The 72,089-nt window shown below is 35.4% G+C and overlaps 3 protein-coding genes, 2 long non-coding RNA genes and 3 pseudogenes across 5 annotated transcripts; 1 reads left to right on the forward strand and 7 right to left on the reverse strand.

Annotated features, from left to right (window-relative positions):
- LOC120143643 overlaps window positions 1-1,891 on the reverse strand; it is a 5,957-nt pseudogene extending 4,066 nt beyond the window's left edge.
- Window positions 1,892-3,016: 1,125 nt separating this feature from the next.
- Window positions 3,017-5,580, reverse strand: LOC120143672. Its single transcript, XR_005517965.1, has 6 exons — window positions 5,439-5,580; window positions 5,094-5,201; window positions 4,800-4,937; window positions 3,904-4,157; window positions 3,684-3,808; window positions 3,017-3,431 (listed from the first exon to the last, which is right to left on the reverse strand). It is a non-coding gene; the product is annotated as an uncharacterized LOC120143672 (long non-coding RNA).
- A 181-nt stretch (window positions 5,581-5,761) lies between these two features.
- LOC120143671 lies at window positions 5,762-6,872 on the reverse strand. The gene is made up of 5 exons (XR_005517964.1): window positions 6,742-6,872; window positions 6,440-6,601; window positions 6,174-6,373; window positions 5,954-6,091; window positions 5,762-5,868 (listed from the first exon to the last, which is right to left on the reverse strand). It is a non-coding gene; the product is annotated as an uncharacterized LOC120143671 (long non-coding RNA).
- Window positions 6,873-15,741: 8,869 nt separating this feature from the next.
- LOC120143670 lies at window positions 15,742-45,602 on the reverse strand (annotated as a pseudogene).
- Window positions 27,024-29,958, reverse strand: LOC120143669 (NPL4-like protein 1). The gene is given in 3 exon segments (XM_039157932.1): window positions 27,024-27,398; window positions 28,823-29,524; window positions 29,526-29,958. Coding segments are annotated over 3 exon segments (1,239 nt in total). The 5' UTR covers window positions 29,808-29,958; the 3' UTR covers window positions 27,024-27,143.
- A 7,661-nt stretch (window positions 45,603-53,263) lies between the features above and the next one.
- On the forward strand, window positions 53,264-60,537 carry LOC120143694 (U1 small nuclear ribonucleoprotein C-like). Its single transcript, XM_039157948.1, has 5 exons — window positions 53,264-53,432; window positions 58,571-58,611; window positions 58,786-58,827; window positions 58,916-59,174; window positions 59,452-60,537. Exons 1-5 carry the CDS (start codon window positions 53,423-53,425, stop codon window positions 59,712-59,714), a joined length of 615 nt encoding a protein of 204 aa, XP_039013879.1. The 5' UTR covers window positions 53,264-53,422; the 3' UTR covers window positions 59,715-60,537.
- Window positions 60,538-60,916: 379 nt separating this feature from the next.
- On the reverse strand, window positions 60,917-62,889 carry LOC120143693 (bifunctional 3-dehydroquinate dehydratase/shikimate dehydrogenase, chloroplastic-like). The gene is made up of 8 exons (XM_039157947.1): window positions 62,665-62,889; window positions 62,256-62,596; window positions 62,097-62,160; window positions 61,882-61,990; window positions 61,652-61,807; window positions 61,411-61,559; window positions 61,181-61,340; window positions 60,917-61,091 (listed from the first exon to the last, which is right to left on the reverse strand). The coding sequence occupies exons 1-8, from the start codon at window positions 62,857-62,859 to the stop codon at window positions 61,045-61,047; spliced, it is 1,221 nt and encodes a 406-aa protein (XP_039013878.1). The 5' UTR covers window positions 62,860-62,889; the 3' UTR covers window positions 60,917-61,044.
- A 2,311-nt stretch (window positions 62,890-65,200) lies between these two features.
- Window positions 65,201-69,387, reverse strand: LOC120143645 (annotated as a pseudogene).
- Window positions 69,388-72,089: the final 2,702 nt, after the last annotated feature.

Raw genomic sequence — 72,089 nt, forward strand, 5'->3', positions numbered from 1 at the left:
TTCCGTGAATTAGTCACAAGCCCATTCCTGTCCAACCACTCACCAGCAGCAGTATCCAGCACTACAAAGTAGAGTGAATATAAATTAAATAGAAATACAACTCAAAATATGGTCAGATACTTCAAGATGACAAGAAAAAGCGTACCTGCAATAGCTGCCTCACCTTCTGTTTCTGTTTATTCGTACCTAATTTTCCAAGTACAATGCACTCTAGTCTCTTCCACAAAAATGAAATACGCAGCAAGGTAGATGGGATAAAGCTGGAAAATGAAATGTTCATACCATCATTTCCGCTTACAGTGACAAGATATCTCTGGGAAACCCAGAACATGACCATAGCGTGGTCCGGGACCCTGCCCTTGCACAAACGAAACCAGTTTTCTGAGAAAATCCCATGTACACACTACTGTTCGGATAAATTTTACTATCTTTACCTCCTCTAAGACCACCATGAATGTATATTCGAACACCAATAGATGCAGCTGCATGGCGACAACGACGCATAAGTTCCAAGGAAGTATCATGTTCAGATTGTTCCTTAGTGTTCCGTGAATTAGTCACAAGCCCATTCCTGTCCAACCACTCACCAGCAGCAGTATCCAGCACTACAAAGTAGAGTGAATATAAATTAAATAGAAATACAACTCAAAATATGGTCAGATACTTCAAGATGACAAGAAAAAGCGTACCTGCAATAGCTGCCTCACCTTCTGTTTCTGTTTATTCGTACCTAATTTTCCAAGTACAATGCACTCTAGTCTCTTCCACAAAAATGAAATACGCAGCAAGGTAGATGGGATAAAGCTGGAAAATGAAATGTTCATACCATCATTTCCACTTACAGTGACAAGATATCTCTGGAAAACCCAGAACATGACCATAGCGTGGTCCGGGACCCTGCCCTTGCACAACCACTCTAAACAAAGAAAACCATCAAAGGGAAATAAAAAAAGAAAAAAGAAACATATTATCATGAAACAACAACAAATTACAGTGAGAAATAGACAAAACTCGCAGAACTTGAACTCACCTATGCCACTTAAACTTATTATGAGTCAGATCAAGCACATAAAGATCATCAGTAAAATGCCCAGCTGGACCTATCCCACCCTACACAACATAAACAAATAAAGGAATATACAGAAGCAGTATTCTTTAGAGCTCACTCTGCATTGTACACACCTGAAACACGACCATGGTGCCAACAACAGCTGCCGCATGTGCAGCCCTAGGCGAAGGCGGATCGCCAGCTGGTCTTATTCTGCATAATTCAATTAAAACCATTGAAAATATCATCTAAAATATCAAACTCGAGTTAAAAAGCTAAAAAAAGAGAAGGAAAAGAATCAAGGAAATCACTTTGTCCACTTTCTGGTAAGAACATCGTAAGAATGCACTGAATTGGTAACACCAGCCAATCCTAAACACCCATTTTTTTAAATAAAACAAAGAAAGAAATAATGTATTGAACAAAAAAACTTATAAAAGGTTCCCAGAGAGAGATGCTAACTGATTCCGGGAGAAGCAGAGGAAGCGCCGCCCTCAATGGCGGTAGCACCACCGAAGAGAATAGGCCTAGGACCCTGGATCTTAGTGGCAGCGACGGCGGTAAGGGTGTGACCACATCTGGGACCAGGCGCATCCTCATCGGTGTCCCAACAAGTCTCCAACGTCAGATAAGCTGGAGCCGGGGATAGCCACGGTTTGGACCCCATCCCTCGCAACAAATATCACACCTTCAATCCTGACATCCTTCGCAATTGCATTGACGGAAGAATCCATAATCCAGATATGGGAGCTCAATGGTGGGCCCTCATTTCTTGCTGGGGACCCTCCTTTTTGTCCTATTTTTTTCGAGGAATTCAATCTAATAAATGGTTGTTTGCGTGGGAAAGAACCGTGGTACGATGTTTTTCTTTCTTTTCTTCTGTTTTTTTTAGAAATTAAATTTGAACGTAAGTGACTACCTTCTTACAAGAATGCTGGAGAGTTCTGAAAATTTAAGACCTATGCGGCTTGTTGATATATATAATATAATTTAATCAATATATATAGAGTATACTACTCTCGTGTTTTGTTTTGGAAAAATAATTTAAGTTATTTTAATAAATCATTATTTCATATATTGATCGTATAAAAATATTGTCATCTTGCCATGTGCTTTTAATTATATATGAAAAAAATTCTAAAACTATTATATTAAAAATATTGTTTTAAAAAATAAAAATGCGTGTTGACATAACAACCCGTTTATAAAATGATTTTTTATACTGCCAATATAGGTGGTAATAATCATTTTTTGTATGTATAATGCATTGATTATATTTGACTTAATTATTATTTTGGTTCTCAATTTATAATTAAATTATCAGTTTGATATTTATATATTATCGCTTTATCTATCATTTTACTTGTTAAAAAATTAACCTGATCATTAAATGTCATGTATGATAAAATCTTAAAAAAACAAAAATTATTTAAAAATAAAAAACCCTAAAGATGTTAAGAAATTTAAAATCTAATAAAAAATAAAATTAGTGTTTTGAATTTAGATTTTTTTTCATTTATTTTCTAAAAGTTAAAAAACATGAATTAGACTCAATCTGCCTGTAAAAAACATCACCTCCTCATTGTATTCAGAATTAGACTATGGCACGTGTCTGCCATCGTAAAAACACGTGAATTAATTGATCAGGGACGAGTACTTGTAAACTTGACATGGACTTGGCTTTGATCGGAGTAATGTGTCAACTTTCTTTAATATTCCAATGATGTTTTTCTTTCAAGTTATTTCATAATCAGCCGTTAAACGAATGCACATCTTTTTACTTCGGGAGGATGACCAATTTGGGGAGACCAGGTGTTGCATCATGTGGAAGCATAAAAAAACCCAACTACTATAATCACATGACATCATACATAAAAGTAGGAGAAACCATCAATCTAGTTCTACTACACGAATACAAAAGTTATTATGTCACCATACATAATTGTCATACAGGGATGATCACATTACTTGGGAGATTGGTCTTTTGGCTGAAGATAAGAATTAACATGTTTTAAACAACACACACAATCTAAATTCTTCTCTTTCTCCCGAGTCATGCATGGAAACTATAAATTGCATTTCATACCTCACATATCTGAAGCAGTTAAATTATCCGTAGCTCCTACAGAAGATCCCATCTGAGTCATGTTCTACTGTCTTGAGACTCGTAATGACCTCAACTTGGCAGCAGACTTAAGTGAATGTATCAAAGGAGCATTATCCTCTTCCTCGTCTTCCTCAACCTGCGCATCTTCTTGGTTGGATGTATTAATTGAATCCTCTTCTTCACTTGAATTATGATCATCAAAAAGTCTCCTACCCTCGATATTTCGCCGCTTCCTAGGACGACCCCTCCGTCTTGCAGTAGTATGTTCCTTCTCATCTGCAAAACAACAGCATAATTAGCTTTTACCTTAAAATCCAAAGAAAAAGACCCAATGCTCAACAATGCTGATATTTTATTAGAAGAAAACATCAATGCTTGGAACCACATGTTAAGTGGTTGTTATCCTACGTTTGTGAAGTATTGTTTTCTTGTGGCCTTGTATTAAAGTTAGATGGCTCCACCTATGAGCAAATTTATACTTCGCATAAAAAAAGGCAACAGAATGATTGAAATGAGACTCATTAGCACCTTGAATACCGTCATTCTTTGCACACTTCTCCTGTAAACTATCATAAAATATATTATAGGGGCGCCACCCACTTGGATCCTCTTCTGTATTTACATTCTCTGTCCTCCTCTCGATATCTTTCGGGCTATAAAACAATTAGGTATTAGGTAATGCACAATGGTTGGTCCCTGTTTAAAGAATGAAATAGAATGGTTTACATTAGATCAGAGAAATTCTTACATGTCTCGGATGTCAGGAGGAGGAAGTCTTGATGCAAAATGCAGTACAGAAGCTTCCAGAAAAGACGGCTGTTCAGGGCATCTTGAAAGGCATACTCAGTGCCTTCCTTAACATCTTTAAAATCACAGGTCTGTGCTTGTTCCAAGCAGCACCGATGAATATTCCAGCAAGCCAAGAAGCCAAGTTCTTATACTCCTGGAAAGTCTTACTTTTCAAGGATTCATCATCACTTTCGGATAGTGTCGATTGTAAGCCTGGTGAGAAGAAAACGTGAACCATTAAAAGGGATGCACAAACAGGCAGAAAGATAACAACGTTTCCATCACATTTCAGTTTTAGAATTGCCAAAGAATATGCTCCTACCCTTCTATAATCAACATGCCACTCCTACAAATTCCGAAGAATAAATCTCTGATTTAAGAGGACAACACTAAAAACTCCAAATAATAGCTTAACTGGTTTAGTTCCACTTTAATTATTTTCAATAAGCATGACAAACGTATTCTTAATCTTAAAATAGAGCAAATTAGGAAATTTCAATCACATATTATTTTGCACTCTGTCTATGTAAATATAGTATCAAACAACCTATCTAAAAAGCCCTTCCAGTTTTCACCCAACAAGTAGCAGGCCTTTGATTTTTGCCTCATGTCTATGCTTTACTTGTCTGTTTTGATGCTGAACCATAGGGCCATTAGGCATATAAGGTAATGCATAACATGTGATAGAAAATAAACAAAAAAACCCAGCGGAAAATTAGCATGCAAGTAAATATTTTTCAAAAGACATGTTGAAATTAACCAAGTCAGCAAAAAAGAAAGAAATTGTAGGTTAGCAGATGAGATGCGGTATCATTGACTAAATTTCACCAAAATATCTGAAGCAAAGAATTCTACCCTCTTCAAAGCTTCTAGAAAGATTACAGAGACGTTATAATCTTTTTTCTTCAGAACTGTGATCAGATTCTTCACAATCTCTGCAATGCCAGCACCATGCATCACAAAATGAGAAATTATCTCAGGAGCAAGATAATCCTGCAGTAAAGAATCGTCACTTCTCTAAATTAAGAAAAGATATGTATTGCTAGCAAAATTTTAAGCAGACTTTCAGAAATCATAAGAATAATTTGAAACAACAAAATTTGCGCTGAATGCAAGAAAAATACATCAAATTCTGCAGCACACTGTTACCTTTGGGACTGTATCACTATCAATCAACTTTGCAGCAGCAAGCATGACTTTGTCTCTAATTTCACTCCTCAATATACTCTTTATTAACATCTTCATCTTCTGTCTCATCTGAATATATACATGCAAGGTTTAACTAAAATTAGCAAATAAACAGCAGTATGAAGTTTTAATGAATTCTCATCAAAGTATGCAACCAACATCTAAAGAGTGCAGCAAATGATAGGCAGAAAGAAGATAAGAGTTACTTGCTCCAATTGGTTTCACCTGGATGGTAACAGCCCCATTAGCAGCAAGTTAAGTATTTCAAAGATTGAGCTCAGAAGAGGAAATGAAAGAAATTGCCACCAGAAATTTTGAGCAGCTTCTCACAAAGGGTCCAAAACTTCTGAAGAATAGGAGCATCAGCACAATATCCTAATCTTTCAAGCTTTGTTGACCAAAAAACTGTCTTCCTAAACAGAAACCAGATATCTGCTAGTATAATACAAACCTGGGTCATTGCATAAACTTCATTAGATAAGACAGTCTTAGGGATTAATCAAATTCATATATCAAGCAAAAGGATTACCCAGCAGGCTTGCTGATTTCCTGAATTGCTCCCTTCCCTGATTTCAGGAGGAGTATTAAGAAAATACTCAAGTTCCCCCAACAAGGTACCACGTCTAGACAGGAGAGAGAATAAGGCTCCTTCAGAGACAACAGTTTCACTGTTTACTATAGAGTGAAAAGACCAGGCTACATCGATTGACATATTCAGCAGCAGAAAACTAACAACCTAAACGAGAGAGCAGTCATTAGGAACAAATGCTAGGGATACAAAAAATGCAAAACAATTTTTAAAATTTGCTCATCTAACTTACTTCATTGTCCAAGTTTCTGAAGCTGTGCAAGATTGTAATACAATCTCCATAAAATTCCTCAATTGATACAGGCCTTAACAATTGAAGCTCGTACAACCTTTTTAAATTCACGAGAAGAGAATACTCATCCTCCCCATCCTGTAAATTTAAAACTTGTCAACCTTATATATTTGGTGATTAATGTCACAATCAAGAACAAAAGGATCAGAAGGAAACATACAATCACTTCTTTAGTTGCAGATTTAAGCTTATCAAGAAGCTCATCCTCAAGCTCCTTTAGTTTGTTACGAGAAAAATCTTGCAGCTCTCCTTGACTCTCAGTGGAACATAATACAATAGCCTTCACACAAGATCTCAATGCATCCTTCTACCGTGCTTGAAAAATGCATCTTTGATGAGAAGAAGAGTATTTCTGAAATTCTGAAAGGGAAAACACATCACTTGGTGCTTAATTATTACACAATAACAAGCAACTTTATTACCTACCTGCTCCTGTCTCTTCAGAGAATAAAACTCCAGGTTCATATATAAAATAATCTCGACCAATGATGAAATTTTAGCCTTGTCAGCCATGAATTTACGAAGAAGTAATGGGTAGTTCTACATCATGGCAACAGTTAAATCCCGCCTATTGTTTTCAAACATTTCCTGACATTTAAGAAAAGGACAAATTGAGCTTTAGTCTTCTTTCTGAGCAGAGAAATCACCAACTAGTAATGCAAAATAAAACATAAAATTGTAAACAAATCCTTATATGAGATGAGGAATCAGAATAAGAAATTAGTTACTTTCTGGACTTTATTGAAATATTGCTTCCGATTATCAGAAGCAGGCACAATCCTCTCTCCAACAGCCTTTCTGACAGAAGCAAAAAGAAGACTAGTCAGGTTTGTTGCATCTGCATCGGTTAGCTCTATTAATGGGTTCTCATCCAATAGCATGGAAATGATACACTTCCAATCCTGCAAGGAAAAAACAAATCAAGGGGCCATTAGCATTTTAAAAGATCAAAATAGAATACCTCAAACATTCACATGCACCACAAGGACAAAAAATACCCTTGGAACATATAAATTTGTACAGATGAGACTTTCTGGAACTTAGATTTCTTTGTTTATTAAATCATAAGTGCTACTTCCTTTTTCTTCCTCGTGAACATTGAATGCAACAAATACTCTACCCGACAGACCTTATTGCTTCTCAACCCCAACCTCATGATGGCATTACTTGTAACACCCCAATTTAGGGGCTAAATTATTGAAATTATAAAATATTGGATTTAATTGGTATTTCGAAAGAAACAGTGGATTAAATTGTAAAATTTCAAAGTTGACAGATGATTTTATAAAGTGTAGGAAATTCAGTGGCTAAACCTATGATTTAACCATTTTTTATATGGTATGAATTATAAACCCATTTGCCTTGCTCAGTTCCAGATTATTTCAAGTTTTTTTCTTCCCCTCAACCCTCTTTTCAATTCCGATCTACTCACAGTCCGACCTCCGATCGACGAATCGAAACCACCATCGTGTTCGTTGTTGACCGAGGAATAAAACCCTTCAAACCTTTCGTCGTGAATCGTCTCAGTTCGTCGTTAATTTCAGTAGGAAGTATCGTCGGTAATAACTCGATTTCAGTTGGTTTTTCGTCGATTCACGACGATCCGGTCATTCGTTTATGACACCCCCCACCATCGTGTTCCTTGCATCGTTCCGAGTCCACCGGTGTTCTCCGTTTCTCCGTCGTCGCCGGCTCGTGGAGGTATGAGACCGTCAAAGTTTCTGACGTTTCGGAATCGAGCTCTCCGTCGTTCAAAATTGTGAACCGAGCTTTGTAAGTGCCTCAAAATCGCTTAAAATAATTTTTAGGAATTTTTCCGGGAATATCCGACACCGTATCACTGTTCACGCGCCACACGTGCCACCCTCGAGAGTGGGCATCGTCTGGGTGATAGTTTTGTAATTAATTTATGTTTAGGTACTATTTGTGTAAAATTCGGGTGTTAGTTTAGTAAATTTTTGCAGAATGTGGCTAATTTGGAAATTAATTTCTATTAGGGTGATATTTGTATAAAATGGTCGAATGTTGATTGTTCATGTGTTGATCGTTGACCGGCGTTGACCATAGTTGACCAAAACCTTGATCGGCGTTGACCGAGCATTAAACGATCTTTGACTTCGACCGAGCATACCCATCCTGATGTTTTTCGACGTTCCAAATCCGATTCCGTAGTCTGTTTTTGAAATTCGGACCCGAAGGCCTCGAAATTGCCAGTCAAACCCGTTGACTTTGATTTTGACCAAAAATTCTAAATTTTCGAAAAGTCATATTTTATGTTTTCGATGTCCTGAATCCGAATCCGAAGTTTGTTTCGCCAAATTCGAACTCAGTAAGCTGTTTTTCACTGATTTATCATCAGATTCGATCCGTTTTTCATAATTAAGCTCCGTTTTTTATGTAATTTATGTTGATATGGATCCGAGGAAATATTGGAAGAGGATTTCAAGATCGAGGGCGTTTGAATGGAATTTAATGGTCGATTAATATTGCACAAAAATCGAGTTAATACTTTACTACCTCTTTATGCTTTATGAAATATGTTGATATTGGTAAATGCATGAATAAGATAATGTTGGTCACTTTTGTGAAGTTGAATAATTTATACACTCGATATGAATATGGTAGAAATTCTGTAATTGAATACGGATCGAATGACTAATATAAGAGATTTAGGAATTGTTAGAATTAAATTACAAGTTTGTGATTAGTGATAAAGAAATCAGCCATGGATTTGTAACTTATATTTTATATCATCAAAGGTTAAATGTTAAAGGTACTTGGATGAGAAATTATGAGAATATTCCGATAGGGTAAAATTACAAAAATACCCTTATATTGTAGGATGACAAGAATTGTCCCTAGAAGTTGGTTAATAACTCTGAAAAGACATATTGATCCGATATAAATATTATGTGCATAAGAAATGTTAGTTTACTTGGAAATTATGGATAACCGGTTTTTAATCCTATGAGGGTTTGTGAAGGATACTAGAAGTCTGATAAGAGAATCATTTCAAGATCAGAGAGTGTTCAAGAAAGCAATTAATCATAGGATATCTAAATTATATTATTTTCGTTAAGAGTTAATATCGAAATTATCTGGTTAAGAAATTACGGAAATACCCTTGAGAGGTAAAATAGTCCGAGTTGACCCTGAATGAGAAAATACTTTGAAGATTTATACTTAACTTGATTAAGTACGAAATTGTTTGTTAAGATTCTGACTTAGTGCAGAAAAATTCATGATATTCCGTTTGTAAAATCTGAGAAGGCACTTAACCCGAAAATATTCGAGTAATGAGTAAATACCTGAAGAATAATTTATCGGGGGTATTTTGCTGTCAGAATTGTTCGAAAGAACTGAAATAAATTATAAGATTGAATTTAATAGTAAGATCGGATGAAAGAAAATGATTAAAATACACTGAATCTATAGAATGACCAAAATACCCCTATAATGGAAATGACCCAAGATTATCACCAAGCTCAGGAATGATTGGATATCCTCGAGCTCTTAAATGAATGGAATAAAACTGAACACCAAAATTACCAAAATAACCTTATAACCTAAACTAAGTAAATGTCTTGGATTAATTAAGGAATCCAAATAAGCATAGGTGTTGGACTACCATTAAAAGTAATAGAACACAATTTAAGTGAGTAGATCAACCCTAAAGCTATGGCAATACCTGGATGGCATAGATATTACTTGAATGCGTGCTCGTCTTCTCAAGTTTGGCTCGATGATAAATTTTGGAAGTAACCAGCTCAGCTCAACTCTAGATCGCATTCAGTACTAAGAATTGGACGTTTGTTCGACAAATCAACCACGAAGACCAAATTGAATGGAACGGAAGTACAACATGTATCTAAAATTCAGGAACGTTTGAATTACTCTGGAAAATCCTGAAGTAACTGGAAAGGACATGATTGCTAAATGAACTAGGTAACCTCAATGACTGAGGATTTAGTAAGTGATTTGGATAAGTCTGAAAACTCTGATGAGTTTATATAGTGTACAATTACAATGGGTAACAAAATAATCAAATACGCCAACATTACATGATATTGTGGAAGCGTGGAAATGAAATAAAGATATTGGAAGATCTATTCAACGATGATTTCAAAAAAATGATATTTGGACAAGAATTTGTGGTATTAAAGAGTAAATACCCTGGAAGAATAATGAATTGACCAATCGACAAGCATTAGTTCTGGGAACTGTTCATCTAAGAGTTGTCCGATAATCCGATCAATCGATATAGAATGTAAATGTCCTGAACCTTCATTTCTTCCTTATCAGCTCAAGTCACATTCTGAATAACTAATGATTCTGTCAGTTATTGAACTCTTCCAATAGTGATTCTGAATTCCGATATTCTATCGGTATACTAAAGATCCGTGTTCCTCTACTTATTATGATTATCCAATATCTTTGAATTCTATCTGTAAATTTTTGTGTGTTCCCTACTCACATGAATATTTTACCTGATTTTCGATTTGATTTCTGATCTGATACTTGACATGGATTCTGATCTGATATCTGACATGGATTCTGATCTGATACTTGACTTGGATTCTGATCTGATACTTGACCTGGATTTTGGCATGATACTTAACATGAATTATGATTTGATTTTTGATATATCCGTTTACGGACGGAACATGTTTATTTAGGGGTAATGTTGGAGGAAGAATACCTGGAGGCTCCTCGGCTGTGTGCTCAAGGCCTTACTGGACTTGACGGTGGGTGTATGGTTATGGGGAACCTACACATTTTGGACTTAACGGATGGGGGTAAATATATATATATATATATATATATATATTGAAAAGATCTGAAAAGTTACATGATTTTTGGGAATACACTAGATAACATATTCTGATCTCCTGAACCTAGATATTTGAAATATTTCCATCTGAACTGAATATTATTTGTTATTACCTGAAATATCAATGGGACCTCAGCTCAACCTAAAAAAATCTATAGATATCTGAACCAATATGAAAATATATGTTTATCTGTATCTGCACATTCTTCAGCATCATCTGGTAGTTCTGTATTACTGAGCTTTCTGAAGCTCACTCTATTACTCACCATTGCAGGTTAAAAGGATTGAACCAGTGCATCTATCAACATCAGTAAAGGAGTTCTTCCAGCGTTATTTGCAGAGTATGGTACATGTAATTGTATTTTGTTTTATATACGAGTCTGAAAATCTGTTTTATTTTTAAATAGTGACAAATGATTTCATGAGTTTATATGTTTTAATAAAGGTTTTAAAATTTCCGCTATTTTTACAATAGGTCACTCCGATGGCCCTAATGTGACACTCCAGATCGAATCGGGTTACCCGCATCAGTCTGAGGGGGTTACATTTAGTGGTATCAGAGATATGGTTTGAGTCAAAATTTTACAAGATAGACCAGCTGGTCGAATGTTAAAATATGTCTGATCAGTACATGCCCCTAGACTGCATTCGTACCTCTCTGAGCCGGAACTCCAGGGATGAGTCCCTATCTGTAACGAGTAAACCAAAGTTTATATCCGTTAAGGCTATACTTGTACAAAAAAGAATACCAATAACATCTGTCTAAACGCTGTAAAATATCTCACGAGCTATGTGTGAATTATTCATCTGAGAAATTATGACTCGACTCCGGAAATGAAATTGGGGTATGCTACTGCTCTATGAGTCTATTCTCATGATAAAGACTGAATTGATTAATCAAGGAAATTTTTGTTCGGATTCTTTTATTGAAATGAGAAAAAATTCTGATAAGAAAGTATACTCAACGGGTTAAGGATTAGTGGAGGATCTGTATTTCTATAAGAGCTACATGAAATATATGAAAAAAACCGATGGAAGTTACATTTCTGCAATTATGTGACATGAATGAATTTCGAGGACGAAATTATAAAGTATTGGATTTAATTGGTATTTCGAAAGAAACAGTGGATTAAATTGTAAAATTTCAAAGTTGGCAGACGATTTTATAAAGTGCAGGAAATTCAGTGACTAAACCTATGATTTAATCATTTTTTATATGGGATGAATTATAAACTCCATTTGCCGTGCTCAGTTCCATATTATTTCCAGTTTTCTTTTTCCCCTCAACCTTCCTTTCAATTCCGATCTACTCGCAGTCCAACCTCCGATCGACGAATCGAAACCACCATCGTGTTCGTTGTTGACCGAAGAACAAAACCCCTCAAACCTTTCATCGTGAATCATCTCCGTCCGTCGTTAATTTCAGTAGGAAGTATCGTCGGTAATAACTCGATTTCAGTTGGTTTTTCTTTGATTCGCGACGATCCAGTCATCCGTTTACGACACCCCCGCACCATCGTGTTCCTTGCATCGTTCCGAGTCCACAGGTGTTCTCTGTTTCTCCGTCGTCGTCGGAGCGTAGAGGGGTGAGATCGTCATAGTTTCCGACGTTTCGGAATCGAGCTCTCCGTCGTTCAAAATTGTGAACCGAGCTTTGTAAGTGCCTCAAAATCGCTTAAAATCATTTTTAGGAATTTTTCCGGGAATATCCGACACCGTATCACTGTTCACGCGCCACACGTGCCACCCTCGAGAGTGGGCATCGTCTGGGTGATAGTTTTGTAATTAATTTATGTTTAGGTACTATTTGTGTAAAATTCGGGTGTTAGTTTAGTAAATTTTTGTAGAATGTGGCTAATTTGGTAATTAATTTCTGTTATGGTGATATTTGTGTAAAATGGTCGAATGTTGAATGTTCATGTGTTGACCGTTGACCGGCGTTGACCATAGTTGACCAAAACTTTGATCGGCGTTGACCGGGCATTAAACGACATTTGACTTTGACCGTGTATACCCATCCTGAGGTTTTTCGACGTTCCAAATCTGATTCCGCAGTTTGTTTTTCGAAATTCAGACCTGAAGGCCTCAAAATTGCCAATCAAACCCGTTGACTTTGATTTTGACCGAAAATTCCAAATTTTTGAAAAGTCATATTTTATGTTTTCGATGTCCTGAATCCGAATCCGAAGTCCGTTTCGCCAAATTCGAACCCAGTAAGCTATTTTTCACTGATTTATCATCAGATTCGGTTCGTTTTTCATAATTAAGCTCTGTTTTTTATGTAATTTATGTTGATATGAATCCAAGAAAATATTGGAAGAGGATTTCAAGATCGAGGGCGTTCGAATGGAATTTAATGGTCGATTAGTATTACACGAAAATCGAGGTAATACTTTACTACCTCTTTATGCTTTATGGAATATGTTGATATTGGTAAATGCATGAATAAGATAATGTTGGTCACTTTTGTGAAGTTGAATAATTTATACACTCGATATGAATGTGGTAGAAATTCTGTAATATAATACGGATCGAATGACTAATATAAGAGATTTAGGAATTGTTATAATTAAATTATAAGTTTGTGATTAGTGATAAAGAAATCAGCCATGGATTTGTAACTTACATTTTATATCATCAAAGGTTAAATGTTAAAGGTACTTGGATGAGAAATTATGAGAATATTTCGATAGGGTAAAATTACAAAAATACCCTTATATTGTAGGATGACAAGAATTGTCCCTAGAAGTTGGTTAATAACTCTGAAAAGACATATTGATCCGATATAAATATTATGTGCATAAGAAATGTTAGTTTTACTTGGAAATTATGGATAACCGATTTTTAATCCTATAAGGGTTTGTGAAGGATACTAGAAGTCTGATAAGAGAATCATTTCAAGATCAAAGAGTGTTCAAGAAAGCAATTAATCATAGGATATCTAAATTATATTATTTTCGTTAAGAGTTAATATCGAAATTATCTGGTTAAGAAATTACGGAAATGCCCTTGAGAGGTAAAATAGTCCGAGTTGACCCTGAATGAGAAAGTACTTTGAAGATTTGTACTTAACTTGATTAAGTACGAAATTGTTTGTTAAGATTCTGACTTAGTGCAGAAAAATTCATGATATTCCGTTTGTAAAATCTGAGAAGGCACTTAACCCGAAAATATTCGAGTAATGAGTAAATACCTGAAGAATAATTTATCGGGGGTATTCTGCTGTTAGAATTGCTCGAAAGAACTGAAATAAATTATAAGATTGAATTTAATAGTAAGATCGGACGGAAGGAAGTGATTAGAATACACTGAATCTGTAGAATAACCAAAATACCCATGTAATGGAAATGACCCAAGATTATCACCAAGCTCAGGAATGATTGGATATCCTCGAGCTCTGAAATGAATGGAATAAAACTGAACACCAAAATTACCAAAATAACCTTATGACCTAAACTAAGTAAATTTCTTGGATTAATTAAGGAATCCAAATAAGCATAGGTGTTGGACTACCATTAAAAGTAATATAACACAATTTAAGTGAGTAGATCAACCCTAAAGCTATGTCAATACATGGATGGCATAGATATTACTTGAATGCGTGTTCGTCTTCTCAAGTTTGGCTCGATGATAAATTTTGGAAGTAATCAGCTCAGCTCAACTCTAGATCGCATTCAGTACTAAGAATTGGACGTTTGTTCGACAAATCAACCACGAAGACCAAATTGAATGGAACGGAAGTACAACATGTATATAAAATTCAGGAACGTTTGAATTACTCTGGAAAATCCCGAAGTAACTGGAATGAACATGATTGCTAAATGAACTAGGTAACCTCAATGACTGAGGATTTATAAGTGATTTGGATAAGTCTGAAAACTCTGATGAGTTTATATAGTGTACAATTACAATGGGTTATGAACAAAATAATCAAATACGTCAACATTATATGATATTGTGGAAGCGTGGAAATGAAATAAAGGCATTGGAAGATCTATTCAACGATGATTTCAAAAAAAATGATATTTGGACAAGAATTTGTGGTATTAAAGAGTAAATACCCTGTAAGAACAATGAATTGACCAATCGACAAGCATTAGTTCTGGGAACTATTCATCTAAGAGTTGTCCGATAATCCGATCAATCGATATAGAATGTAAATGTCATGAACCTTCATTTCTTCCTTATCAGCTCAAGTCACATTCTGAATAACTAATGATTATGTCAGTTATTGAACTCTTCCAATAGTGATTTTGAATTCTGATATTCTATCGGTATACTGAAGATCCGTGTTCCTCTACTTATTAAGATTATCCAATATCTTTGAATTCTATTTGTAAATTTTGGTGTGCTCCCTACTCACATGAATATTTTACCTGATTTTTGATTTGATTTCTGATCTGATACTTGACATGGATTCTGATCTGATACTTGACTTGGATTATGATCTGATACTTGACCTGGATTTTGATATGATACTTGACGTGAATTATGATTTGATTTTTGATATTTCCGTTTACGGACGGAACATGTTTTTTTTGGGGTTAATGTTGGAGGAAGAATACCTGGAGGCTCCTCGGCTGTGTGCTCAAGGCCTTACTTACCGGTTCCTCGACTGTGTGTTCAGGGCCTTACTGGACTTGATGGTGGGTGTATGGTTCTGGGGAACCTACACATTTTAGACTTGACGGATGGGGGTATATATATATATATGTTTTGAAAAGATCTGAAAAGTTACATGATTTTTGAGAAAACACTAGATAACATATTCTGATCTCCTGAACCTAGATATCTGAAATATTTCCATCTGAATTGAATATTATCTGTTACTACCTGAAATATTAATGGGACCTCAGCTCAACCTAAAAAATCTATAGATATCTGAACCAATAAGGAAATATATATTTATCTGTATCTGCACGTTCTTCAACATCATCTGGTAGTTCTGTATTACTGAGCTTTCCGAAGCTCACTCTATTACTCACCATTACAGTTTAAAAGGATTGAACCAGTGCATCTATCAACATCAGTAAAGGAGTTCTTCCGGCGTTATTTGCAGAGTATGGTACATGTGATTAGGGGGCATGTAATTGTATTTTGTTTTATATACGAGTCTAAAAATCTGTTTTATTTTTAAATAGTGACAAATGATTTTATGAGTTTACATGTTTTAATAAAGGTTTTAAATTTTCCGCTATTTTTACAGTGGGTCGCACCGATGGCCCTAATATGACACTCCAGATCGAATCGGGTTACCCGCATCGGTCTGAGGGGTTACATTACTTCCCAATATGTGCCTATTGCCCCCACCCTCCAGCCCGTCATCAATCAGATTGAGTAGGTTTGAATGAACCTCTGAATATTCATTTTTCTCAAAGCATCCATATTTGATATCCGTGTCGGACACATTCTGGATATGAATACGGGGACATGACCCTCCAAGGACACTCCAAACACGGGAAATATGCATATACACACATGCGTGCACACATATATATATATATATAAGAGGGGCTACCTAGGCAATTGTTTTACAAGCCCTATGGCGCATACAGCCACAGAAATATCAACGTCATCAGTGTCAAAACCAGGGAAAAATAAATCATAATAAGCCACTTCATAAATGCAGCACTAAAAATAATACTCACAATGGTACTGTACTAACCATGACAAGGCAATTATATAGTCCATGCACTTGTCACACAAATCTCTATCAAACAATGGTCCATTCTGGCACTCAATAACCAAATTGTCCCAAAATGAAACAAGATTCTCCTTAAAATTCTTGAATTCCTTCTTTTTTGAACCCTGGTAATCTTCAACTTCCCCCTGAAGTTTCATAGTTAAGCCAACATATTACATTGATAGTTCACATGCTTGAACTTAAAATGAGTTATACCTGGGGACGAGTGGTGATTTCGGAAGCTAAAGGCACACACAAATTTCACCAAAATCAGGTTAGTTGATATACTACACAAATGGAATAGACATGGCGAAGAAAGAGACTGAAAAGGAGATTAGAGATATACCTGGGGACGAGTGGTGATTTCGGAAGCTAAAGGCACGTCTTCATCCATGGCCTATGATTTTGAGTAACTAATAAGAGAAATTGACCGGGAATTTTGAGTGCAGAAAGAGAGAAAATGATAGGCGCCAATCGGAAATAATAAATAATTTCCGGATTATGTAATATGGGTTTAGAGAAGAAGAGTGAAAGAGAAAAGCGAGAAGAAATTTCGAGAGGGAAATTCAGTGTATTTTTTCGGGTAAACTATCTACTTAATCATCTACCTATTAATTTATTTTTGAATTAGTCGTTCAACCATTAAAATTATATTTATTATTACATTTTAATTTTATTTTGATCATCTTTCAAAATTATATCCAATCAACCTTTAAATTCATGAGCTATATTAATTTGACCCTCTAACTAAGATTGATTATTATTGTGTTGACGCAACTATTAACGATACATATTATTACATTAACATCGTAAATTATCATGTTAACATCATACTTGACATGTCAACACAATGAATTATTATATTAACATTATTAACAGTAATGTGAATACGGCTACATGGTAACAATCAGTATTAATAAAAATCAAAATTGATATAATTTGTCTGTTCAAAATCACTATTGAATATATTTGTTCTTGAATAGATTTAATCGATTGTTTAATACAAATTAGAGTACAAAATTACTACTTAAATCTTAATATTTCGTCTTTCTAATGGTAATTGGTGATAAAAAAAAGTTTTTATAATTTAAAATTCGGCTCTAACCAAGTAATCTCAAAGAATGTCTTGTATAGTACAAAATCAATAATAACTTAATAGGTAAAAATAGTAATTATCATAATAATTTGATTCAACTATTTTGATAATTGTGATTTAGAGTTTCTTTTTTCAATTTTATGATATTTTATATGAGAAAATAACCTCAGTGATCGAAAATACCTTATAATATACGATTTTAACCAACTTTTTTTGGATTTGCCAAAATGACCAACAAAACGCGAACTCTAATTTTTCAACTCAGTTTCCAAATTCGCAACGCGATTTTGCGATAGTCCAAGTTCGCGTTGCGATTTTCCAAATTCGTTGCGATAGTCAAAGTTCACGTTGCGATAGTCGAAGTTCGCGTTGCGATTTTCCAAAATCGCAACGACTGGTGGTATTGCATTTGTTTCTTAAGAATTTTCTCTAAAATGATAGTATCCGCGCGGACGTGTCGAAGACACGTATTACCACAACCACGACCACGACCCGAGATGGGACGGCGGCGGCGGCGGTGCGCGAGAGTCCCCCTTGTTATCTTCCACTCAACAAGGAAGTGAGAAATCCAAGCCTTAAATACCCATTCCCAATAGTGTTTCCAATACGATGTGGGATTGAACATTGCCAACAATTGGGAATCTTTTACACTATCGCAACACATTCTTAATTGTTTCAAACTAAGATCTTACAAATGGCTTGTGAATCTTTTACACTATCGCAACACATTCTTTATTGTTTCAAACTAAGATCTTACAAATGGCTTGGGAATCTTTTACACTATCGCAACACATTCTTTATTGTTTCAAACTCCACGTGAATTTGGAATAGTTAAAATGTAAACTTATTTTGGATTTTTCACTATCGCAACACTTTTTCACTATCGCAACAACACGTTTTTCAAACTCTCGCAACACATTTTAACTATCGCAACACATTTTTCAAAATCGCGTTGCGAATCTGGATATTCGCGTTGCGAATTTGGAAATTGAGTTGAAAAATTAGAGTTCGCGTTGCGATTTGTTGGTCATTTTGGCAAATCCAAAAAAGTTGGTTAAAATCGTATATTATAAGGTATTTTCGGTCACTGAGGTTATTTTCTCATTTTATATTTATATACTTAAAACTTAAAAAGGTCTTTGTGATTTAATTAGGATTTACAAGTTAAATCAATTAATTATATATTAATGTTGTGAAATAAATTAATTATTAAATGATAAAAGAAATATACAAATGTAGTGTATGTTTTGGAAAAAAAATTATATAAATATATAAATAAATAAATAAAATTGTGTTATCTTAAACCCATTACCTTTCTATACATAATTTTTTTAAATCATTAATTTTATGCAAAATAGGAAATATACTAAATTACAATAAAAATTACAATTATAATCGTAAATTAAACGCATAATTAGGATAATTTCTTATAATCATTGAAACAAAACTTGCAACTTAAGATTAAATAATGACCATATAAAGAAAGATTAAAAGCTAACCAATAAAACTCGAACAAAGATAGATACAAACATATTTGATTGCATCGGTAAATGAACCACAAAAGGGGATATAGCCACTGAAAGACCACTGACAAACCGTAAATCAGACTCGTGCGAAGTGAAAAGCTATCAATGAACACATTGTTAAACCATATTCGGTTAAGCAGTTAATTGGTTGTAGTTAGTTATAACCAGCTATGCAGCAGCTCATTGGAGGCTTTAAATAGCTGTTCAATTTGTGTAAATGATCGATGAATAACATTCATAGGAGAAGCACTCTTTTCTTACATTTCACTCTAAGTTTTTGTTGTAGTTAACATGGTATCATTCACTTTTAGATCCTGAAAAGGCTTTTGTTGTGCGCTATTCTTTCTTCTTTCTTGCTTTCTGGTTCTTGTTTGCTTTCGAAGAAAAATCATGGTGCAAGGCTTGTCGATGATAGCTGAGGATGAGCAACTGACAGAAGCTAGCGCACACACCTTTACTAATAAAAGAATCAATGTACGCTTAACTGACTCGAACTATCTTCTATGGAAGCAGCAAGTGATTCTGTAACACCCCTAACCCGTACCTGTACCCGACCCGGATACGAATCCGAGATGTCACATTGACTTTTTAAAAGAATATTCTTACAAAATAACAGAACATTTGGACTTATATTAAAAAGTACGATAATATATTGTTGAATTATGTTTCATTATAACAAATTTAAGGAAAGAAATGTTTTTATGAATAATACTATATTGTATGAATAGTACTGATACTATGCAAATAGTACCGTGAATAGTAATGAACAGTACCGATGTTAAACATTTTCCAGAATGCTATAGGGGTATCGATACCCTGCTACAGTGTACCAATACCCTACTACAGTAATTTCGGCTACATATATATAAAACTCCTAAAAATTTAAACTTTCATCATTATACAGTTACCATTTACATAAATACGTTTAAAACATTACAAAACTCGATCAGAGCATTCATACTTAATTTACCGACTTTGTTTACATGCCAACCTATTTATCATATAACAAGACATACTGTGTAATTTACTTCTGATCTGATCTTTGAGCGGAGATATGTTGTTCCTTTTAACTTAGCTTTGATCATCCTGCTTCAAAGTACCTACGTGTAAATCACTTACACGTTAAGTCATAGACTTAGTAAGGCATAAACATATAATAAAGAATTTCTATAATTATAAACATCTAATCAAGTATCTAATAACAATTATACATATTACATTATAAATCCACACCATCATATAGGAATCAGTATAAACAAGAATAACATTTTAACATGCAAACATGTACACACTCTTTACATCTTTTATAAGCCCATGCACACTATTGAGAACTCAAGGTATACGAGTACTATGAGGTTGTGCATACTTATGCTGTCACCACAGCTCGTATAAAATCCACTAAGTGGCATATTGAATCTGTGTCCCGAAGGACCTATCCATATGTTCCCAAGAACATAGGTAATTGTCCATATGTCCCAAAAGGCCTAGGTAATTATGTTTATATGTCCCAAAAGATATAGGTAACCCTCGACTCTTGGCATGCCAACTATACCTATAGCTCTCATATCATATAACATGGACATTCTCTTATAATCACATGTTACTTCTCTTCTATCATATACCACATGTATTCACATGGTATGTAATCTCATAACTTATTATCTCATAGCTCATGATACATTTTCATATAGTCACATAGCTTATCTCATTTCACATCGGTCATGTCTTATAACATAGATCACATATGCATATAAGCATGTATATCATATCATATAGCTTATGTTTTATGCTCTTATGTTTACACAAATCATATAACATATAACACATATAAAAAAATATACATGTACTCATATAAATATAATCCTCATCTCAATAACATGTTTGTACTCATGGGTTCTTGCAATCGAATATTAGAAATATACTCATCACAAGTCTTATTTCCCTAAAACACCATATACATAATAGCATGCACTCACCTTAATCTCACTTGATTCGAATTGATTCTAATTATTCGCTTGTTCTGGAACTTGTTTAGCTCAATATCTTTAATGGAGACTTACGAGGAGAAGAAGAAGGAGAAGAATGCAAGGAGATAAGTTTTCAGATACTCCTTCACCCCCATGTTTATCTCATAAATAAGAGATAAATATCTTTTACATGAAAATACCACCTTACCCTTCATACTTTCATTCCTCATAATTAATCTAATACAAGAATATATCACTTTAAATCTCTAAACTTTTCAATAAATTTTACTTTAATCACTAACTTTTGAACTTTTATAATTTGGTCACTAACCCGTAGTTTGGGATGTTACAGATTCTCACAATCAGATGGCTTGGACTTGAAGGTTTTCTTGATGAATCTATGGTGGTTCCAGTAAAACTGACACTTAACGATGCTGGTGAGCAAGTTGTTAATCCAGCTTATCTTCGGTATGTTAAGCAAGACAGTTCTTTGGCTTCTTTTTACTGTTAGTACCAACATTCTGCCTTAATTGGTTGGAACTGAATCCATAGCTGCAGTCTGGAATACTATCACCAGGTTGTATTATAAGTTGTCTACCAAAAAAATAGTGGCCTTGCATTGTCACCTTAGATCGATAAATAAATGCTCTCAATTTATGAGAGATTACATCATGGCCATTAAATAATATATGATCTTTTAGCCACATGTGGTAACCCTATTTCATACATTGATCACATCGCCACCATTAAATTTAATGGTCTACCAATCGAATATGAGCCAACGGTGGCTATGATTACTGCGAGCAGAAAACTATTTGCCCTCGATATTGTGGTATCAGTTCTTATTGGTACTGAGTCTCGCCTTAATTACTCATCAAGGTTTCCAACATGAGTTAATTTCACACGCTACAACAATAACCAGACCTCAGATACTCAACAATACAAGAATCATGGGACTTACAAGCCTAACAGTACTGTAACTAACAAGTATAAGGGAATACCTAAACAGTAGTGTCAACTGTGTGGAAAGCTAGGTCATCTAGTTGACAGGTGATGGCATAGATTTGATCAAAACTTCAAAGGTGTAACTGCTCAACAAAGCTCCTCGTCTAATGACATGCATGCAAACACGTGTTCATGCTTCCCTCGTACAACTAACTGTTATTACAGTCCCTTTGTAAGTGCCAGTGCAGGAGATGAAGATTCATCTGTCATTGAGCCAAATGACAATGTGTAGGTCAATTCATTAATGGCTAATGGTCCTTTGAACTATGCAAAGTGGTTTCCATATTCAGGAACCACACACCATGTGACTGGTACTACATCTACATTCTCGAGCAAACAAGCTTACACTGGCAGTGGTAAGGTTCATCTAGGAGATAGTTCCACTATTCCAATTAATCATATTGGTAGAAATGCTTTAAAGACTGTCTCTATGGATCTTTTGCTTGATCAAATACTACATGTTCCAAATATTAATAAGAATCTCTTGTCAGTTTCGAAATTTACTCAAGACAATTCAGTTTTTTTTAGTTTCATAAAAATGCTTGTTATATTAAGGATGAAAGCACAGAAGTCGTGCTGGTAGAAGGGAAGCTTGATGGAGGATTGTACAAATTTGATGGTCAAACTATCCAAGAAACAGCAATAGTTAACAACATTGTTGTTAAAAATGCCAATGAATACTGGTTGTGGCATAAAAGGTTGGGTCATCCAACAGCTGAGGTGGTGATGACAGTCCTCAATAAAAGGCTAAGTGTATATAAAAGTGAAGTGTGTGTAGCCTGTCAGATGGGAAACAACAAAGCTTAGCCTTTTCCTATGTCATAAACTGTGTACAAACAACCATTTGAGTTAGTAGAAATTGATGTTTGGAGCCCTACTTCTACTGTTTCTAGTGGTTTCTGATACTTTGTGAGTTTTGTAGATTTGTACCCAAGGAACAATTGGGTTTATCTGTTAAGAAATAAAAGTTAGGTTGTTGTCTTTTTTGAAATGATTGCTGCCTTAGATTCAAATCAATTTAAAACAATTATTCTTGCATTACAAACAGATAATGGAGGAGAGTTTCGGTTCCTGGAAGTTATCTCACATAGACTTGGTGTTAAGCTCAGGAAATCATGTCCACATACCTCACAACAAAATGGGGTGGTGGAAAGGAAACACATGCATATAGTAGAAAGAAAACACATGCATATAGTAGAAATTGCCTTAACTATACTAGCACAAGCTTCAATGCCCCTAACATTTTGGTCTCATGCAGTTCTCAGTGTAGTATACCTCATCAATAGAATACCCTCCAAGATCCTTGGTAATATCTCTCCTTATCATAAGCTATATGAAAAGCCTCCTGATTACAGTTTTCTCAAAACCTTTGGATGCTAGTGTTTCCCTAATCTTAGGGTGTTCAATACACACAAGTTGGATTTTCAATCCAAGGCTTGTGTTTTCTTAGGGTACTCTTCTATGCATCATGGTTATCAGTGCATGGATGAGCATGACAGAATCTATGTTTCCAGAAGTGTGGTGTTCAATGAGAATATCTTTCTTTTTGCTCACAAAGCAGCAGCTCATAATAGAGGTGGTAATAAAGTAGTTCGATCAAGGGCCATACCAGTTGTTATCAGTCCACACAATCAAGCTAGGACTGTGTCAAGGCCAGGTGTTAATACTGATGTCAGTACTGATCAAAGACTAGAAGCAAGCAGTGTTGGTCAACCTGCAACCACAAACAATGAACTGCATGTACATTCTGAAGAGCAATCAACAAATAATTAATCTGGCTCTCCTGCTCTTGAGTCTGCTGCTAATGCCTCTTCTCAGCATGAACAGTTTGTCTCTAGTGAGTAAGTTCAAAGTCAAGAAATTGTTCCAGATGCTAGAATGAGCAACACTCATCCTATGACAACTCGAAGCAAGCATGGGATTTTTAAGCCAAAAATCTACTTGGTTCAATGCAAAGAAGTGCCTGGTAATATTCGAGTTGCTTTTAAAGATGATGACTAGAAGATGACTGTTATGGCTGAATACAATGCTCTTATTAGTAATAACACATGTGACATTGTGGAGCTACCAGCTGGTGGAAAATCCATTTGCTGCAAATGGCTCTTCAAGGTGAAGAAGAGTGTTGATGGCTCAGTAAAAAGGTTGAAAGCTAGACTGGTTGCCAAGAGGTATTCTCAGATACCATGTTATGATTTTATGGACACATTTAGTCATGTGGTTCAATTTTTCACAATAAACATATTGATTTCACTGGTTGTTTCATGTCACTGGCAAATAAGGCAGGTGGATATGAACAATGTGTTTCTAAAAGGTGACCTAAGCGAGGGTGTATACATGCAACATGTTACTGGCTTTGAGGAACAGTCTAGTGATGGAGCTGTTTTAGTGTGCAAACTAAAGAAGGCACTGTATGGGTTAAGGCAAGCTCCAAGAAACAGGTTCCTTAAGCTAAGAGAATTCTTGCTTAGCTTAAAGTTCAAGCCTTTGAGAGTATATTCCTCACTGTTTATTCGCAGAGAGGAACATGAAGTAGTGTACATGGTTGTGTATGTGGATGATATTCTCTTCACAGGGAGTTCCCAACTCGAAATTGATCAAATAATTCATGCACTGCATGAGAAATTTTCTTTGAAGGATCTTGGGCAACTTAAGTACTTCCTTGGTATAGAAGTACATCGATCAGACAATGGCTTGTTCCTCAACCAAAAGAAGTTTATTACTGAGTTGTTGCAAAAGAATCAAATGCTTAATGTAAATTCAGCCTCCACTCCCATGGAAACAACAACCAAACTTAGCAAGAATGATGGGTAAGTGTTAAGCAAACCACAAAAGTCTAAAAGTATAGTTGGGGCACTGCAGTACATCTGTCATACAAGGCCAGATATTTCATTTGCAGTCAACAAAGTTGCACAATTCTTATAAAAGCCCACTGAGGTGCATTGGCTTGCTGTCAAACGTATTCTGAGCTATCTACGAGGAATACTAGAAACTGGTATTTGGTTTTCAACTCAAGCACAAAAACTGGTGGTACTCAATGCCTTCTCGAACTCTGATTGGGGAGGAGATACTGATGACAGAAGATCGATTTCTGGATACTGTGTATACAATGGAAACCATTTGCTGGCATGGAGCTCGAAAAAACAACATACAATATCCAGGTCCACTGCAGAAGCTGATTACAAGAGCCTTGCATATGTTACCTCTGAAGTTGTGTGGATTAAGGTTGTGCTGTATGAGATGAAGATTGTACTGTCTGAAGAGCCCAAGGTGTGGTGTGACAATATCAATACAGTAGCTATGGCTGTAAACCCCATATTACATACAAAAAGCAAGCATATTGAGCTATACTTGCATTTTGTGCGAGAAAAAGTGGCAACACATGAAGTTCAAATCAACTATGTGCCAACTAGTAGCCATGTAGCAGATATTCTAACAAAACCTCTTCCTTTGGTCAAATTTGATTTGTTCAGAAGTAAATTGTATGTTTTTTAGTTAAAGGAAGTTTGTAAGAAGCATAGTGAATGCTAAACCATATGCGGTTAAACAGTTAATTGGTTGTAGTTAGTTATAACCAACTATGCAGTAGCTCATTGGAGGCTTTAAATAGTTGTTCAATCTGTGTAAATGATCGATGAATAACATTCATAGAAGAAGCACTCTTTTCTTGCATTTCACTCTAAGTTTCTGCTAACACGCATAACGGGTATCCAAATCTAATCTGAGAGTCCAAAGCAGGGAAGATCAACAATATAACAAATAAACACCATCTTGATCAGTCGTGACGATGTCTAATCAACCATTAAAAAAAACGTAAACAACCACCAAACGCCTAAAATAACGTGTCAAAATACAGAAGAAAACATGTCTTAAAAGCATAGGAAAACATGACATACAAGCTGACTTATTGAAAATAAAAAATAAGAGAAAATCATGGTTTTCAGAACCAGACCGGTTAGCGAACCGGTCATGCTACCGATTTACTGTTTCAACCGGTCGAACCGGTCTGACCGGTCGGAAGAACCGGATGACGTCATAATTATTTAAAAAATTAAATAAAAATACCAAAAATATTTAATAAAAAATAATTTTTTATATCACAAGTCATATTCAAAGCAAGTCATAACATATATAAGTTAAAAACCATAAAATCAAGTGAAACAAAATGATTCAAATTAACTACAACATAATATTTAAGGTAAAACATATTAAATAATAAATATAATTATATAACTATAATTAAAAAATAAATTTGGGGTTAAAAAATCATAACAAAATGATATTGTTTGGTTTAATTTTTTTTTAAAAACAATCTCACATGACTAAGAAACATAGAAGAGCATCCCAAAAGTCTAAAGAGTAAAAATATGAGAACAAAACAATCTCACATTGCTAAGAAACATAGAAGCGCATCACAACTAAATTCTATAAATAATAGAGGTAATTTGACATTCAAAATCATGGAGCCTTTTGGTGAGCATTGAGTGAACTATTCTTTCACTTCAATAAAGCTCGAATTTTAGGCTTCAATCGAGCTTCTAAATTTTTTTGAGTTCAAGCCTTTTTGAGTTCAAGTTTCAATATTATATTTCGAGTTTGAGTTGAACTTGATACTTTTTAGCTTGTGAGTTTGAGTTGAATTGAGCTTACTTTTAAAGTAATATTATTTTATTTATTATTAATATAATATTTTAATTATTTTTAGAAACATTAATAAAAATCAAATTAATAGTTTTATTAATATAATATAATATTTTTGAAATAATTAACTGATATAATTACTAATATCTATATTATTAACACTAGCCTTGCCGTATCTCTAAGCCAAGAGAGATTGAAAGTTAATGCAACTAAACTTCAATGACTTATTATACCTTCTTCCGTGGATGTCCACCGCGGGAGGAATTTGAAATCAACTGGGATTTTATGACGAGCCGAGTAAACAATCGCATAAAGTAATTGTTACAATCATAAATATACAGTACACGCGATGCGATAAATCATAGAAGTGTACGCTAAGTGCCATCAAGACGTGTCGGCCATGGATTCAATTAGGAGCTGATAACCTTCTGGCACAGCCGTCTGCGTCTCCACACACTCTGCAAGTGCTGGAACATCGGAACCAAGGCCATGAGACTTGGCTAGAAATAGAAGCAAATGAAAATCTGAAATTCTCTTCACAAATGGAAGACTCTTTGCTCTCTCTAGATGGCTCTTTAGGGCCTTCATAGTCACAAGATTGTTTCGGTTCTCGATGGGAAAGCTTGAAGAAAGAGGTCCCTACAATTATGTGTTGACTTTTAAAGCAAGTTCTTATAATTTTATAAAGGAGAAACAGAGGAACATGAATCTGCATATAACAGGAAAGTATGCAAAACTGCCTAACCTTTTTACTTCTTGCAAAAAAAGAGAAAAACTAGACAATAGATGATGAGCATTGATCTGACAGATATTCCCGGCACAGTCCAGGCTCAGATTAAACACACTATAGCCACTATTGTATCCTATGTTAGACTAGAAGCAAATGCAGGTGGAGTCTTTTAAGGCTCACCACATCTCCGATGGCAGAAATTAACATGTGATGATGTTTTCTAAAGCCATAGACTCCAATAGGTATATTGCGCACAGTAGTTAGCTACATATCTAACATGGGTATTTTCAGTTATTTAAGTGATTGTTGATCTTCTTAGCTTGCACGGCCACACTATCATTGCCAGGTATAGTTCAAGGAATCTAAATTTCGCATGACCTTTATACATTGGAGTAAACAACAATACTTCAAAACTTAATGGTAGTTTTACATCATCAAGAAATGCAAGATAGTGTCGAGTATCAGTTAACAACAAAGAAACAATCTTTGTGATCTTTACTTTGGAAACTGGGGTGAGGATATCTTGAGAGAGGTTACAGTCAGACAAGGTTTCTTGACAGCATGCATTGTGAAAATCTCTAATTCAAAAACCTAGTATGTCATGGTTGTTCCTCGGGAACCATATCCAATAAAAACTCCATGCAATAACACCAAGAGGCCATGCAATCCATAGAGATAATGAACCAATTAATCAATGGGTATCAGATCATGTCAAAATTCCATACAACAAATGCATCATTTGAAGGAGTTCAATTATTGTCCATTTGGCTCTAGTAATATAGAGGCAATCTATAGCATAAATCACAAAGGAAACTAGAAGATACTACCCCATATTCCCGAAAAGCCAAGTCTACTTCAAATTTTACAGCGACCTTAGAATGTCAGCCTGAATTTCTAACCTTGACCAGACTCTAATAGCCAAAAATGTTTTTATGACACTTGATGAATGGTTAATTGTTTATTTATCACTTCTATCACTTAAACACCCCCAGCAATACTTAAATTGTCAACAAAATGCAAAGCAACCTAAATATACCAAGGTTTACTAGGAGCAAGACACAACTCAGTTCTGCACCGATACTCCTCCCTGATAAACACACCTTTGCAACTCCACCATTCCATAGGAACACCTAATAGCAAACTCAATTGCTGGCACTTATTACCTTATATATGTTAATTCACGTATATGCAAACTTAATATGCAAAATTCCAAATTTTGAGAAGCGATAGAAACAACAACAAAATAATAAACACAAACACAACGATGAATCATATAAGCAACAATTACACAATATGAAATAATTAAATCAGATCATGGATAAAAAATATGCACCTGATGATCGAAAATCTTAACAACGACCAAGAAGAAATCATTATCAACCTCCTTAACGTCCTTCCCCCCAACGACAACATCTTTCTTCATCTTCGAAAGCTTTGGATCATCATCCTCTCCAAATTCTGTAACAAACCACCCATCCTTAAATAACTTAACACACATATCACTCATTTGAAAAGCCTCAAAGTGCACATCCGCAGTCCCATCTTCATTGGCTTCCAGCTTCACCACAACAGTCACCCACTCTTTCAGCTCACTCTCGGCGTGAAGCTCAGCCGACTGGAGAATCTCCTTGTTCGAAAAAGTGTAGTCCATTTTGCTTTGCATTAGTGTCTTGGTAAAAATAAACCCCACTCTCTTCCTCCCTAACCCTGCCGCAATAGCATCAACCAGTTTCTCTTCTTCGGGATCCCTTAAAAGAACCAAATCATCTTCCAATCCTTGTTGAGGCGGCTCGTAAATGAAATCAACTTCCACTTTACCTTCTTCCGAGACAGTACCGTACATGAACCCGCCGCGTTTGATCGCAAACGCTAGCGTTTCGTTGACGTACCGCTGGAAAGCGTTAGCCGTATCGCGGTCAAAAGAAACAGAGTCGCAGTGAGGGGATTCCTGGCGGGTGATCCTGGTTTGTTTAGCGATCAGGTCGTCAATTGTCATTTTACGGCCGAATGAGCCGGCGGGAATCACGGCGGGGGCGACCGGGAACGGTGCGTTCTCCGTGGTAGTACAGGAACACAATGGAACCGTGAGAAAGCTCCAGGGCGGAGAGCGGAGTGGAAGGGTCGGCCATGTCGGAGAATCGGAGGAGATCGGCGGGGGTTTTAGCTAAAAGCAGATTTTGATCGGTGGAAAGTGTTTGGTTCTGGATGGGGATTTGGAGTTGGGATTCAATCAGGGTTTTTAACTGGGAGATCGACAAATGAGGGCCGTCGATTTGGATCCGTTCGAGGCCGTCGCGGCTGCGGATTCTGAGCATCATCGTGGAACAGAAACTATGGCGATTTGAGAGTTAACTGAGTTTTAGGTGAGATTTGATACAAGTCGGAATTTAGGGTTTGAATCTTCTCTATTATTTAAGGGGAACAAACAGATGCTTGGAGGAGTAAGGAGTTTATATTCGGACGAGAGTTGAAGCTTCGTTTAAGTGTTTATGTGGATCGCTTTCTTGTAGGAGAAGATAAATAGGAGTATATGGCAGACGGTGTCAAAACGACATCGTTATTGACTTCTAAAGGGTCTATAACTTTCTCAAGTTGAAACGATGCCGGATGGATCCTCATAAAACAGATTATCTTGACATCTTTAAGGTAAGTGATATGTTGCATTTCATATGATTTGACCATCTAAACATGATAGTATAGCTAAATAATAAAAGGAGTTAAAATTGATGATACATACATGCATAAATTACTTGAAAGAACTTACCATGCTCTACTTTGTATAAGTGGTGATTTGGTGAAGTGAAATATGATGGTATGTGTTAAATCATGTTTAAAACATGTATATTCATACCCTATATTACTTCTCGATGATTGGGTATGCTTTGAATAAAATCTATGGTGATTAGTTACTAAAATTTTATCTTAATAGCATTTGTTTATTTTCGTTTTGGACCCCGATTAGGGGTGTGAAAAAAAATCTGATTTGATTGACTTGATATAATGATTCGTTAATCCAATCTAAGAATTCAGATATCTAATATAGTTTTAAATTTTTAAATAATTCAAATCAAACATTCGAAAAAGATTTTAAATAATCTAATCAGATACGAATCAATTAAAATTTAACTTTTAAATTATTCAAAAATACGATAAAAACATGTCTTTAGAAAATTTTACCCCAGCCCAACAATCTCAACCCACCCATAGCTTAAAGTGCCCAGAACTTGAGCATTGTCTTGCAGTTTGAATAAGTGTGGGCTGTGGCAAGCTGGATAAATAAAATAATTATGCGGTTCAAGTCTCGAGCACCACCACGATTCTTTGCTCTACATCCCACAAACTGGTATACAAGCAGAAAGAAGAGTTAGCTTATTATCATTATAGGCTGAATGCATGGCAGTAGAAAATAAGGCGCAGAAAAAAAAGTTACAAATTAATAGTTTATGTTCAATAAATAAAAATAGGGTAAACTACACAAATGGTCACTAATGTTTGATTAAGTTTTTGTTTTCTCTTTTGAAGTTCCAAAAGTAACAAATTGATCACTAATAGTATGATTTATAATAAGTCGGTCACTCACCGTTAACAGCAGTTACAACAGTAACAGAATGCTGACGTGGTGCCTTAAACGTTTGACCATGCAAACACCTAGGACACCTTTGATATAACATAAGTATAGAATATATTGTATAAAGTCATAAAATATTAAATATAAATCTGAAATTTTTATCAAATTCAAAAGCTTTGCAATCTAGGAAAGGGATACCTTCTTCAAGTTTTCAACTGCAAAGCAGTAAAAAGAAAGAAAAAACCTGGGTTTTTGAGTCGTATATCAGTTCAACAGGAGCTCCTTGGCTGTAATTCTGTACCCCCCCGTCCCAAACAAACTGTCCATTATTAACTTTTTTTTCAATATTTTTAACACTGTTTTTTCTGAAGGTGAAGTAAATAATATTATTTTCTTTTATTTTCCGAAATCTTATCGTGTATATTTGGGATTCTTTGGTTTGTACAATGTGGTCCTTAATTGCAATGTCCTTTGTGGTCTCAGCGGAATCAGTGCAACGTTCCTTCGACTCCAATGAGAATAGCCTCCCACAGAATACAAATTATACCACGAACATATAAATCTCGAGGAAAAATTAATAAATTAATAATTAGTGCTTAAAATGGAATTTAATGATACACAGAATACAAATTGTGTGGTGCACGGATTGCGCCAATTATACAAGGTTCTGGGATTTTGATCCCATGAATCAAATACAAGGATGGTTTGAAACCTATACCCACATGTTATCCTTAATCCATCCAAAATGATGATACCGCAGTCGCAGTCGATACATCCGAGTTTCTTGCAACCACGTGTGTGGACATTTTCGGGTTCATTCCATGACTCAGCTACCGATCAATAAGGTTTATTCTGTTTGTTGTCTCTCTTAAGCTGAATCTTGAGTTTCTTACCACCTAATTGGCATCCGTTCATCATTTTTATAGCATTTTGAGCAGCTGCCTGAGGGTCATAACTAACAAATCCTGCAACGAGGGGGTCTTGAGAGAGAAAATTCCTTACAGCTCGTATCAGATTGAGAAGTTCAAGGAAATGCACTTACCAAAACATTTACTAGCCCCCGTTGCTTTGTCGACAAAGACCTTTGCACTTAAGACCCTGCCGAATCCTTGAAAAGCGTTAGCCAATTCTTGATCACCAAACTCTTGAGGTATGTGATAAATCAAAAGATTTGCACCAGGAGGACCTATGACAGAGCATAGACTAATTAACTAGAACATGTCACCACAAAAAATATACTTTCGGATGAGACAACAAAACTAAGATGAAAATAGATAGCAAACCTTCAATCTGACCACCCGAATTTGTACCAGCACTGGAAGATGATGAAGAATTACTGCTTGTATTTGCTTGTGGCATTGAACCAGGTGAACCGGTCAATGGATGGCGGCTCATCATTCCTCCAGGATATTCCATGGGGTACTTAAGGCCTTGCACACCTGGGTAAGCCGAGCCAACATAACTTCCAGGAGACATAGCATAGTTTCTAGGAGCAATATTGGAAGGGAGGTCAGCTCTGATTCCTCGCAAATCACTTCCTTGATTTACTGGAGGAACCATATTGCGAAATGCAGGCTGATTCTGCATTCGTGGAAAGTGGTACTGCATAAATAACTTCCCGGATCCTAATAAATGATGAGATGATCAATCACATTAAGATATACAATGCTGTGTTGGAACTTCATGACAAAAAACAGACAACTCTCTCAGCCAAAAAGTGGAACAGAGTCACTTGTTTTTTGCTAAATATGTGTTTCTGAAATTTAAAAATTGTTCCATGCAGAGAAGGAAAAACTACCTGATATCCATATCCATTGTACTGGGGAACATAACCCATCGGCAAGGCTCCAAACAATGAAATATGCCGTGAATCAGCATTTGGATTACACAAAGCTTGAAATTGCGCTTTCTGAGCCCTTCGTGCATGCCTTTCCTTCTCTGTATCTGCCCATTTGACAACGAAAGGGACACTTGAACCCTAAAATAGCAGAAAATAAAGGCCAGCATATAATACACCTTTATTCAATAAACTCATGTTTGGAAGGCAAGAGATAAGCTTAAGCCTTTGATTAAAGATCAACTATCAATTAAACTATCAAAGCCTAATGAAGACAATGCTTCCAAATGTGTACATGTGTTTTGCAACCAGAGAATTTTTGCTTAACAACTTTGATACTAGATGCAACATGCAATTAATCATAATGATGCATCTTCTTTTGGTTCATTATAATTTGAGGGAGATGGGTCACACCAGGCTTGAACACTCAAACACTCTTCAAATGCCAACTTACAACAACCTTTGCCACTACAACTGTGGCTTTGTTGGCATGATGGCTTTCCTTTCGTGGATTGCAATACATAACAGGGATATTGTCACAAAAATCATCTTTTGATGCCTGTGCAAATAATTTCCATATTTATATGGGAATCTTTAGTAATTTGAGCTTTTTCACTAAGCTAATCATGTATAAAAGGATAACTAAATTTTGATATAGTAACTATTTTCTCACAATGAAAAATGAGCAGTAAAATAGTTGATTAATACATAGGCTTTATAGTTCAAACATTGCAACATGTAATATGCAAAAGATACCATATAAAAACAGGTTAGAAACTCAGAACAATGTTTCGGGTAATATGTTGATTTTCTAAAGGAGAAACATAATGAGTACAAAACTCCATTTTATGCTTTCCATTAATGGCCTGCAGAGCATCAAGGGCTTGTTCTTTAGTCTCGTATTTCAAAAAGGCACAGCCTGCCAAAAAGAAAACAATACAACTACAATTCAAATATTTGAAACAACTTAAGATTGAGGTTTTATGTTTATAAAATTAAGCACTTAAAACATTTTTGTTGAGTTAATCGATTGACGGAATCGGCCAAGAGGGGGGTGAATTGGCAAAAAATTTTTGTGGAAGCTTTGCAGAAATTTGAAAGTAATTGCACAGCGATTTACAGTGGTTCGACTTTCTCAAACAAAGTCTACGTCCACTACCTTAGCACACTAAGGATTTTCCAACAAATTCACTAATTTGTTCTTTCTTTTGAGGCCAAATAGATAACCTTACAATTCCCTCAAGAGTATACCCCAACTCTTGAGAACACTCTTTTTCCCAATAGAAGATTACAAATTTGCAAACTTATAAGAAAACCTCACAAGGTAAGATGTTTGCAGAATTCTAGAACAAGAAAAGACACTCAAAGAAAATTACAAATGAGCACAATAAGTGTTCTTTGAAAGCAAAATGAATATTGAATGAAAATTGGCTTAAATTGCACAAACTTTGTGTTTGATGCTTTCTCTCTTGTTTCTCTATGATTTGTTGTTGATCAATGGCTCCAGAACTTGTTTAAATACTCCTTGAATCAATTCTGAACGTTGGTGATAGATAGTGGAGATAATAGAGCCGTTTAAGTGTGAAAACAATTAATTTTCTAGGTGGAGCGTCTCATGCACCGATGCATCCGCATCGATGCATGATGAAGGATGCATCGGTGCATCAGTGTAAATTTCAAATATTTGACCGTTGGAACACTTGATGCATCGTGCACCAAGTGTGCATCGATGCATGAAATGCATTCGATGTTTGAAATATAGCTTTATGCATCGATGCATGGAGAATGCATCGGTGCATGCCTTTGAAAAACTGATTTAAGGCTTGATTTTGGTTCAAAATACTTTGTGAAAATTGTTTCAAAAATAGTTTAAGTACAAATCACAATTTTACACTTTTAGTAAGGATTAAATTGATCTTGAAAAACTTGGAGTAATAATTTGATATTCGGTTAATTGAATCGAATATAAATTGTAAAATCATTTGTAAAATCATTTGTAAAATCTTAAAATTCATTTAACTTAATTTGTTATATCGAAATATCAAAATGTTTTCAACAATCTCCTCCTTTTTGATATAACAAAACATTTGAGTTATTTAAGATTTGTTTAAGAAATTATTTTTGAAATCGATTTTGAAAAAACTTACTCCCCCTTACTATAGCACATCTTAAATTTTCTCCCCTTTTTGTTAATCAAAAAGACTCTATAAAAACGTTTTAAACAAGAATTTTGAAAAACGTTAGCCAAATGATTTATTAATAATAATCTGCTAAGATCACAATCAAAAGAGAGATTAGCCATTAGTTTTCATAAACAATATTCATAATAAAATGTGAAATGGCATAATTGGTCATATATCTAATGATGCAAAATGAATAAAATTCAAACCAAATATATTAAAATTAAGTTCAAACATTCAAGCATCCAAACAACATAAACATCCAAATCAAAAAGTTTAACAATTCATGTTTTAAAAACAAGAAAGCATGACAAGCAAGTCTACTCCGTCGGAGGATCATGAGGAGGAGGATAATGAGCTCGAACTTCAAGAGTTAGAGCATCCATACGATCACGCATCTCCCTCTGAAACTCAGTAATCGTAGACTCCATGGAAGAAAAACGCAGATCAAACGACTCTAGAAAAGATCGGAAATAAGGTGGCGTTTGATCATCTTGCTGAGCTGGTACTTCCTCGTCAATATCTCTCATAAGCCTTTGAAGCTCTGGATCATTATCAGCGTCAGGAGCTGGAGGAGGAGGAGCGCGAGAAGAACTAGGAGCAGCTCGTGAAGAACTAGCTCCCGGGGTTTGCTTACCGGGTCGAAAAGACCATAGTCCGGTGTTCTCATCCAATTTCCAAATCCGATTTCTTTAAGGATGTGATAGTGATTGGGTTTTGGAGCGGAATAGGATTGTCAAGGGAGACATCTAGGCCGAGTTTGATAAACAAATTGCTTAGTAGACAACCATAAGGTAAGGTTTCTACATGCTTTGAGGGAATGATGTTTATGATATTGACAAGCGCGCTAAAAACAATATGTGGAAAATTGATTTTCTTTTTGTTCTTTATACAGTGCATCCACCATAAGTCTGTAGTACGTAGTGTGGAGTACCGACCTGCGGATGGTCTAAACCACCAAGAGATCATTAAGTGAAGAAATCGATCGTGGTGAGACCTAAAGGTACTGACACTAGCATTAGGGAGATATGGATATTCCACATCTCCTTCTCATTAATAAACCCTCGTCATCTAAACCAAATGAGATGCGATAGATTCAGAAGTAATAGTGATATTGTCCTAAAAGATATGATCTAATCGTTATAGTACCGCACTGAGTTGTGTTCTGAATACAAACCTCATTGGAATAAAAGATACGGACAAGTTGGTGAAAGACGATGGGTTGAAGAGAAAAGAGTTTATCAAGCTTCCATCGGCGAAGAATTGAGAGGTATTCAAATTCAAGTTTTATCATAGCTTGTAGAGAAGGAATACGCTCTTCCCTAATAATAGAATTGGAAGGAGTTCATGTACCTAGAGTACAATTCATCCCTACGGTTTTCAGGCATGTTAAAACAAGTACTAATGAGGATGAAGGATATTGGATGGATTTGAGGTCTAGGAGCGGGAGACGGTTTGGTGAGACCGACTCGAGGATGACCTAGGGCGTTTGGGATTAGACATTGTTAGGGAAATCGGAAAAGAAATATCACCTGCAATTTAAAAACACATGTATGCACAAATTCAATCCCAAAACTCAAAATGAGTCCTCAATAATTCAAGGTTCTCTAACATAATCCTAATGGGCAAGTTTTGAAATTATTTAAAATAATATCATAATGTAGTTTTCATGAAAACAACACAATTAAATCAAAACTATCAGTAATTTTCGATTTTTTTTTAATTCGAAATTTCAAAAACAATTTTGAAAATTATGCGTTTTTGATGAAATTCATTGTAGAAACTAGTTTAGAATCATCATATAACCAATGCCCGATAATTATTACGATAGAATTGGAAGGAGTTCATGTACCTAGAGTACAATTCATCCCTACGGTTTTCAGGCATGTTAAAACAAGTACTAATGAGGGATGAAGGATATTGGATGGATTGAGGTCTAGGAGCGGGAGACGGTTTGGTGAGACCGACTCGAGGATGACCTAGGGCGTTTGGGATTAGACATTGTTAGGGAAATCGGAAAAGAAATATCACCTGCAATTTAAAAACACATGTATGCACAAATTCAATCCCAAAACTCAAAGAGTCCTCAATAATTCAAGGTTCTCTAACATAATCCTAATGGGCAAAGTTTTGAAATTATTTTAAAATAATATCATAATATGTATAGTTTTCATGAAAACAACACAATTAAATCAAAACTACAGTAATTTTCGATTTTTTTTTTAATTCGAAATTTCAAAAACAATTTTGAAAATTATGCGTTTTTGATGAAATTCATTGTAGAAACTAGTTTAGAATCATCATATAAACCAATGCCCGATAATTATTTCAAACTAGAGCTAATCTAAACTAGTCCTAAGTTCAAATTTAATGAAATAGAGTTTTTGTGAAAATACCTTGAAAAATTCGGATTGAGGGGAATGAGGAGATATTTTGCGCGATTAATGAGTGTAGAGGTTTGTAGGATGAAAATCTTGAAGAATCCGATGTTTTTCGAAGATTTGAGCAAAAATAGAGATTTTGGAGAGAGAGGGGTCAAATGGCCGTATGTTTTAGTGTTTAGGGTTGAGAAAAATGAAGATGAGGATTTTAAACCTAAAACCCGACGGATGCATCGGGCATGATATTATGCATCGATGCATATTCAAAGGGATGCATCGAGCATATAAATGCATTGGTGCATAAAGCACAAAAAATGTCAAAAATCCGTTTAAACACTTAAAATGCTAAATAAATAGGCTCTAATGGTGTTGGCAACTCATATATCAAAAATAATTAATGTTCAATCAATTAAATTAATCTTTAAACATTATTTGAACATAAAATTAATTTTCACTAAGAATCATAAACTCCCCTAACTAATAGTAAGAATGCAATCAAAAATTATTATTATAAGCATTTTCAGTATTTATTAAAGTGCTAAATTATTTTAAACACTAAGTGAAGATAGGTCAGTTAACCTAATTCTCTTCTAAGTGTCCAGAACCTTTCTTGTCTAAGGGTTTGTAAAGATATCCGCTAATTGATGCAAAGTATCAACATATTCTAGAACTACATCTTCCTTAGTGACATGGTCTCTAATGAAGTGATGTCTATTTCAATGTGTTAGTTCTAGAGTGTTGGATGGGATTTTTAGTGAGACAAATAGCACTAGTATTGTCACACTTGATAGGAATGGTGCCTACTTCAATTCATATCAAAAAGTTGTGTTTCATCATAAACTTGTGCACAACAACTACCAGCTGAAATGTATTCCGCTTCAGTGGTATAATGCAACACAATACAATTTTGCTTCTTTGAAACCAAGAAATCAGCATATTTCCAAGGAATTGACAAGTACCAGAGGTGCTTTTCCTATCTAATTTGCATCCTCCATAATCTGCATCAGAAAAAGCATGCAAGCTAAATCTAGAGTCTCTAGGATACCAAAGTCCTAAACTAGGAGTGTCCTTAAGGTATCTAAAGATTCTCTTAACAGCTAGTAAATGTGATTCCTTAGGACATGATTGAAATCTAGCACATAAACAAACACTAAACATAATGTCCGGTCTACTTGCAGTTAGATAAAACAAAGAACCAATCATTGACCTATATAATTTAACATATACACATTTACCTCATTCATCTAAGTCAAGCTTTGTTGAAGAGCTCATTGGTGTGTCATGAGGTTTTCCATTTTCCAGTCCAAACTTCTTGAGCATATTTTTGACGTACTTAGCTTGATTAATGAAGATGTCATATTTTCTTTGCTTGATTTGGAGTCCCAAGAAAAATGAGAGCTCCCCCATCATGCTCATCTCAAAATTCACTTTGCATTAACTTAGAAAATTCTTGGCAAAGAACATCATAGTAGAGTCAAATATTATATCATCAACATAAATTGAACTAATAAATCTTTACATTTATGCTTTAAAAACAATGTAGTGTCAACCTTTCCTTTTGAAAAACATTTTTCAATTAAAAAATTTGACAATCTTTCATACCAAGCTCTAGGAGCTTGTTTTAAACATAAAGAGCTTTGTCAATTTAAGAACATAATCTGAAAATTTTGAATCTTCAAAACCTGGAGGTTGTTCCACATACTTCTTTTATAAAACCATTTAAAAATACACTTTTAACCATCCATTTGATAAAATTTAAATTCATTGAAACATGCAAATGTCAATAACATTCTAATTGCTTTCATCCTAGCTACGGGAGCGTATGTTTCATCATAGTCTATGCCCTCTTCTTGAGTATACCCTTGAGCAACAAGTCTTACTATATTACCACTCTCATCAGCTTATTTCTAAAATCCATCTAGTACCTACAGTAGATTTATTACTAGGCCTTTCAACTAATGTCCATACTTTACTTCTCTCAAATTGATTTAATTCTTCTTGCATAGCCATAATCCAATGTTCATCTTTTAATGCTTCTTTGATGTTCTTAGGCTCTATGCATGAAAAAATGCAACATAATTACATATATTTCTAAGAGAAGATCGAGTAGTTACCCCTTTTGATGGATCACCTATAATTTCACCATCCTTGACATAGTTGTACTCTCTTGGAAAATATACTTCCCTTTCTTCACTGGTTGGATTCTCGAGGGATCATGAGTTTCCTCATCTTTTGTTTCTTCCTTTGATGATGATTCTCAAACGTCATGTCTAACGTCATTTGCTTGTACAATACCTACATCATCATTAACAGAAGAATCCTTCCTCGGAAGGGGATTATCATCGAAAACAACATGTATAGACTCTTCTACAACTAAAGTTCTTTTATTAAATACACGATAAGCTTTAGAATTTAAGGAATAACCCAGAAAAATTCTTTCATCACTTTTAGCATCAAATTTGCCAAGGTTTCTTACCGTTGTTTAAAACAAAACATTTACATCTAAAAGGATGAAAATAGCTAATGTTAGGCTTTTTATTTTTGAGAATTTCATATGGTGTTTTCTTTAAAATTGGCCTAATCATTACTCGATTTACAACATAACAAGCGGTATTTGTGGCTTCCGCCCATAAATATTTTGGCAAATTATTTTTACAAAACATGGTTCTAGCCATTTCTTCTAAAGTTCGATTTTTCCTCTCAACAACTCCATTTTGTTGAGGGATTTTAGGTGCTGAAAAATTATGGCTAATACCATTAGAATTACAAAACTCAATAAATCCAAGATTTTCAAATTCAGTTCCATGATCACTTCTAACACTAGTGATAGAGTAACCTTTTCATTTTGGATTATTTTTGAAAATGTGATGAAATTTTCTAATGCTTCATCTTTAGTACTTAAGAATAGAACCCAAGTGTATCTAGAATAGTCATCTACCAAGACAAATGCATATTGTTTTCCTCCCAAGCTAGTAGTTATAGTTGGCCCAAAAAGATCTAAATGGATCAATTGTAATACTCTACTAGTTGATACATCATTAATAGATTTAAAAGAAACTCGCTTTTGTTTTCTTTTAGCACATGCATCACAGATTTTATCATTATCAAATTTAAGCTTAGGCAACCCTCTTACTAAGTCTCCTTGAATTAACCGTTGCAAAACACTCATACTAGCATGACCTAGTCTCCTATGCCATAACCAACTATCATGCTCATCCTTAGCAACTAGGCATAAATTAGTCATATCAATAGAATCTAAATGCACCATGTAAATGTTTCCTATTCTATGACCAACAAGCATAATCCGATTAGATGCAATGTTAATGACTTTACAACCATTAAATCCTTTATCGCATAATTGACTAATACTCAATAGATTATGCTTTAATCCATTCACATATAAAACATTCTTAATTTGTATGGAAGAGGTATTACCTATTGTACCAATACCTTCAATGTGACCTTTTGAATTGTCTCCAAAAGTCACTTCTCCTTCATTTTTGGCGTTAAGCTCAATGAACCGGCTTTTGTCTTCGGTCATATGTCTTGAGCATCCACTATCAAGGTACCATGAATTTGAATTTGTATCCCGTGCCTTGTAGCAATGCTCCTTTCCCTACAAACATAGATTAATTTTTGATTTTTGGTACCCAAATTCTTTTGGGTCCATATTCATTAGTTTCCAAAATCCTAATCCCCTTAGGTATCCATTTGTGTAGGATATTTTTATCTTTAGTAGTAATGAGTTCTTTAGGAACCCACATACTTCTAATGATTTTTCCATTAGAGGTTCTTTGGGGACCTCTATGATTGTAGTTTCTAAAACTTTTTCTAACAAAGTTGGATTTTGAATTTCCACCTTTTTCAAAATGTTTTGTTCCAACTTTATCAAAAGAAGTTTTAAGATCATCAATTTTCTTTTGATGATCATCATTGATCTTTGAAAGTAAATTTTGCAAATCTAAATTTTTCTTTTCAAACTCTTCTAGTTTGATTTGCAAATCTTTGATTTTACTTTCAAGATCGTTGTTGGTTTTGGATATGAGTTTGTTTTCATTTTTCAATTTTGAAACATCATTTTTATATTTTAAAAACAATTTCTCATAATCCGAAGCCAACCCATTGTACTCCTCAAATAACTCATCATAAGATAAATCATCAAAATCGGATGAGTTAGAGGTTACCTTAGAATCTTTCCCGAATGCCATCAAGCACAAGTTTGCTACTTCTTGTTCCTCTTCATCGAAACTTTCTTCATCGCTCCATGTAGCCACATGAGCCTTGTGCTTATTCTTTGATTGACCCTTTTCTTCAATTGTGGGCAATCATATTTGACATGCCCCGGCTTTTTGCATTCATAGCAAATGATTGGGTCCTTCTCTTTTGGTTCATTTTTGAGGCCTTCGTTCGTTTGAATTTTCTTCCTTGGTAAGGTCTCATCATTTTTCTGAACCGTTTGGCAAACAATGTCATTTCCTCGTCATCATCATCATTATTAGAATCACTCTCATCTTTGTGGATTTGAGAGCAACTCCAATATTTTTCTTCTTCTCCTTTTCCTTTGGTGTCTCTTCAACTTTATCAAGGTCCACCTCATCTTCAAGCATCATCTCATGAGTGAGGAGTGAACCGATAAGTTCTTCAAGAGTTAAGGACGATAGGTCCTTAGACTCGATGATTGTCGTCTTCTTTGATTGCCATGATTTTGGGAGGGAGTAGACTAACTTCCTCACAAGCTTTTCATTTGAGATGATCTCTCCATATGATTGAGACCATTGACAATCGTTGAAAATCTATCCGTCATAGCTTTGATGTCTTCATTTGGTTTCATCCTGAAATTTTCATAGCTATGCGTTAGAATACTAATTTTTGATTTCTTTACCTCATCTGTACCTTCATGTGTGACTTGAAGTTTGTCCCATATTTCTTTGGCGGTTGTACACGATGAAACTCTTCCGTATTTATCTGGTCCAATAGCACAAAAAATAATATGGATGGCTTTGGAGTTGAGCTGGAACATTCTTGTCTCTCCTTCACTCCACAACCTTGGATGAGTGAGAGGTTTGATGTATCATTCTTCTACAGCATTCCATGCTCCCATGTCACTTGCTTGAATGAAGTACATCATTATATTCTTCCAATAGGCATAGTTAGCTCCATTGAAGAAAGGAGGCTTGTTGACGGGCATCGAATCGAGACCGGAGTCGAAGTTTGAAGCGGAGGCCATTGATGACTTTAATAATCGATATAACTCTTCCCGAATCGACTCAAGAGGCGATTAAACCTTCAAATGAGTTAGGCTCTGATGCCAATTGTTGAGTTAATCGATTGACGGAATCGGCCAAGAGGGGGGTGAATTGGCAATTAAAATTTTTGTGGAAGCTTTTGCAGAAAATTGAAAGTAATTGCACAGCGATTTACAGTGGTTCGACTTTCTCAAACAAAGTCTACGTCCACTACCTTAGCTATCCACACTAAGGATTTTCCAACAAATTCACTAATTTGTTATTTCTTTTGAGGCCAAAGAGATAACCTTACAATTCCCTCAAGAGTATACCCCAACTCTTGAGAACACTCTTTTTCCCAAAGAGAAGATTACAAATTTGCAAACTTACAAGAAAACCTCACAAGGTAAGATGTTTGCAGAATTCTAGAACAAGAAAAAAACACTCAAAGAAAATTACAAATGAGCACAATAAGTGTTCTTTGAAAGCAAAATGAATATTGAATGAAAATTGGCTTGAATTGCACAAACTTTGTGTTTGATGCTTTCTCTCTTGTTTCTCTATGATTTGTTGTTGATCAATGGCTCCAGAACTTGTTTAAATACTCCTTGAATCAATTCTGAACGTTGGTGATAGATAGTGGAGATAATAGAGCCGTTTAAGTGTGAAAACAATTAATTTTCTAGGTGGAGCGTCTCATGCATCGATGCATGATGAAGGATGCATCGGTGCATCAGTGTAAATTTCAAATATTTTGACCGTTGGAACACTTGATGTATCGGTGCACCAAGTGTGCATCGATGCATGAAATGCATTCGATGTTTGAAAATATAGCTTTATGCATCGATGCATGGAGAATGCATCGGTGCATGCCTTTGAAAAACTGATTTAAGGCTTGATTTTGGTTCAAAATACTTTGTGAAAATTATTTCAAAAATAGTTTAAGTACAAATCACAATTTTACACTTTTAGTAAGGATTAAAATTGATCTTGAAAAACTTGGAGTAATAATTTGATATTCGGTTAATTGAATCGAATATAAAATTGTAAAATCATTTGTAAAATCTTAAAATTCATTTAACTTAATTTGTTATATCGAAATATCAAAAATGTTTTCAACAATTTTCTTCCTTAAAAAAAAGGAAATCCAAGATCGAAGAATAAGTACCTTTACTTGTTTGTTGAGAACCTCTTATAATCTGTAGGTCCTTTATGGTTCCATATGTAGAAAATAAAGCAGCAACTTCAGCTTCTGAGACAATTTTTGGCAGCATGCCAACGAAGAGTTTGTGCTCTAGTCAAAGAAGACAACAATTCATAGTTAATAGTTATGTATACTTAATCTTTCCAAACTCATAGGAAGCAGAATTATAAGAAATTATTTCACGGAAGTAATGTATACCTAATCTTTCTAACTCGCCATCTGCATACTTCACTTGCAAAGGACTAGATGCCTGAATCAGAAGGGGAAAAAGATGGGTTCCGATCAGGTGAACAATAAGACTCACATGGTAAAGGTGATCTCCGATTCTCTACGCACAAATATATGACAGTAGGCAGGTGATTACAATAAGGAACTTCGAATTGAATTGTCCCAAGACTTCACATTAAAGGTATGAATGACAGGATCAAGACATTAAGTTATCAACCACTGTAATCTTAGACCAGGGATATGCCGTGCTGTATAAAAAGCCACATCTTACACCACCAGATCAGAATGTATGATAATCGATCACAAAACATAAAGAGAGAGAAAAAACGTAAACATGACCTGCCACAGTGCATCTCAACACTTGAGGGCTAAGATAGGGATATGCATGATAAGTTATGTTTTTGTGCCCTCTGCAATTTTATGCGGGTCAATAAAATACAAAAGGTATTGACTGAAATGATTAGGTAGAATGACAAATAGCTTGAGAGTAGTTAGCCTTAAGCGATAAACTATAAATACAACTCAAACACCTATTGTTTGCTTAATTATTCGGAATTCAGGCAAATTCATGGTTGAAATAATTAAAAGTTTCACATACTAGTGAAATTTCTGAAAGCTTTTCATTCTCATTCTCTAAAACTCAAGATACCAATTCACTTCAGATGAGCTAGAATAAATAATTATCAACTTACATACTCTACATTCTACAACTGCATTATCTGCATGTACCCTAATCTGCATGCCAGAGCAGTTAAGAACTTCTACCAAGTTTGCTACAAAAAGCCAAATGGTCACGAATTCAAGGTAGGTTAAATGGACACGAACACTAGTTCTATATGTTGTCGACCTTGGGTGCTACATTTACTGATTTCTGATTTACAGATTAGCTTCCGGAATAAGATACGTCCAACTTTGGACAGTACCAAGTAGATCTTCACAACAGCAACTAACAATGTGACAACGAATCACTAAAAGGCAAGGCAAAACAAGGAAATAAGATTTAAAAAAGTTAAACTAACCCCAGACAAAGTCTTCTTACTGTGACAAGCATTGATCGCCTTATCGGCCTCCTCTCTCGACGGGCATATAACAAAGCAACATCCTTAATCAACATACAGAAACAAAACAAAAATAAAAACACGAGAAAATCTCAAAATCAGGGTACTAAAAACAACAAATCTCACTCCAAACTAGACGAATCAAGCAAATCACTGAAAAAACAAAGAGAAAAATGCGAGAGATTTGAAGCTTTGAAATTAAATAATAAATTTGTTCTGAAAAAGAAATGGAAGTTGAACCTCTAGAGGCGCGAGTAACCTTGTCCTTGATGATGTTGACTTCGTCGACCAGAGCAAACTCTTTGAAGATTGCAAGAACTTGAGCTTCCGTCATGTGTTTCGGCACTTGACCAACGAACAGATTCACGCTCTCTTCGCTCGTCGTGTTCTTCTCCTTTTCCCCCTCCGCCATCAATGTCTGCTCTTCTTCCTCTATTTTCTCAAAAAAAATCTCTTTGAATTTACCGAGTTTTATTTATTTATTTTTGGAATCGTCTGTCTGGGTGGGTTTCTTGGCTATTTTCCTGACCGGTGATCGGTATTATTATTAATCTAACACTAGTCATACTATATTTCTCGATCTAACATTCTTAATAGAAAAGTACGACCCTGCACCGCGTTATATGTTGATTTGGTGTCATGTGGGTATAGCGCGCCCCTGCCCACGATATACGGTGATCTGGCGCCACGTGGGTATAGCGCGCCCCTGATCCGAGCTATACGCCACGTAGGAGTATAGCGCGGATCAGGGGGCGCTATACGCCGTACCAAAATTATATTTAACGCGATCCCTGATCCGCGCTATATCTTTTATCACATATAACGCGATGCATGTACCGCGCCTTATATGCTTATAAATACACTCCTCCGGCTCACATCTCCTCGCATCTCTCATCTCTTATAAATTAATACAACAATTCCGTCAACGAGTAATAATTCTCGCAATCTTCTCAAATTTAATTTAGAAGTTCGTGCGATTTTTCGTTATAAGGTAATTTTGTTATAATTTTTTAATTATACTTATTGTTTATTATCATTATTTGAAAAAATATTATACTAATTATATTCAATTAATTTTTATGCGGGAGCATACGTCGAAATAGTTTTGCGGTGCAAGTAATAATATAAAATTATATTATTTAAATTATTTACGTTGATATGTAAAAAATTTATTGTGTTATATTTTCGTTCATATATAATTTATTTAATCAGGTTTGTTTAAGTTGTTTTTTTGCAGATATAATATTGTTGCACTTTTAAACTCAAAGAATGGCGCGACTTTCAGCTATTGTTTATTATGATGGTGAAATTCGAGAAGATGAAACCGGCGTTGTTTTCGTATCAAATGAGCGTGTTAAAATATCATTCAAGAGAAACATAACTCTTGAGGAGCTAATAACGAAGATTTCGAAGAAGATTCATGCTAAAAGTAACAGAAGAATGTCGTCGTTGCAGTACAGATTTTCAACATCATTGTTGCCATTAACTTATACAGCGTTCGAACTTTCGAACAATGATGATGTTCAAATGATGGTTAAAGCTCAAAGTAATTATTCAGACGCCGCTATTGAGATGTATGCACATTTTGTTCAAGTGCGTGATGTTCGGGGTCAATCTTTAAGCTCACACTATGGGCTGGCTGAACAAGTTGATCAAGTTGAAAGCTCGACTACAATAATGTGTAATGATTTTAATGCCATAATGGGGAGACATTCATCCTCAACTCCTTACGATATGTACCGAGGTGGGTTCAGGAACAATCCGTATGGCAACACCGCGTCCAGTTCAAGGGGAAGACATTCATCTGCAAATTTCTTTGACCATATGGAGATGCCATCGACACAACCATCTATGCAGTTTCCATTTGACATGATGGCTTCAAGCTCCAGGGGGAGGCATACACGTCAAGACTATAAACATTTTGTGGATCTCGTATACCTACTATCTGAAGTTTTTAAGGTATACGAATTTGAGTTTCTCCCATAGGTAATGACAAAGACCCTGATGAGGTTCAAGATTGGCTTCCGATTGTATCAAATCCGAGTTTATTGAGGGAGCGTGGTCGTCCAAAATCCAATCGAATTCATTGCGATATGGATATTCAAGAAAGATCTAGACAAGACAGAAGATGTGGCCATTGTAGAAACCCAGGACACACTAGAAAAACATGTCCACTTCTGTTGTCATCAAGTAACAATTGATGGGGAAATGATGTATTTGTTTATCAAATAATAATTCTTGTATTTTAATTTGCATTTACTTCAAGTTAATGTCATTCGATAATCGTTGATGAAGATTAAAAAAACGAACACTATTATTAAATTTTATCAAACTAATAACAATTTGATATTTAAATACAACAAACTTACAATAAGAATTGAATGGTAAATGATAACCAAATTACAATAACTGATATTAAATGGTAATAAACAAAATTAACTAAAATATATTAAAAAAAGTCCAACAAATTTAACAAAATAAAGTAAGTATTAAATGAGAAATAAAAAAATACAATTAAACAAAATAAAGTAAATACATATATAATAAAAAAAATCTATCGATGCCTGCGTCACGAATGTGTTCCGGAAGCACCTGCTCTCCGTCCACGAGTCGGGGGACAATGGTGCTGTGTCGGTGAATGTCTCTGTCGACGTCGTGGAAAGGTCTGCCCTCGTGCATCCTCGGGTAGTAGAAACGGTTTCCCGTTACTGTTGAACAACTCATAATAATCCTCAGCATACATCAAGAGGTCATCAAAAATAGGCTCTCTACGGGGAAGGCGCCGATGTCGATCCTCCCACAACAAGACCCACCCATGATGCCTCACCAGTCAATCTGTTTCTATCTTGCCGCGTCTATCTAAGCTATGCAACTCGTCCATATTGCGATGTGCTTCCGGAATTGGTTGAAAACAACCAAACCGCCGGAGCACGCGATCAGTGGAGTGCCACTCGACGGTCGCATAACATATCAGAGGGACCATCGCCATCTAAACATCTGATGGACCCCTCAACTCAGGTGGGATCACCGCCCTCACATCATCAGTAGAATATGGCACCCATTCAAACTAAAACAAATAATATATAATTTTTATCAAAATAATAATCTAATTATATAACTATAATCTAAAATCGATTTTTAAACATTAAAATTCATACATGTGTGCCAGCCTTCTGATCGATTAGCACCCTAATTTTTTCTAAATCATCAGGTAGCTCCTGATGATTTTTCATATCAGTAGACCACCTATTCAAGAAAAAAATTTGTTATACGCTGTATAAAATTATTAATATACAAAATCAGTTTTATAATTACCTCAGAAGTAGTGGAAATACGAATGGGTTATTCACAACAGGACATAAAAAGGGCAATCGATACCATGCCCAAGACTACAGCAGCAGGAGACATCCGTCGATAGCATTACGTTTGTAGTTAGTGGCTCCACACATCTCTCTGTACAGCAAAGCCAAAACTGTCGAGCCCCAACTGAATGATCTGGCGAGACGAAAGTCGCTAAGATGTCGCAACCAAATGCAGTGAACTAGGTTGCGCGATTTGTCCAGCATCAACAACCCTCCTATCAACTGCAGTATGCATGCCCGTGCATACATCTTAACCTCATTCTCAGAGGCGTCTGCGCTCAACTCCCGAAAATTGGCATCTAACCAAATTAACGGTATCCTACCTCCGATAAAATTTTCCGGGACACGTTCTAGACTATCCCGACACAAAGTAGTCCAAGAACCGGAAGTTATCCCCGATATCACATCTCCATCCACCGGAAGCCCCAGGTGCATAGAAACATCCTCAAGCGTGATCGTGCACTCTCCGCACGGAATATGAAATGTGTGGGTCTCCGGCCTCCACCGCTTTACTGAGGCATAAATCAGGTCTGACTATATCTTACAGTGACCCTGATATCTACCTATGTAACCGAATCCAGCCTCTACTAAATACGGCAAAACACGGCTGGGTATCACTAACTTAAGATTCCTAATAAAAGGATTTAATACACGGTCCTTCTCCTAAAAATAAATAATTACAAAAATTAATTCTTAATCTAATAATCATGCATTAAATGAATCAACTAATTATTACTAATAATTTAAATTAAATTAAATTAAAACATTAAAATGTTAATGTATCAGCAAAGTGTCGAGATATTTAATTCTTAATCTAATAATCATGCATTAAATAAATCAACTAAATATTACTAATAATTTAAATTAAATTAAAACGTTAAAATGTTACCGTATCAGTAAAGTGTAGAGATATATGATTTCCATCCGAGCGAAGTAGACTGTCTTCCATTATATATCTGCAAAAGAATTATATTAGTAAAATATTAAATAAAATAAAAACATAATAGTAAAAATATTATAAAATATACCTTAAAAAGAGAGTATTTGAGAGAAATTTATAGAATTTGAGAGAATTTGGTGTGATAAAAGTGATTGAGGATAGGAGTATTTATAGGGAGGATGGGGGCGTGAAAGGTTGGTAATTAGGGGTATAGCTCGCCCCCTGCACCGTGCTATACCCCACGTGTCAGATATCCAGGTATAGCGCGGATCAGGGGGCGTGCTATACCCACGAGGCGCCAGATCACTGTATATCGCGGGATAGGGGGTGCGCTATACCCACGTGGTGCCAAATCAGCATATAGCGTGGTGCAAGGGGGCGCGCTTTTCTGCTAAAATTGTTAGATCAAAAAATATAATCTGACCGGTGTTAGATCAACAATAATACCGATCACCGATGATATACCGGGAAAATAGCCGGGTTTCTTTTGATGGCAGAGTTGGATCTTCAATGGATTTAATGTAATTATAAAAAAACACTGCAAAAGTGGGGCTAGTGTTTGGATTTATTTACGACAATGTCCTTACAGCTGTTCAACTTCTGGGGTCTGAGCTGGATGTACTTTGAAGGAACGTCATTGTTGAATGACGTGATTACCCTTTTCCATTTTATTTTGTCTCATTTGTCTCTTCTTATTTTTTATTTTCGTGAATCCTATTGGCTGTCTTGCATTTGGAATTGAAAGAAACTATGATTTGTCACCCGTGAAAAAACAGGGAGGGCGAACGAAAGTGGCTAATGTTTTTCTGTCTAATCTAAAAAAATATACCTTTAACAAAGTTTTCCATTTATTTGAATTTTATTATTTTTAATATAATATTAATAAGTTATATTTTATAATCTCAAAATAAAAATTTAAATTTCATAAGGTTGTCAGCGGATCAAGTGGGGTAAGTTGAATTCATGAGTCCCATTCAATTTAAAATATTTTCTTTTAGCAAATGTTTTTAATATTGTCAATAATTTAGAGTATATGACTAAAAATTTCAATTAATATTTTATATCTCTCTCTTAGGTTATGGGGTTAATATTTATTATGAGTAAAATGTATCTTTCCCCTCCTCATAAGTAAGTTCAAAAAAAAATATTCAACATATTATTTTGATTACATTTCACTCGTATAAGATGTTTGTACTTTGACCATCAAAATTAAAAATACTGGGTTCCTATTATTTCCCACAAAAAGCAAAAATATCCTTTTTGGTTTAAAAAAGTTATATTCTTTTCGGATAAACCCTATAAAAGCTAGAACTCTGATACTACGAGTTAAGTGGCCGTCTTTGCAGAGGAATAAGTAAATATAACTGAAATTGAAAACGAAAGTGGTTGACCCAACCCTATGGGTCAATTTCAGACACCAAAAAGTACGGATACCGTTATAAAAAGTTTTAAATATCCAGGATAAATTATATTAAAAACAACTTAATTTTGTTAAAAATGTTTTTTTATTAATAAATTATAAATTATAAAATGATTATTAAATTTATTATTAATTATAATAATAATATTATTATTAGTTAAAAAATATATATAAATTTTAGAAGTTCAACTATCAAAATGAATGTTTTAAGATGTTTTTTTCTTACGTAAAGAATATATTTTTCTAATTATTTAATTAAATAACACAAAATCATTTATCGAAATAGCATCCATTTATATCATGTCTGCCTTAACTTTACTTACACGAAGGAAGTCGGTCAAAACTTTTAAAGATTACAATGGTAAGGGCCAAAATGAAATTAGAGAGAATTAGTTGTACGAAAAATATGAAAAAGATTATATGGAATTTATCTAAAAATAGGAAATACATACTATACATGATGAAGACATATGTTAACACGAGCACAAATTGAACGACGACGACAACATGCGTGTACATGTCGTGTCTTCAATTGATCATTCAACGAATGCATATTTAAAAGATTATGTTTAAACTTAAATACTTAAAAAAAATCAATATATAAACAATATGATATATTAACAAATAATTTCAAACAAAATCATACTAAATGAATATACATCTGATTTCTCTGTCAGTTGTTACCGTTTAAAATATCCGAGATCCAAGTATCTAAAACTTCTTTTAACTTTCATAATAACATGAATATGATCACATTTAAGATTTACTTTTTACAAACTAAAATCAACTACTTTAATCATGAGATTTTCAAATTTCATATTGATTAAATATTAGTCGTCAAAGATCTCTCAACTTGGTTAGCACCAATCATTAGGTAATCTGTTATTTGTATATATTCAGCTTAATGGTGATTTTTAATCCAATTATTGTTGTTGTCCACCTTCATACATCGATAAGGACAAAATTAAGGTTGAAATAAGGTTATCAAGATCTAAGAAATTAATTGGATAAAATCAAAATAAACGAGTCAAAAGTGATATAAATTCTTTGTTCAAATTTAACATTATTTAGATATTACTTTTTAAATATTTAAATATAATTTTTTAAACATACATTCATTAAATGCTAGAAGATAAGACTCACATATGTGTTGCCGCTTGATCTGTACTTGCACTAACACATGTATTCGACACATATCATATATATTTATTTTCCTTTTTTTTTGTCGTAAATTTCATATAATTTTCTTAGTATATTTGATATTTTTTTCTTTTCTTTCCTATCTAGCCTATTCTTTACAAATTCATACTGTCGTATCGTTACGTAGATGAAACCACAAATTGTAAAGTATATTTTCAAAAGATATGACTGACTTGATATATCTTTATATAATATTTAATATATTTTATCCTAATATACGTAACAATGAAGAGGAGGGTAGGGACGTAAAAACGTATGGGAAGGGTTCAACCGTAAATTAGCCTGAAAATCGAGACGCAAAATACGACAGACTGTCCGCCAACGTCGGCCTTCTTCCTCTTGCAAAGCTTCCAACAACTGCTCTCTGCCCCTACTCGTGTGTTCCGTTTTGCAACTTGCACAGTTGCACACACCGGGTAAATATTTGTACGGCTAGTAAAAAAAAGAAGTAAAAACTGTTATATAGTTTCTTACACTACGGTGACCAGGTTGATTCGGACAAAACACAAAAGAAATTCCAAGCTTCAAAAGCATAGGTGAGGTGATCCCTTAAATTTTTTGAAATAAAAAAGGTGTGCATTTACTCTAAAATTTACTATTTATTTTTATTTAAGATTTTAAAAATTATACGAACTAAATAACTTTAATGATTAAAGATTTTGTTGATATATCTTGAAATATCGGGTTCGAACACCACGTATATCAGGAGTATGAGTGTTTATTATCAAATGAATGAAAATATTTATACAAATAGTACATTGTAATTCACCACAAGCTTATTAAAAAATTAAAAAACTAAATTTAATTATTAATATTATTAAATTTGTTAATGTGATATTAAAAATATTTTAACGACTATCTATGACTTTATAAAAAAATTTACCAATCATCCATCAATCACCACAATTATAAGTAAACCATTTGATTGGAAAATATTTGTTAAAACAGTACATGTGAGCTAGTAGTTGACAACAGCATCAAATTTCCCTGTATGATTTAATATTTATACGACTCCACCAAGAAAATAATAAGTAATGCTATAACCAATGCACCATACATAAATAAAAGGAAGAAGAAAGAATGGACCATCTCAGTCAACTCTACATTAATGGGTTTTATTCACCTATAATTGATCATTACCGATAGATATTTGATCACGATTCCGTCTATGTAGCAACTCCGTTAGCTTTTCGAAGTTTCTAGATTGGGCCGCAATCATAAATCCCATTTTCCTTCTACTTTCCTCGTCTTTGAGCTGTGGTTTTGCTTCACGTAGCTATCTGGTTACGATCCGCAACCGGTTTCGGTTCTGATTTCCCCCCTCATAGTCATGCCTCGGTATGAATATTTATCAATTTATTCAGTCCTACAAGAATTTTTTAATTAAAATTCCATGAACATGTTTATTTGGAGTTAAATTTGCAGGTATTACTTGTTGAAATTATTAAAATGATTTTTAAGTTTGGTAACTAATTTTGAAAAAATGGATTTCAAAGTTTGGTAAATGTTTCTTTTAAAAATAGTTTTTCAAAGTTTGGTAGATGTTTGTTGAAAAATGATAATGGGATAATCACAATTAATCCCTAGGCTTTAGGGTATTTACAAGATTAAGTCCTTAAGTTTCAACTATAAATACCCTAGCTCATTTAGCTTCAAAACCATCCCAAAAATCATTTCTTTCTCCCAATACTAGAGAGCTTTCTTGTGAGTAGTGACTGTTTTGTAAACACCTGTAAATTTTCTCTCTTAGTAAAAGATCTGCAGTAGTCTGGAGACGTAAGCACAATTGACTGAACTCCGTTATCAATTTCGGGTATTATTTTTCCGCTTTTATTTCGTATTCTCACTAATCTGACTATAGGGAAATTACTTGTTACTCGTTTATTTCCTAACAACTGGTATCAGAGCTTTTGGTTGTGAATTCTGTCAAATTTTTGCGGGGTTACTATTCGAGTTACTATTCACATGAATAGTGAATTTCGTGAATAGTAAAATTCGGTCGGCGATACGAGTTTATCGACGGAGGTGTTCTAATACACAGCGGTTCGCAGAAATTGTCAGAAACGATCCAAACGAAGCCAGATTCGAGTGGGAGCGATGGCTGCAGACGAAGGGAATGTGAAAATTGAAAAGTTCGATGGTGCGGACTTTGGATTTTGGAAGATGAAAATTGAAGATTTTCTATACCAGAAAAATCTATATCAACCCCTCTCAGGAAAACAACCAGAGGGCATGAAGAATGAAGACTGGGCTCTTCTCGACAGACAAGCCCTCGGAGTTATCCGACTGACGTTATCTCGCAATGTTGCTTTCAACATAGCAAAGGAAAAGACCACGACGGGTCTTATGGCGGCTCTCTCCAGTATGAATGAGAAGTCATCGGCCTCAAACAAAGTTCATTTGATGAGGCGATTATTTAATTTGCGGATGACGGAAGGGGCACTGGTGGCACAGCACCTAAATGAACTCAACACAATCACAACCCAGTTGAGTTCAGTGGAAATTGAATTTGATGATGAAGTTCGAGCTTTAATTCTCTTATCATCTTTACCAGACAGTTGGAATGCTACTATTATAGCAGTCAGCAGTTCGTCGGGAAACAACAAATTAAAATTCGACGATGTTCGGGATATGGTACTGAGCGAAGAAATTCGACGGAGAGAATCGGGTGAAGCATCAACCTCCTCAGCCTTGCACACGGAGTTTAGAGGGAGAACTTCATAAAGAAATTCAAATCGTGGCAGATCGAAATCCAGAAGGGGAAAATCAAGAACAGGAAATAAAGATTTTACTTGTTATAATTGCGGCAAGAAGGGCCACTTCAAAAGAGATTGCCGAGCACCGAAGAAAAATACCGGCGCACAGGAATCTGCCAACATGACGGAGGAGACAGGTGATGCTATGATTTTAAGCGTCAACAGTCCGATTGAATCATGGATTTTGGATTCAGGGGCATCTTTCCACTCCACGCCATGCCAAGAAATCATGGAGAACTATGTCAGTGGTGATTTTGGGAAGGTTCATATTGCTGATGATGAAACCTTGAAGATCGTCGGAAAATGAGACATCCGACTAAAGCTGCCAAACCAGACCACCTGGAAGCTGACAGGAGTGAGACATATTCCTGGTCTCAAAAGAAATTTGATTTCTGTAGGACAGCTTGATGGAGAATGATACAATACAACCTTTTCAGGCTGTGAATGGAAGATTACCAAAGGAGCACTCGTCATTGCTCGTGGTAAGAAGACTGTTACTCTTTATGTAACCTCAAATTTAGAGAATATCATTGCAGTAGCAGATGTTGATGGAAAATCAAACCGATGGCACCAAAGGCTTGGCCATATGAGCGAGAAAGGAATGAAGATACTTCTGTCAAAAGGGAAGCTGCCGGATCTAAAGAATGTAGATGTCGGACTATGCGAGGATTGCATCTTTGGCAAATAAAAGAAAGTCAGTTTTGCAAAGATTTACAAGACACCCATGGCAGAAAGGTTAGAATTGGTTCATATTGATGTATGGGGACCATCCCCAGTTCCATCTCTTGCAGGCTCACTATATTATGTCACCTTCATCGATGATTCAACAAGGAAGGTGTTGGTTTATTTTCTGAAGAAAAAAATCAGAAGTCTTCGATACCTTCAGAAAATGGAAGGCCATGGTGGAAAATGAGACTGGTTTAAAAGTCAAGCGGTTGAGGTTTGACAATGGAGGAGAGTACAGAGATAGTAGATTCAGAGATTTCTGCGCAAACAATGGGATCAAGATGGAGACAACAGTTCCCATAACACCGCAACAGAATGACGTAGCAAAGCGCATGAATAGAACTCTGAATGAACGTGTCAGAAATATGAGGATACATGTCGGATTGCCCAAATTTCTTTGGGCTGAAGCTATCAACACTACAGCTTACCTGATCAACCGTGGGCCCTCAGTTCCTTTGGATGACGGAATACCAGAGGAAGCTTGGAGCAAGAAAGAAATAAACCTTTCACACTTAATAGTGTTTGGTTGTATTTCTTATGTACACATAAACTCTACTGAAAGAAGTAAACTTGATGCCAAGTCTAACAAATGCGTATTTGTTGGTTACGGTGGTGATGAGTTTGGTTACCGGTTTTGGGACTACGAAAATCGGAAGATCATTAGAAGCAGAGACGTCATTTTCAATGAAAATGTGATGTACAAAGACAGGTCAACCGCAGAATCAAGTAATACCGAAGCTGAAACAAAGGAATTTACTGAGTTCGAGGAGATTTCTGGAAATGATGTTCAGATCAGTCCTGAAGCAGTTCAAGAGGAAGAACCAGACACACCAGAGCTGAGATGCTCCTCCAGAATTCCTAAACCAACCCAACGGTATTCTCCTTCTTTGCACTACTTGTTGCTGACTGACAATGGTGAACCAGAGTGCTATGATGAAGCAATGCAAGTGGAGGATTCAGTCAAGTGGGAGTCTTCCATGAAAGATGAGATGGACTCGCTTATGTCAAATCAGACGTGGGAATTAGCTGAATTACCACCAGGCAAGAAAGCGCTCTATAACAAGTGGATTTACAGGATCAAAGAATAGCACGATGGGAGCAAACGCTGTAAAGCAAGATTAGTTGTCAAAGGTTTTCAACAAAAAGAAGGTATTGATTACAATGAAATTTTCTCTCCAGTCGTGAAACTATCTACAATCAGACTAGTGTTAAAAATTGTAGCTGCAGAGAATTTACATCTTGAGTAGTTAGATGTAAAGACAGCTTTCCTTCATGGTGATTTGGAGGAAGAAATCTATATGAGGCAGCCAGAAGGCTTTATAGAGGTAGGCAAGAAAAACATGGTATGCAGGTTGAAGAAGAGCTTGTATGGTTTAAAACAAGCTCCTAGACAGTGGTACAAGAAGTTTGATAGTTTCATGAGTAGCAGTGGTTTTACCAGATGCCAAGCAGATCATTGTTGCTACATCAAGAGGTTCGACAATAGCTTCATTATTTTATTGTTGTACGTTGATGACATGCTCGTTGCAGGCTTAGACATGCAAGAGATTATAAACTTGAAGCAAAAATTGTCAAAGCAGTTTGCTATGAAGGATCTGGGCGCTGCAAAGCAGATTCTTGGGATGAGGATCAAGAGAGACACAAAGTCGGGGACTTTGATATTATCACAGGCTGAGTACATCAACAAAGTACTCTCCAGGTTCAACATGCAAGATGCTAAACCAGTAAGTACACCTTTAGGTGTTCATTTCAGACTCTCCAAAGAACAATCACCAAAGACGGAGGAAGAACGTGTACACATGGTGAAGGTGCCGTATGCCTCAGCAATTGGAAGTATGATGTATGCCATAGTTTGTATCAGACCAGATATTGCTCAAGCAGTGGGAGTTGTTAGTAGGCACATGAATAATCCGGGCAATGTACATTGGGAAGCAGTCAAATGGATCCTCAGATATCTGCGGGGTACCACAAACAAAACACTTTGTTTCAAATGTGGAGATACGATACTGATAGGCTATGTATATGCTGACTTAGCCGGAAATGTTGACATCAGAAGGAGCACTACAGGGTATGTCTATACTCTAGGAAGAACCGCAGTGAGTTGGGTTTCTCAACTACAGAAGATAGTTGCTCTCTCCACAACTGAAGCAGAATATGTCGCTGTTACGGAAGCCAGCAAAGAGATGGTTTGGCTCCAAAGTTTCTTGGAAGAGTTAGGCAAGAAACAAGAAAACAATGTCTTGTATTGCGACAGTCAAAGTGCTATACATCTAGTAAAGAATCTGTCTTTTCATTCCAGGACAAAGCACATACAATTGCGATATCATTTTATCCGGTCTCTTCTGGAAGATGGGATTTTGAAACTTGAAAAGATCAGTGGAGCTCAAAATCCGGCAGACATGTTGACAAAGACAGTGACTACAGACAAACTGAAGTTGTGTTCAACTTCAGTTGGCATGCTAGAGTAACAAGACTAGAAAAGCTGTTGCATTGATCGAGGTGTGAAGACAGATTAAAATCAGTCTTCAAGTGGGAGATTGTTGAAATTATTAAAATGATTTTCAAGTTTGGTAATAACTTTGAAAAAATGGTTTTCAAAGTTTGGTAAATGTTTATTTGAAAAATAGTTTTTCAAAGTTTGGTAAATGTTTGTTGAAAAATAATAATGGGATAATCACAATTAATCCCTAGGCTTTAGGGTATTTACAAGATTAAGTCCTTAAGTTTCAACTATAAATACCCTAGCTCATTTAGCTTCAAAACCATCCCAAAAATCATTTCTTTCTCTCAATACTAGAGAGCTTTCTTGTGAGTAGTGAGTGTTTTGTAAACACCTGTAAATTTTCTCTCTTAGTAAAAGATCTGCAGCAGTCCGGAGACGTAAGCACAAGTGGCTGAACTCCGTTATCAATTTCGGGTATATTTTTCCGTTTTTATTTCGTATTCTCACTAATCTGACTATAGGGAAATTACTTGTTACTCGTTTATTTCCTAACATTACTGTGATTATTGCGACACTTATTTGACCCACGACTCCGTTAGTTTTCTGTTTTTTCTTTGTTATATTTCTTTTTTCCATCTTCATCTGTTTATGTTTATTTTATCTCCAAACAGATTTTTTGGATAAATATTTTGAAATTTGGTAATGCTTATTATCTGTTTTATCTAATTGAAAAATCGTTGACATTTTTTTGGTGGTTTCAAATTTCAGCCATCAGTTAGAAAGCAACACAAAGCAGGGTACAAACACAAGGTAATTATTAGAGAATTTTCTTTTGTATCTTGTTTATCTATTTATCTTGTCTGTTATTCATTTTTGCGGATTCTTTCTGGAAATTTAGGCAAATGTTAGAACATACTATCAGCAATTCGAGGAGCAACAGACCCAGAGCTTAATAGACCAAAGGATCAAAGAACATCTTGGCCAAGCTGCAGCTTTCCAGCAGGTTGGAGCTGCTTTCAATCAACATCTAATGGTTCAGAGGCCCCGACTTCCTGTTCTTCCAACACCTGTTATGCCCCTTCCGAGGGGTGCACCATTACCAATGGTCCCAGGGATCAGGCCCCCTGTTCTGCCTAGGCCGGTTCCAGGTGCTCCAGGTAAGATTCAAGGCTTATCCGTTTTATTATTGTTGTTGCTGATATGAGGTGTGGATATTTGGTTAATGAACTTATATGGTCATAAAATTTTCCTCTTACCCGTTTTGTTACATTCATGCTCTTATTTTTTTACCATAATTCATAATATGTCATACACTTAATTTCAAGATACTGACATCTTTCCAAGCCAGGCACCAGTTTTTCTTTTCTAGATCTCAATTACACATGCAGGATGGAATTTAATGTATATATTTTTCTTTTCCGGTGATGTTGCCAGGTTATGCTCCTGTTCCAGGCATACCACCAACGATAGCACCACCTGGTGCTCCTTCCTTACCTGGTCAAGTAAATGGTCTGCCACAGCCTCCAACATTGGCTCCGCTATCGACAGTTCCTGGAACTGCAACGACACCCACTTCTTCTAATGGGGCACCCACCATGGTGACACCTGCATTGTATCAGACAAATCCTGCTGTTCCAGCAAGTGGCAGGCTTGAGAATTTCCGTGCCAGTGCACAGCCTTCTGAAGCTAAACATTAACTGGTTAAACTGTATGCTTTGCTTCCATATATAAAGTAAGAGCCCTAGTATACCCATGTTTGTATGCTATCTGATGCTTTGCAATGAGTAAGGGTGTATGGTATTATTTTGCTCGAAGGGTTGTTTGTTATTCGACTTGAAGCATTGTCTCATTTTGCTTTGATATTGTCTATTCTTTAATTTTTGGATAAATTTGTCTTCTGGTAATCAATATAAATTTGGAAATGAATTCCTGGTCCCAAACTGTTTTAGACCAATGCAGAAATTAAAAGCGGGCTTATCTTTGCAATGGTTGGTTGACAGAATCTGTATTGCACCAAAATAATGTAAATAAATCATCATTCTTCACTCTTCAATTTTTTTCAGTTTATATGCATACTAATATTCTTTGTTATGATAAAGTTTGCAATGTAACACAAAGGATCAGCTGAAGATTATCATGTGATGTCCTGAAAATATCATGATTGCATTATTCTCATAATGAGTAATCCTACCTTATATTTTTTTTATTCTAGACCTAATGATTCCAGCTTATTTTGCCTCTCTTTGATATCTTTTGCCATTATCATATTCTTTTTAGTGGCAATCAGAGCTAACTCGCATTCTTCCAAGTCTACTGATAATGTTTCAATCAGCTTTTATATTGGGTGTTTTAATGCCAAGTTGCAGCAATTATTTTGGTGCTGAATTGTGGATGGTTTTGTATTGCCATTAGTGTTTTATATTAAGCTGAATTTTGTGTAGATTTGGATTGTAATGAAAGCTGCTGACAGCTCCTGTGTGTGCTATTTGTGAATAAATGAAATAGTACAAGCTGCCGCTTGATTATTTGTTATTTAATACAGGTTCTTAAGGGCTCTTTTCAGTAGCCATATTTGCAATTGCAAAGCTCGATTGGCGTAGATAAGAGCCTATCTATCAAGGGTATTGAGAGAAGGCAGTTTCCGGATTTGAGCTTCTAACATAAAAAGCTTGCGTTCCATGTTTTACCCAAGGTTGAAGATTTGTGGCTCGTGGTTTGACATGTACCACCAGATTTGCAATCGGTAGTGGCCTTTGAACAAAATAAAGAAACAGATTGAATATTTGAATGGTATTTTTTTTATAGAGATTGAAATTACTTACACCGGGCTTGAGTCAGATTCATGAAGTCATCCATAAGATCGAATACGACAGTTCAATTTTGGGAAACATGGAAAACATAGCAGAGTACTACATATACCATCTATCCATTGCACCATTTTGCTACATTGTTGCATATGATGAAAACTAGCATAAAATCCAACAGAAGATTGAGCTTCACAGATTTCCAACTTGAGCATTGCTGATTTCAGAATTGTTCAATTACAAGTTTTCGCATAAAGTCTTCAGGTGCTGCAAAGGATCATCATGTTAGAAATGAATCAGTTCCGTTGTTTTAGTAAATTCAACCGAAATTGGACCGGAAATGGTGAATATATTACCCAAGCCACCTGTGAACAGCCTGAACTGACATAGAGCTTGCCTAACAAACATCTCAACTCCACTCACTGCAGTGACACCAACCTCAGCTGCCTCCTTCAAGAGTCGTGTGATTCGAGGAGTGTAAACCGCATCAAAAACCAAGTCATATGCTCTTAGAGCCTCCTGAACAAGCATGGAAATATGAAGGATACGTTGATGAATGGATTTGATTTGTATAATGAGAAAGAAGCACCTTTGAAACTGGACTTTGATCTGAATTGGGTTTCATTCCAACAGCAGAAGAATTTGCAAGGATCGCTCCTGTCTCAGGACGGAACTTTTCTAAAGTTTCATACGGAAATGCTTCCCCAGAAACTGCATTGGCAAGGGCTTTTGCTCGCTCTTGTAGGGAAAGAAACCATGAAAAGGATGTCAAGCTCCACGGAAACCAAAAAGAAATGGCATGAAGGGAAGACTGGTAAGATAATCTTTACCATAATTGCGGTTGAAAATAACAATTCTGGCCCCTTTATATTTAGCACCAAAAGCCATTGCTCTTCCTGCACCTCCTGCTCCAATCAAAACAAAACTTCTTCCAGAAATCGGAGAGGATGTACCATGGGACGTTCCATTTCTGCTAACCTCCCTTTCTATTCATGCCAAGGAAATACGATTAAGTGATCTTTACCATAACCGGAACATATATCGTGTTCGTGTCATGTACCTCTTAGTGCATCCTCTATAGCAGAGATAGAAGCTTCACAGTCTGTGTTATAACCGATCAGCTTCCCGTCCATTGGCCTCCTTACTATCGTGTTTACTGCTCCTATGGACTGATTAGCAAAGAACGTCACATGCAATCAGAACCTACATATATATAGTTTTTTACCAATATATCTGCAGTTTCAGCTAAATCGAAGTTCCTCCATGTTCACAGACCTTTGCCAGTGGATGGACCTCATCACAGCACCTGACTGCTGCTTCCTTATGTGGAATTCCGACACTGTAATGTTGAAGAATCACAAGGGACAAAGGCCATGGATTAGAAATCTAAACATTTTTCATCTTCCCTTGAAATGGTTACATCTTTATATGTACCTGAAGCCTGCGAAATCGGAGCCAGAATAGGTTTCAAAGAACTCCTCAATATCATCAACAAGCATAGGAACATAAATTCCATTATATCCCATATGTCTAAAGGCAGGGTTGTGAAGAATAGGGCCTTTACTATGAGCAACTGGATTTGAGATGACACCGAAAACTTTCGTATCCGCATTCATATATTCAAGCCTGTAAATTTGCCGAAGACTGAGAAGAGAAGGCAATCCAGGGACTGGTTTTCCTCCGAGAGATCCGTATACTAAGAAACCACCGAACTTCGGTGCTAAAAGTTGGCTTATGAGACCTTTGCTGCCAACTGCCATAGCAATCAGTGGCACCTGATGAAAAAGACAGATTCACCACCATTCTAGAAAAAAAATCGTTATTTTTTCTATGTAGTGAGTACCTGACAGTGAGTGAGAACTGTAAAAATCGGTGCTAAATCTGTGATATAATCAACACATATGTCGAGTTTGATGACATCAGCTCGGGTGGCCTGCATACATGCAATTAAATCAGCAAGCTTTTCAACCGAAGGCTTCCCACCATTCACATCGTTGGATACTATGATTCTACTATTGGAACCGAAGTATTCGGCCATATTGACCTTACAAGCTACCTGGAAACAAGTTTCAATTCAATTGCATTAAAATGAATACTTTCTTGTTCAACAAGTTATTATGATACAAAATCCAGAAAGTGTCAGAAATTGGAATTAGATGAGTACCTCATAGTCCATTTCAACGAATTCAACATTGAGCTCTACTGCCCTTTTCAAAACTTTCAAGCAAGTATTGTTGCAACCTCCCTTGCTCGATTTCAGCCTGTGATTAAAAGATACTTTAATGTATGCGTTGCTTGGGGTCAAGGATGGACCGAGAGACAATGGATATGGTCGCATCCCTGGAAATTTCAATTAATCATATAATTTAAGAATTTTTCTTTATATTTTCTATCGATGATTTAATTTTATATTCTTTAAAATTTTATAATTTCACACCCCTAAATATTTAATATAACTTTCTATTCATATCCCTAACATAAAATCACATATACACCCTTAATTAAGGTCATAATCATGTTGTTCTGTATATCAAATCTTACTTCTTACCTCTAAATCTGCATTATCAATATTATTAAATAAACAATTCTGAAATCTGTCCATGTAATAGCACTGTAAAAAAATTATTGAAGATAAAGTACTTGAAGTTGACATATTAAAAAAATAATAATAATTAATTAAATTATGGCATGTGAGTTTTTTTAGTCGAGTTAGCAATTTAATGTGTAAAATATTGATATCATTTGGTATTTTAAATAAAATAAAATAAGATATTGAAAAGAAAAAAAATGAAAGTAATTAGTCCAGTACTAGAATGGAAATTTTAAAGTGGTGTTTTATTGATTAATTGTTGGTTAATTTAATAAACAGACTTCATTAAATGATCGTTTTACTAGTCGAAATGCACTCTTATCTCATGATATAAATATTTATATAATTCATTTACCATATCTAACATAAAGTATATGTGTATGAATATCACTCAACGTCGTCGTTTCCGTTATTAGTTTTATATAGACTTTTTCAAAATTACAAATTAAAGAAAGTAGTTGGAGTTATTAGAGCTTACATCAATGGATGTAACAGTGCTTACTGGACCAATTTGCATTAGTGGTTTAATGGTGGGCTGTGCATTCTCATTACTATAATCATGAAATCAAATTATGACATTTATTTTTTCTTATTTTACCTTTAAATTTAAATTTAAAATTTTTATCAACGTCCCATTGTTTGAAAGAAAAATTTTCTGTTATGTTCAATAATTCATTTTTATTTATTTATTAGCAGAGATATACGTAAGAATTGACGTTAAAGAGTGTAAATTTTTAAAAAGTTTCATTAAAATTTTAAGGGAATGAAATTTCCGGTATTACAAAATTAAACTATTAATAAAACAATATAAAATTATATAAAATTTTAAAATTTTCATGAAATATAACTATCCAACATTAATCCTAAGGGCGAATGTATGCAGCTATCAAGGGGAGCAATTATATACTCGTTATCTTGAGAAAACTACTAAATTTAATTTAATATATTGAGGGGAATAAAGAAATTTGTATATTCATTTTTTTAAATAAAATATTAAAATTTTGAATCTTTATTTTTAACTTTTAAATCCGTCAGTGCTCGATCCATCTATTTATTATAATATTATACAACCGCAAGAAACAAAGACAAGGAAATTTTGAAAAAAAGTCACCTCCGGAGAAATCATATGGTCTCATTTCATTTCCAGTGTGGAGAGGATTTTACCTGAAGGACACAATAGCTGGAAGATTTCGTCGCTTAATAATCTCGTCAAGTGCTTGGGAATGGCATGGAACAGCCATGGACGCCATGCAAAGCTCCACCATATCTGCACCTTCTTCCTTTGCTTTCTCCATGGACGTCACCATTTCTTCCAAGCTCTCACATTCCAATGGCGTGCACACCACGACCCCGTTCTTAGCAGCCATGTACGTCAGTCGGACGAAACGAGGAGGAGTTCGAAAGAGAAAAAAAGGGTCTTCGGTTGAACTCCCCTTATTTGGGCACGCATGTCTTATAACATTATCGTTGCTGGAGTCTGATGGAGAGGATTAAGCTGTCACAATCTTGCCTTCATATGTGGTCCCTTAACTCTGTGACTTAAAAATCTGTAATTGACTATTGAACCAATACAAAAAGGAAACCCTTTAATTGATCAACTGTTTTTCTGGGCCCTGTCGACTGACCAAAAGATCTGGTCTCAAAACGCACTACACTAGAGGTCACCTGTTGTCGGTGCCTGTATAATTTGCCATGTGAAAAAAATGTGCCTAAGAGCATCAGATTTACCATAGGTATGCATATTAGTTAAGCATATCATAGGCTATTACAGAAAGGACATTGCCTTGTATTAGCATTTAGAGATGTCTCTTTGGAAACAACAAAGTAACTTTTAGTTCATACGGTTTGCATGTATCGACATTTCTTCCACTACAGATTGAGACTAATGGAAAGGATTTTAGCCATTAGTGAGATGTTGAATTCAGTGAGCTCGGAATCTGCCTATCCATTTCTTCCTTCGGACTGATGAGCATCCTTCGGACGTCATACTGAAATCTCCTGTAATTGCAATTAGGTGTGGTTAAATATCATACAGGAAAAAAATATAGAATGATGAAATGTGTTCTTTTGGTTAGTTTTGCACTTAACTGCCAAGGGTAGTGATCTCCGATCATCATCATGTCACCTTCGTCATCAGTATAGGTTACATTCCAGCCGCTGCTTCCATTGACCAATCGTCCTTTAAAATCAAACATGCGGTCGAGCTCACCTATGAGCTCTTTATATCCATCGAATCGAGTGAGATCAACTGATCTTCCAAGTGCAGTCCCGCACTTGAGTACCTATTAGAGAAAAGAATTTTCTCAGAATCAACTTATAGGAACAATCAATTTAACAATAGTTCAGGCTGCCAAAATGAAAAAATATGGAGGAAACAGTGTGCGGTTGCCAACTTCGTATATCATCGTTCAACTATCAATACGCAATTCAACTTAGATGGTACTGGTACCTTGGTGCAACTCCGATTACTAACAGAGCAAGATGTACCCTTAGAAGGTTCTGAAACTGTTGAGTGAGATGTTGGAGGAATAGAAAAAAGACTTTCAAGCTCACTAGAAGTGAAATGTTGTGGTGAAGGGGGCTCCGGTTGACCGACAATTAAATTTACTCCAAAAAGCATGCATGCATGATCACCATTTGGTTCACACAATGAAGTTTGAGAATTGACATTTGGAACTGAAAATTTTCTGCTAGCAAGAGCATCTTCATGAACTCTGTCATTGGAGAATTTAGGGAGCCAACTGTTATGAAGGCCAAAACTTGCTACTTCACCGGAAAAGATGGCTGTGCCACATACAGGATTCTGAATCTCTCGTCGGTTCTGCATCTGCTGTTGTATTGAGGCCCAACCGTGATTTAGTGGGAGACCATGTGGTATTGGTTGTCTTAGTGCACCAGATTGATTACCACTATCTTCTTGACCTTGCAAGACCCCTGAGATACATTGAGATTCATTATTAATTGAACCGTGCCACATGCCTGGTAAGGAAGAAATAATGATCAGAATCTACAAATTCCAGATTCATAACTGGCAGGAAACTCCTTAAAAGTATAAGCAGAATCCAGACACCGAGTATAGTTACCGACCATCCGTTCGCAGGCTAGAAAACATAGACGATGATGAATCATCAGTACGAGCCTTCTTTCGGTTATGCAAAATGGAAAGTTTCTTCTTCTTAGTGAATCCCATTGGTTCTATGTTCCAAGGACAAACTCTTTCAGGAAGCAAATTTGCAGCTGTGGGATCCCATTGCACCTAAGAAATTGTGGAACCAATAATAGGTTGAGACGAATATGTAACTCAAAATTGTATATCATCCATACGTCTTGCGATCATGGATTTAAAAGAACACACATTACCTTCAGACATCTCCATTCGGAATTGGGCCATCTAATTCGATCGATATCTTCATTACTTACAATGGTTCCGGAAGCTCTGGTTTCGAGAAGAGTTCATTAGGTTTAAGAGATATAGGAAATACTGACAAAGAAACAAATTGATCTTGTTGTACAATGCATGAAGTTCCATGAAAGATTGTTAATGAACTTATACACACAAATGATACAGGGTGGTCACCTCTTTTCCCTGCATTCTTCACCTTCAAGTTGCATCCTAAATCTTGTCACGACGGAGTAGTCAATTCGAGCTGACTTCATATACTGATCAAATGAGATGATAAATTCAGACGAACCTGACCTGCAAAGATGCAAGAATGAATGGTCTTGCTCATTCAGTTCCAGTGTGACAAGTTTCGTATCGAAATTATTACAACTTACCAAGGACGGTGGTAGACAGTAAACATGCTTCTGGTAGAAAAGGCATGGAAAGCACTTGCCAATATGCCAAGTTGCATGCTATGACCAGATATGATGGATGTTGACGCACGGTTCTGAACCTTCGTTGCTCGGCGAATTCCGACACGAAGTTCTTCATTTTCCCCTCTAGAGAACATTAATTTTCCTTTAATTATTTGGTTTATTCATCCTCTAATACATAGCATACATTATAGAAACAACATTCTAGAAAAGAAAAAAATCCAACATAACTTCGAAAAGCCTATGTAGATGAAACGTTGAATCAATTGTATGTATGTCTATGCCTATGTGGAACACAAAAGAGAAGCTTGTGCAGAAATGTACACATTTTTTTCTTTCCAGGAATTGGAAGAGAGAGACAGAACCTAAGAAAGATACATGTATCCCCGGCAACGAGCTTCTTCGAACTCAGAAACGTACTCCAACCGCTGGTAAGCAAGTGCCTTTTTGGCTGACCTGCATTCGAATCGGAACAAAGTCCATAAGGAAACAGAGACTAGTGTAAAATAATCCTTTTTACATGAACATTAAACATTAGGATATTAGGACAAGCTAAACTTCCCATAACTTACAGCTAGTATCTGAATTTCAATAGCAATAAACTAAGGGCTCTTAAGTTAGGATTTCAATAACCATGGAACTCTGCCAAGGTAATCGACACATTTTTCGTGGAGCATGTGTGGATGTTTCGGAAACGTCTATAATTAGTTTCTCAGCGCAATCAACTGGTCGTGGTGATGCTTAAATTATCCAGACTTTAAATGTAGATCAGTGCAAGAAAGATTAAGGTACCGCGGAAGATATGTCGAAAACGCCACTCGAAACCATGCAAGTCTATCGCAACCAATTCCTGCTGTGGGGTTTGCTGGGACATGTCCTGCAACAAGTTATTTGAATTTTCAAAAGCATTCTGTTTCGAACATGACTGCACCAATCTCACATAAAGAAACTAACCAGGAGTGGAAGACACCCATCATCAGCGAGTCGCTTCGGGATAGAGAACCCGCCATGTGTGCTTGTATCGGATGGAGTGAGTTTCTTACTAAAGAACTGTGGATAAGCTTTCCGGGGTGAAGATTGGTAATTTATACGCTCCAATGCTTGCACATCTTGCTATTTAAGGCAGAAAAGCAAATTAATGATACATACATACACACACACATATATACAGCAATTAATCTCAGCATCCCAATGTCTAACCTCTGCATCTGGAAGCAGAGTTATTTGTGCAAAGACCTCATCTGTGCAGTGTTCAACCTGAAACGCGGCAACGATAAATCAAAAGCAACTTATAATAAGCTTTATATGGTGATCTCCTGAAAGTGAAGCACTGTCCATTAATCGAATCGAAGTCACTAGGAAACAATAAAATTTAGTGGATACCTTTAGGTGAACATGAATCACGCTGCAAAGGATCTTAGAAGGCAAATTGTAATGGGCATTTCCATTTTCCCATTTTGATTCATGCATGCATCCACCTGTATATCAAAAGATCAATCATCAAACAGATGAATACACCAGCAAAATGCTTGTCTTGTTGCAAAAGGATTTGCTTAACCGACTAAAGCAAATTACAGAAGTATAGAACCTGTTCCATGTGACCTTGAGGGAAATATAGAACCTTTTCTCCGACACGTGGCACATAAACACAAGGACCGGCGCATGCATGCCAGAGTTCATCATAAAGGTAGTTTTTTCCTCCTGATTTCACAAAAAATCAAACCGTAACACTAGAAAAACAAATCTACAATAGACAGCTCTGATGATCAGCGATGAACAAAATCGTAACATGTATGAAGATACATCTATGATAAGAACATGGTCGATGCTTGATAAACAAGTGTTGGGATGAACAGATAAGCATATAAAACTAAAATGTAAAGAGACTGCTAAAAAAAAACCTTGATTGTTGGGAGAAGGCAAACCATCAACGTCCGTAGGTCTTCTGGGGTGAAAAGGAACATCACCCTTCAAACCATTCCGTTCACCGCCCATTTATCTTCCACTTTTTCTCTGATCTTCTTCCCTAAACTCAAAAGATGGAGTTAATATATAAAAAAGGGGAACAAGCTCCTTTCCCAGAACAAGGAAGGGGAAGCAGCAAATAAAACGAGAGAGAAAAAGGCAGAGGCAAAAAGGAAAAATGACAAAAACGTTAGACTAAAATGGAGTCCTCGAGAGTCGAGAATCAGGCGACTCGGCCGTTTCACCAAAGAAACAACCCCGGTTCCTTCTAGGCTCTGTTAACCAGTTCTTTCGTAATGATTAATACTGCGAAAACGTTTTTGTCGTTTGCCCAAAGTGCATGCAATGGAAGAGAAGACAAAAAGGTGACAGTTTTGAAGATACATTGTCATTATTTCCTGTTAAAAGCAACGTAAAGACACCTCTATCAAGTTTAAACCTTCTAGTACACAGGGTCTGTCTTGCTTTTCATGTCTTATGTTTAATCTAACATCAATCTTTCCTCCCTTATTGTCTGAATATTTTGATATGCTGTTGTTTTTTCTGTTTCTTTATAGATTCCTGGCGATAATACATATGATCATAATGAAATATTTAAAATAAATAAAAATTTAATTGTGCAACGAATTTAGCCGACAATTATACATTAATGTATATGTGAATCACATGCTTTCATTGTGATTTACGGGGATGGGGATCAGTGGACCACGTCCTTGGCTTGTAGCCTGCATGGTGGGGTTGGCTTTCTTAATCGTCCCTTTGAAGAAGATAGGTGGATCAACCTATTTTCATTCATGTGTTCAATGTTGATTTGTTATATGCATTGAGGTTGGTTTTTATCTCAAATATTAAAAAAAATTGAAAGTAAATATTTAAAAGTTAAATCAGATTAAATCTGCAAACAACAAGAGAGTCTAAAATACAACTAGTTAATATAATATTAAAAAAAGGTAGAAATCGATTGTAATTAGAAAAATTTATCAAGAGTAATCTAAAATGTTATTTAGAGTAATTTGAGTAACATTTAAGTTTAAAATATAAAGTATTATGTTTTTTACAATAAATCATATAAATTATGTAATTATTCCAGTTGCAAACTAAAATGTTGTCAATTTTTTTATTGTAACATAAATAACCATAAGTTCCACACAAATAATTACCCACAGACGAGATGTATACGTTTTAGAAAAGAAGCGCAAGGTTTTTATTTTTATTTTTTGGGCAGTAACGGAGAATAGAAAGGACAAACAGGCTGAGCTATTTACAGCGGTGAAAACGATACGTCTGAAACTCGATAAACCTGTTGGATAATCAATGCAAAAGGCGTAGCAGGTGAGAGGACAAAAGGACGGTTTCCTCGTTCACTGTTTCGCGGTTTTCTTTGTTAACCTAATTCTCCGTTAAACCACCGTTGACCGGTTGCTTATAACCGATAACGCCGTTACAATGGGTTTTGAACGGCAGACAGTGGCTGTCATGAAACAGTCTAAGTTCAGAGGATGACACGTCGGGAGTAGGTCTCCTTCAGGGCGATTTAACCAAACTGACACACTTTAATCGATTATCTCCTAGCACCTTTTTACTTATATTTTCTGAAATAGCATCTTTTGTGTTGAAGTGGCGGAAGGCGCATCCCCGGATACGCGTTTTCCATGAATTTATGCTGACTCAGGTGACACGTATGAAAGGCGCATCCTCGGAGACGCGCCTTCACGGGGTTTTGTTGACTCAGGTGACACAGTGATATGTTTTTAATAATAAATTTTTTATTTTTATTGTTATTATAAATTAGTAATATATTATGTAAATTGTTTCGGTTATAATTTAATAATTATCGAATGAATTTTTTTAATGTGTGTTAAAGGTAGAGTGTATTATCCACATTAATCTGATAAAATAATGAATGAAAACTAATTTTTATTTTATTGTAGTTATATGAAAAATGTATAAAATTATTATATTACACGTATGATTATATTATTATTTTTTATTTTGTTTATCAATCTATTAATTTTATCACTTAATTATTTAAATATTATCAATCTAGTTATCTGTTATTATTATTTAACCAAAATATTGATGCATAAGTTAATAAAAATAGTATAATTATACATTTAATCTGTTATTATTATTATAAATTGAGAAATTATAATAAATAATTATTGATGATAATATCGCTAAAATGTCTGGAGATATGGTCAGCATCCAATCGTAGCAGCACTTCAATTTCCATTATAACTGTAGACAAAAAAAAATTAGCACAAAAAAATAATTAATTAATAAATTTAAATAAATAATAATTTATATAAATATTATTTTAATAAACAAATAATATTTATATATATATTATATAAAATATAATATGTAAAAAAATACTATCTTAAAAATAAATTTCTTACCACTAATAAGAAATTTAAAACTCAAAGATTTGGAGAATTTGAATTATATAAGAGAGAAGAAGAAGATTTTGGTGTGAAGAATAAGGGGTTGACGGGAATTATATAGGGGGAGGAGGAGGGGTAGTTGGGGAAAAATCGGATGGGCATTAAAGTCATTTAATGAAAGGCGCGTCACCGGAGATGCGCCTTCCACCACCTCAGCACAAAATGTACTATTTCGAGAAATATAGGTGAAAGGGTGCTATAATGGGAGATAATCGTTAAAGGGTGTCAAATCACCCTCCTTCAGATTGTTTCAATAGTTCAGTGTAGTAAACGACGCCTCTCGACAGTTTTTGCTGTGGCCTAGGCGTAGGCCTTATTTGTCTTGGTTTGCTCTCTTCCCAATTTATTGGGTTCATTATCCAAATATCATCCGAGAACTAATTAATTATCAAAATAATACTCATTTTTGATCTAACACTCGTTTATGTCACATAGGAAACGCGTTTTTATAAG

The sequence above is a fragment of the Hibiscus syriacus genome, unplaced genomic scaffold (assembly GCF_006381635.1).
Source record: "Hibiscus syriacus cultivar Baekdansim isolate YM2019G1 unplaced genomic scaffold, ASM638163v2 tig00110860_pilon, whole genome shotgun sequence".
Classification (NCBI taxonomy): domain Eukaryota; kingdom Viridiplantae; phylum Streptophyta; class Magnoliopsida; order Malvales; family Malvaceae; genus Hibiscus; species Hibiscus syriacus.

What these genes read in the sequence shown, in the direction of transcription:
- LOC120143694 (XM_039157948.1), top strand. An exon ending in CTTATTTGACCCACGACTCC is followed by an intron (nt 58,612 to 58,785) that starts GTTAGTTTTCTG and finishes TTCAAATTTCAG; the next exon opens with CCATCAGTTAGAAAGCAACA. An exon ending in AAGCAGGGTACAAACACAAG is followed by an intron (nt 58,828 to 58,915) that starts GTAATTATTAGA and finishes CTGGAAATTTAG; the next exon opens with GCAAATGTTAGAACATACTA.
- LOC120143693 (XM_039157947.1), bottom strand. Translation starts at nt 62,859, where the DNA reads ATGGCCGAATACTTCGGTTCCAATAGTAGAATCATAGTATCCAACGAT. An exon ending in TCCGATTTCGCAGGCTTCAG is followed by an intron (nt 62,161 to 62,255) that starts GTACATATAAAG and finishes TCAACATTACAG; the next exon opens with TGTCGGAATTCCACATAAGG. An exon ending in TATAGAGGATGCACTAAGAG is followed by an intron (nt 61,808 to 61,881) that starts GTACATGACACG and finishes TGGCATGAATAG; the next exon opens with AAAGGGAGGTTAGCAGAAAT.